Source organism: Caretta caretta, chromosome 1, assembly GCF_965140235.1.
Source record: "Caretta caretta isolate rCarCar2 chromosome 1, rCarCar1.hap1, whole genome shotgun sequence".
Classification (NCBI taxonomy): domain Eukaryota; kingdom Metazoa; phylum Chordata; order Testudines; family Cheloniidae; genus Caretta; species Caretta caretta.
The window spans coordinates 181,750,210-181,822,298 of NC_134206.1; the positions used below are offsets into that span (position 1 = coordinate 181,750,210).

At 41.0% G+C, this 72,089-nt stretch overlaps 1 long non-coding RNA gene across 1 annotated transcript; it reads right to left on the reverse strand.

The window, feature by feature from the left end:
• Positions 1-20,546: 20,546 nt before the first annotated feature.
• LOC125630095 (uncharacterized) lies at positions 20,547-48,244 on the reverse strand. The gene is made up of 5 exons (XR_007354560.2): positions 48,135-48,244; positions 29,553-29,674; positions 26,499-26,639; positions 22,827-22,929; positions 20,547-21,115 (listed from the first exon to the last, which is right to left on the reverse strand). It is a non-coding gene; the product is annotated as an uncharacterized LOC125630095 (long non-coding RNA).
• Positions 48,245-72,089: the final 23,845 nt, after the last annotated feature.

Genomic DNA, 72,089 nt, shown 5'->3' on the forward strand with positions numbered 1-72,089 from the left:
TTTAATTTTGTTGGAGTCTTACATAACTCAAGGGAAAAGTCAACGTGAAAAATGGCAACATCCTCAATTTTCACTTGAAAATATCTCCCCTGAACGTAACTCTGTATGATAAAGGCTTTATTTAACAAAAAAGAGTTTACTCGCTAGTTTTCTTCCTCCCAAGCTTTCACAGTGCTACATGCATCTGTTAGTAGGAGGTGACACAGATGGTCTACTGAGGAACAGCAAGAGCATCAATTGTTGAGACAGCTGTTTACCCCTCTTCCTATACAGCAGAAGAGAGTTTAATAGCAGCTATCAAAAAAGACAGACACAGACCAAACCAAACAAAAAACAGACCAAAATTAAGGGGAAGGACATATGTAAGAAAATATGTTACCCATCATCATATAATTACTCTGTAACTATTTAGCTGCCAGTTAATATAACTTCAGCTTGTAGTCAGTGCATAATTCTGTTCTTCGGTCATGTATGGTAAAGGTAGATTTATTTCAATCCAATTAAATAAATCACTTTTAAATCTGAATGGCAGAATATTAGGCTTAGGACCACCACCATTAAACCTATTCTTTTTTTATATTATATATGTTCAAGTATTCCTCCCAAACTGGCTTTTTATTGGGATTTAGATTCACATTTTTTAGTTAAGTGAAGTCATTCCCTAAGTAGGAATAAGGAAGTTTTTCGCAGATTGTTGTAACAACCAGGCAAGGTACGAACAAACTTCAACTTTATTTTTAAAGTGGAAACCTCTTTACCAAGCTGCTGCAGCACCCTCAGTAGCTCTCTCTCTGCCTCCTCAACTTCCCCCATCTCCTTCTTGTTTCTTGTCCTTTCAGACTCCCAACAGCCAGTGCTCCCAGTTCTAATAATTACAAGCAGCATCTAAATACCACATTCCCTCCTCTCTTAAGAAACTCTCCCAATTAAAATAAACATTGTTGTTCTAACCACAGGAACAAATATGAAACAAGACACTATACTGTTGGCTGAAATATTACACTGAAAACACGTAGATACTACATAACATAGTCTCTAGTCCAGACAGGTGGTTGTCTGGCTCTGACAGGCCGTCTCTCAAGCCCCAGTTCCAGTGCAATGTCTTGTTGTGTTGATACTACGGTGAAGTCATCCAGTGTAGACTGAGTGTTGGCATAATCTCCTCTTGGTGCACAGGCAGGTGCAAGATAAGAAGCATTCCATACCCTCCCATCAGGTGTAAGGTCCTTTCTTCTCACTGATTTTAAGAGAAGCTGTGAATTTATGGTCCCCTTTGCATAAAATTCCAGGTTTTCATATTCTAATGAAGGAACCACACTCGAACTTTGGTTTCTCAGCACCCCGCCGCTTGTCTGTGAAAGCCTTATACTTTGCTTGGTTCTGTTCAACTGTTTTTCTCACCTCATCCTTGGTTGGGGTGTCAGGTCATGCCTTTAACAATCCAGCAATGTTCAGTTTAGTATTCATCTGTTTCCCATGCAGTAACTCTGTGGGTGATCTTTGTGTTGTGGCATGTCATATAGCCCGGTATGCTTGCAAGAAATCAGTAGTGAAGGTTATCCACAATCGCCCTTGCAGTTTAGCCGTTTGCAAACTCCCTTTCAAACTTTTGTTAAACCATTCGATTTCCCCATTGGCTTGAGGATAATATAGGGATGACCTTCTGCGTAAAATGTTCCTCTCTGCTAGAAAAATTTCAAGCTCCAGGGATGTAAATTGACTACCATTATCTGAAACCAGTTCTTTGGGGTTACCTTCCCTGCTAAAAACTGGAGAGAGGAACTTAATTACTGTAGCAGAGGAGATTTGCGATGTAAACGCTACCTCAGGCCATTTACTGAAATAGCCTTTTAAAGTGATGGCATAACAGCAGTCACTTGGAGCAGTATCAAAGGGTCCTACAATGTCAATCGCCACTTTTTGCCATGCAGATTCAGGAAGAGGAACAGGCTGTAATGGAGGGTTACATGTCACTGCTGTCTTATGCATTTGGCAAGTGACACAGGATTTTATGAGTGCTTCAGTTTGAGAGTCCATCCCTGGCCACCAATACAGATCCCGTAGTCATTGTTTGGTTCTGACAATTCCTTGAGTAGCATCGTGTGCCAGGTGTATGAGTTTTTACTGAAATTCTTCTGGCACAAGTAGCTGGTGTGTACCTCGTAGCACACAGCCATCAAACAAAAAGTTAATCCCAAACTCTAAAATAAGACACCAAAACTGGTCAAGATTTTTAGGGTGACTGGGCCATCTCTTTGTCAGAAATTCCCATAGTTTTTGTTGAATTGGATACGCTGAACAAGCAGTTTGAAATTGTTCTCTTGTAACTGCAGTGCAAGCGCTTGTAATAAGCGCAACCACTACATCCCATCCTCTGGTGGACCATCTGGTGAAGGCAAAGGCAGGCGAGAAAGGCAATCAGTGACCATGTTTTGGTTTCCAGGCTTATATTCCAGTTCATAATTGAAAGAGAGTGGTCTTGCAGACCATCGAGCGATACAATATCCTGCTCTTCCCAGTCCTTTTGTGGTGAGCAACGTCGTCAAAGGGCTGTAGTCTGTGCGCAACTTGAACGTGTGGCCCCACAGGTAAGTTCTCCATTTTTCAGTAGCCCAGACACAAGCAAATGCTTCTTTTTCGACTGTAGAATAATTCCTCTCAGCATTACTTAGTATCCTTGAAGCAAATGCAACAGTCCTCTCTGTCCTCATGAAGTTGTGTGCAGACAGCCCCAAGTCCATAATCAGAAGCATCAGTAGTTACAATTGTGGGCAATGCAGGACTGAATAGTGCAAGTACTGGACTTTGTACAATCAAGTCTTCCACCATTTCAAAACTAGCTTGTGCATCCATTGTCCACACTGAGGTTCAACTTCTCTGTAGTAATTCTCATAATGGTTCAATGACAGAAGCAGAATTGGAAATGAATTTTGCATATGAGGAGGTAAGACCCAAGAAGGAATGTAATGTTTACAAATCTTTGGAGGAGGAGCATTTGAAATTGCCAGGATATGATCTGGATCAGGTTTTAGTTCAGCCTGTGAAATTGTATGCCCCAGAAAGGAGAGTTCAGTTTGTCTAAATTTGCATTTGGACCTATTGAGCTGGAGGCCTGCTTTGCTGATGCAGTTTAGTACGGACTGCAGGTTATTGTCATGCTCCTCAGAAGTATTTCCAAACACGATAATATCATCCAGATGTAATTGATTCTGAAAAATCAACATGGAATTCAATGCTATCATTTTCTGGAAGGCACTTGGGGCAGATGTGAGACCCTATGGAACACATTTAAAATGAAATAGTCCCTCGTGTAATAAATACTGTGAGGTCTCTGCTATCTTCATGCAACATAACCTGGTAGTATGTGGTATGCAAATCAAGAGTAGAAAACATCTTTGCTCCACGGAGTTCTGCAAATAGTTCTTCTATGTGAGGAAGAGGATGGCTGTCAATCACAATAGCTTTATTTGGCTCCCTTAAGTCCACACAAAGGTGAATGCCACCTTAACTACAAAAGGTAGGTTTTAAGTGATTATAAAGGTGAATGCCTCCACCCTTCTTCTGAGTCACTGCTATAGTGGGCATAACTGGACACTGCAAGATGGAAGCTCCTAGGGTTGTGTGTGGGACCGGAGATACTGGCTATGTCATTTGGTTGCACTATCCAAGGAGCAATTTATATGCCAGGGACTGTGCATGAACAGCCCAGAAGTGGGGGTTCTCACAGCAGAACATGGTAAGGCTAGCTCCCAGAGTCAAGGATTGGAATGACCTAGCAGATCACCAGTCCAGATAACACCAGGAGAACATCACAGGAGGGCATCCTGACACTGCTGTGACTGGGGACAACAGGGTCTTAACAAAAATGTATGAATGCTGATAATATAAGTATACCAATTCTGTGGGACTGCTCACTGCACTAAGCACTACAATGAGCACCCAGGGGAAAATTCTGGTAGGATTGGGCCTTTTATCAGTAATTGTTGAAAATACTTGGTCATCTTCACATTTTGACAAATGAAAATAAGGTTCATCCATCTGGAATGGACAGGTAAATATAAACAAAGTCATGAGACTTAGTCTGTGATCCAGACCACACTGTAGCATATTTGAATGTATAGGTGACCTGAGGTTATTATTAATTAGAACAGGAGGGTAACATTAAATGGAAAACTCCAGGAATTTGTTATCTTATTTGGCTCCCATAGTAGAGGTTATAATACATGTTTTACTCTATTTATTTTCTACTTTAATGATGGGGAGGAAGGGAAGATTGTAAGAACTAGATAATAAAATGCAAGTTAAAAAGAAAATACATCTGAATATAGATGAAATATAAACTGTAACAACAAAGTGATAGCATCCAGGCCTAATTTATTTTGGAAAACACTGCATGCTTGCATCAGAAACATAATATATGTCGTTTATTAGAGTATGTATCTCTTTCCTGCAGCTTGCTTTATCATACTACTTTATATACAGTTTCCAGGAGCAATTTGTGGTTAAATGTGTTTTGATTAGTTGGTGGCCAGAACGGAAGGGAGAAATAAGTAATTGATTGTCAAAGCATTCAAGAAATAATTTCCATTCTTATTTCATTAATATAAAGAGCTCAGGTTAAAAATAAAGGCATGAAGTGTAGTCAATTTTAAATTGATAACTACCTTAAGTGAATCTATAATGGAATTTTGTATCAGTCATACACTGCTTTCAATTTAAGATTTGACAAATGATGTTTTCATAGCAATATGATGTAGTAAACGAAAGCTTTGTAATAAAAAAAGTGCAAACTACTTTCCCTTAAAGACTCAATATATCACATCAAAGCATAATATTTTTGTCCATTTCTTCAGGCAACTTTGAATGAAAGCTCTGTCCCTGTTGCTACATAACCATTCATACAAAATTATTTTAAAAACATCCCTTCATGTAAAGTTTTAAGGTATGCCACAAAGGTTGCATATTTGTTTTTCTCATTTGGGGCCACATTCTGCTACTTTTACTCCAGTTGAGGAGATAACTCACAGAGAAAGGCACTTCTCAACAAAAGTGAGGGTGGTAAATCTGAGTTTTGGCTTTGGTATTGAGTTATAATAAAGGATGGAACAGGGCTGGAGCTCTGTTCATCTATCACTTTTATAACATAGCAGATAGCGACATTCTGATTTGGATATAATTGCATGGTAAATATTTGTTTTGGTGATGGGGCAAATTAAACACTAGTATCAGGGTAAGGTTTGAAGTAAAATCTGTATGATTTACCAGAGCAATGAATTTGTACCTTGCAAAAGTACATCACGTGGAGACTGTTTTCTCAAAGAATCAAGCAGATGCTTGTGTGCTCCATAACCATTCCTCTTTGTGGTAGAATTCCATGAACACTATTTATTCTGGTCGCTTAGCCTATGTCTAACACTACACGCCACTGGCAGTGGCATGTAGTGTAGCTACATGCCGCAGTGAAAAGCAGGCTGCAGCCACACTGCAGTGTGTAGATACAGGTGTCAGTGAAAGGCTCCACTAGCAGAGGAGCGGCCTCAGGGAATGGTTTGAGCATCTCCCTGCTGGCAAACTCTTTTCCTGCAGTGAAGAAGGGCTCCAGCAGCAGGGAGCTCACAGAGCCTTTCCCTGCAACAGAGCAAAACTCCCACTGATTTCCATGTTGTTTTGCTGCAGTAAGAACGACACAATATGCCCTTACATGATCCAAAAAGAGAGATTTTAGGCTGACATTTGCAATCCTCTGCCACATTCCGTTTTGGTCCTGTGGCCAAGGCATTGCCATATTTGTTAGACTATAACTGAGAGGACTAAAGTGTAGAATATTTTGGGAGGGTCAGATGTACATGTATAATATATATAAAGAGATAAATTTCTAATATCCCTACAAGCATCTTGGGAAATTAAATTAACTTGTCTGTGTATACCAAGAGAGCTTGCTTTGCTCTTTGATCGTTTTCATTCATTGAAAAATTACTTATTACTTCCAAAGTGCTATAATTTTTGTTGTTGTTAGGAGGAATCTTTTAGAATATATCCTTACTAAGCAGTCTTCAAGGAGATTGCATCTAATGTGCGGTATTTTCAGGTCATACAATAGAACCATGGACTCTGAAATTCTGTTGAAAAAACCAAAATTTGATAAATGAACTATAAATGTAAGGGCAAATAAAGGAATTTTCTGTTAAGTTGCTGGTAGCCCTGGCCTCCTGACTGGGAGTCTAGGGTCTGAGTGTGAGTGAAACATTTCAACAGTCTGTGGTCCTCAGCCTCCTGGCTGGGGCAAGTAGCAATAGCCTAGGGCTCCGGCCTGCTGGTGTGGGTGGAGCAATTAAACAGTTTATAGCCCTCAGTCTCCTGGATGGGGCAAACAACAACAATTAAACAATCTATATCACCAGCCTTCTGGCCTAAAAGTTAGGGCAGTGCCCATACACAGGGCTGGGGTTAGGGAGGCCTGGACTCACCCTGCTCTACCAGGTCCAAGGCCATGGCCCTAGCAGTGGTGGGCGATCTCACCACTGGGTCAGCAGGGAAATGTGGTCACTGACTCACGTCCCAGCAACACAACTGGACCAAAATCTTGTTTTGCTACTTTCAATTGGTTCCTGCTGTCACTGCTCCATCGGTACTGGGTCCTGGCTCTCGGTCAGGCAGTCTTTTCTCCAGTCTCCCATCTCCTGGGGCAGTGACTTGCCTTTTCTCCTCGCTGCCAGTCATGGGTTCTGCTGAAGGCTCAGCTGCCTATGAGGGACATCTGCCTCCTACCCTGGTCCAACCACAACTGAGCTGCAGGGCCCTATTCTTAAACTTCCTGTCCCACACCCACACTTTCTGTGAGGGGGGCAGGGTTGGTGGCACCCATCAACGGGCATTAATCCCCTCTGTACTTAGAGAGGCTACTCTGCCTCACTACATTTAGTTTTGCCCACATAAAACTTTGACCCATCCTACTGTTCAGTGATGCCAGGGGAACCCCCATGGAGCCCAATATGAATCTTCTCTGCCTATACCAACCAATCAAAAGCATTCTCAGAATTCAGGATATTCGCTCATCAAGTAGTCCAGGATATGCTATAGGCCGGGGTGGGCAAACTATGGCCCGTGGGCCGCATTTGGCCCACCAGCCATTTTAATCCAGTCCTTGAGTTCCTGCTGGCGAGTGGGGTCTGAAGCTTGCCCCGCTCCGGTGCTCCAGCCAGGGAGCATGGTCGGGGGCTGCTCCATGCAGCTCCTGGAAGCAGTAGCATGGCCCCGCTCTCATTCCTACCCATAAGGGAGCCAGGGGGCTCTGCTCTGCACGCTGCCCCCACCCCAAGTGCCACCCCTGCAGCTCCCATTGGCCAGGAACCACAGCCAATGGAAGCTGCAGGGGTGGTGCCAGAGGATGGGGCAGCTTGCAGATCCACCTGGCTGTGCCTCCGTGTATGAGCCGCTGCTTCTGGGAGCTGTTTGAAGTAAGCGCCGCCCAGAGCCTGCACCCCTGAGCCTCTCCCCACACCCCAACATCCTGCCCAGCCCTGATCCCCCCCTCCCACCCTCCAAGCCCCTTGGTCCCAGCCTAGAGCACCCTCCTGCAACCCAAACTCCACATCCCCAGCCCTACCCCAGAGCCCGCACCCCCAGCCAGAGCGCTCACCCCACCCCCACAACCCACTCCCCCTCCCCAGCCTGGAGCCCCTCCCACACCCTGAACTCCTCATTTCTGTCCCCATCCCAGAGCCATCACTCCCTCCCACACCCTAACCCCAATTTTGAGAGGATTCATGGCCTGCCATGCAATTTCTATTCCCAGATGTGGCCCTCAGGCCAAAAAGTTTGCCCACCCCTGCTATAAGGAGTCTCAACTCACTACTTGTGAATCTGCCCTGTGCCCTTCCTGGCTTGTGTAAAATAGTCATGAAGGACTGGTATTATTCTTGACTGAAAAAGCCAGCACATCATTTAGGAAAGGAATTTTCCCTTCCTCCTGCAAGCATGCAAGAATGTGATGGATACTGAAGAAACTCACCCTGGATATTTAAGTTCTGGCCAACTGTTTCCCAGGGTCAAATCTCCCATCTCTGAGCCAACTCATAGAGAAGTTAGCTAAAGGCCAGCTAAACGCTCATCTGAGGTAAATATTCTAGATCCAGCCCAATCCGGATTCAGGCTAGGACATGGAACTGAAACCACTTTAGATACATTGCAGTATGATCTCCTGTCAATGGACAGAGGGAATACATCCATTCTCAGCTTCCTGGATTTCTCTGCAGCATTCAACACTGCTGACCATGAAGTATTGCCTGAGAGAGGTGGCAGGAGTCCAGGGTAATCCACTAAAATGCTTCTTGTTCTTCCTGAAGGGACACACCCAACAGTAGCAATGGGAAACTGCATCTCCACCAATAGAATCATCACTTGGAGTCCCACAAGTATCAATTCTCTCTCTATTCCTTTTCAATATCTACATGAAGCCACTGATCAGGTAAACTGGACTCAATGTGGTTTGTGTGAGGGTGGCCCTCCCAAATCTAAAGATAGCCTGGTTAACAGAAATACATATTTTTGATAGTTTTTTTTTTTCTGTCAAAGTTACCAGAAATTTTCTGGGGGAAAACCCCTAAACATTTATGACAATATCAGCCTTGACTCCCACTGTGGATTGTGTACAAATACCTCAATAAAGAAAAGTACTTTCTCATAAAGTGGTGCTCAGAATGATACAGCTGGAGAGCCACAATTATATATCATCGAATATATTCTTGTGCCTCTTCCATCTGAGCTCTCTGTGGACCCAATTCTTTTTTTCCTTACACTGGCATAAGTCAGCAGTAAGTCTAGTGAAGTCAGTAGTCACATCAGTGTAAACCAGTGTGAGATGAGAATCAGACTATCTCTGGCTAGCTCAGACTATAATTGTACATCAGTAACTTTTACCTTCTAATATTCTAACTCCAGCCATCCTCATCCATTATTCTCTATCATTTTGAGGATCCAAATAGAGTGTTTTTAAAAAGAAAAGAACCATTTTATCAAGAGACACTTGGGAGCTGGCCTTGAATCTAATATGAACGTAAAGTGGAAAAACTATTTCAAATAAATAGACTCAAGTTGTAGCTCACCTCTGGTTTTATTTCTTTGTATGCCTATATTGTTTCTCACACTATATTAAATCATCTGTGCTCCACCCCAAATAAAAGTTTAGGGCCAAATTCATCCCAGATGTAATTCCACTGAAGTCACATGATGTTTCAAATGTTGTTTAGCTGCTCAAAGTAATGCTGTTTAGATGTTATACACTGACAACTATGAAAACTTGTATTCTCAAGAGAGGTATCTAAACTTCGGTTGTTTCCTTCTACTCTTTTTCAAGGAGTGAGTTGCTTGACACAGACTAATGGCAGTTTAGAGATTTCAAGTGCCAGACCCAACTTTGCACTTTCCATTTTTCCCTGTGACATTCAATATTTTTACCCCTTGGGGGAAAAACAAAAACAAAACCTTCATTTTTCTGTTTTCTAATATACATAAAAATATCAAAGCCAGTCTGTGAATTTCCATAGTCATTTTTACCTTCACAAGCACTTCTAATGTATTTCTATGCTTGAAGTAGAAAAGTATTCTAAGATACTGATTCAATATGAAGATTTTTCTTTAACTTGAAAATTGGATCAGATCTGAATATCACAAGGAACTCAGAAGTGGATTTTAATAGATCATTGACTAGGAATATAATGCTCTCTTCTAGGATTTATTTCCATAGCAATAATTGAATTAAGCAACAATATACTGTGCTCTTTTCATCTCTATGTGTGTTTGTAGACTACAATGCTCCTATATGAATTCATATTGAATTTATTTCCTATCCATTTTTGAAGGCTGCTAATGGGAAGGATAGCAGCTTAAAAGTCACCAGGGTAATGATGAATTCAGCCGATATGCTGAACACAGGGGAGTGTATTATATCACCCTGAATGATGTGCCTAATTTCAGGAGGAATTTTGCAAGAGCACAGACTCCCTTACACAAGTCACTCAGCATTAACCCAGAACCTCTACCCGAATATGACCATGCCAAGAGAGCTTGAATTAACCAGTGCTTTATTCTTGTTATGATCGCTCCCTCCCTCCCCGCACAATATAGAATCATAAGACTAGAAGGGACCTCAAGAGGTCATCTAATCCAGTCTCTTGCACTCATGGCAAGACTAAGTATTTTCTAGACCGTCCCTGATAGGTGATTGTCTACCCTGCTCTTAAAAATCACCAATGATGGAGATTCCACAACCTCCCTAGACAATTTATTCCAGTGCTTAACCACTCTGACAGTTAGGAAGTTTTTCCTAATGTCCAACCTATAACTCCCTTGCTGCAATTTAAGTCCATTGCTTCTTATCCTATTCTCAGAGGTTAAAAAGAACAATTCTTCTCCCTCGTAACAACCTTTTATGTACTTGAAAACTGTTATGTCCCCTCTCAGTCTTCTCTTTTCCAGACTAAGCAAACCCAATTTTTCAATCTTGTCTCATAGATCATGCATTCTAGACTTTTAATCACTTTGTTGCTCTTCTCTGGACTTTCTCCAATTTCTCCACATCTTTCCTGAAATGTGGCACCCAGAACTAGACACAATTACTCTAATAACCACAGAGTAGAGTGGCAGAATTACTTCTCGTGTCTTGCTTTCAACACTTCTGATGATACATCCCAGAATGATGTTTGCTCTTTTTTTTTTTTTTTTGGCAATAGTGTTACACTGTTGACTCATCTTGTGGTCCACTATGACCCCAGATCCCTTTCCCACAGAACTCCTTCCTAGGCAGTCATTTCCCATTTTGTATGTGTGCAATTGATTGTTCCTTCCTAAGTGGAGTACTTCGCATTTTTCCTTATTGAATTTCATCTTATTTACTTCAGACCATTTCTCCAGTTTTTCCAGATCATTTTGAATTATAATCCTGTCCTCCAAAGCATTTGCAACCCCTCCCAGCTTTGTATTGTCCACAAATTTTATAAGCGTACTCTCTATGCCATTATATAAATCATTGATAAAGATATTGAACAGAACCGGACCCAGAACTGATCCCTGAGGAACCCCACTCATTATGCCCTTCTGGCATGACTGTGAAGCCACTGAGAACTGGGAATGGTTTTCCAACCAGTTATGCATCCACCTTATAGTAGCTCCATCTAGGTTGCATTTCCCTAGTTTGATTATGAGAAGGTCATGCGAGACAGTTTGAAAAGTTTAACTAAAGTCAAGATATACCACGTCTACCACTTCCCCCCTATCCACAAGGCTTATTACCCTGTCAAAGAAAGCTATCAGGTTGGTTTGTTATAATTTGGTCTTGACAAATCCATGCTGACTCTTACTTATCACCTTATCTTCTAGATGTTTGCAAATTGATTGCTTAATTATTTGCTCCATTATCTCTCCGGGTACAGAAGTTAAGATGACTGGTCTGTAATTCCCTAGGGTTATCCTTATTTCCCCTTTTTATAGATTGGCACTATATTTACCCTTTTCCAGTCTGCTTCAATCTCTCCCATCTTCCATGACTTTTCAGAGATAATCACTAATGGCTTAGATATCTCCTCAGTCAGCTCCTTAAGTATTCTAGGATTCATTTCATCAGGCCCTGGTGACTTGAAGACATCTAACTTGTCTAAGTAATTTTTAACTTGTTCTTTCCCTATTTTAGCCTCTGATCCTACCTCATTTCACTGGCATTCACCACCAAACTTCTTAGTGAAAACCAAAACAAAGATGTTATTAAGCACCTTGACCATTTCCACATTTTCTGTTACTGTTCTCCCCACCACCCCGCATCGAGTAGTGTGATTCTTTCTGTAGGGTGTCTCACGGTCATGTCCACAATGCCGAAAATAGATGCAATCTCTCCCTGCAGTGCTCAGTCACCTGGCTCTCCAATGAAACAGCCCATGGATGCTTAAATTCCATTTATGCTCCATATTAGGCACTACCCATCTCTGAATGTTCCAAACCTGTTGTTCAATATTTCTGCCATTCTGTGAGAAAATGGTAGGAGAAAGTTGTAATTCCTTCTAAAGTGCTGACATTACACAAAATCAGTGTAATTTCACCCCTTTCCCACATTAAACTAAATTTATTTGTTTTTTCCTTAAGGGTATTTGTATGATGACTACTACTGTTCTTAACTGTATTAGTTTCCATTTCAATCCCTATCATTTGTTAAAGTGGAAGAAGATGGTATTTTATTATGGTTTTATTGCATTGTGTTTGTTCTTATTCTGCTGTACAGTACCCCACACAGTGCAGGGCGGGTGGAGAGCAATGCAAAGTTATCTGATTAAAAATGACACACCTTGAACTTCAATTCCATCAGATCAAAACCCATGATAAAACTAGGCCTTGACACTTGGCTGTTAAAGATCTCATGGAACATTTTGTAAGAAGGAGCAGATTTTACACCAGTGTCCTGACCCAACTCCAATGTTTAATTTTGGTATGTAACAGGGTGCACTCACCTCTTGTGAGCACCTGCACACACACACACACACACACACAGAGATTATTCAAGAGCAAGGACAGAGCAGTGCACCCCAGGGCTCTTTCCCTGGAGACAATGTCTTCGCCCTCTTGGGCTTCCTGGCTGCAGCTGTCCAGCTGGGTCACTATAGTTCAGTTCCCCCCTCTGGGGTGCCTCACTGTCTAGGCCACTTCCCCACAGTGGCTAATGAGAGTGCGGGGGACCTGGGCCCACCCAATTCTCCAGGTACCAGCCCAGCGGCCCTCTAGATAGCCGCTGTCTGCTATTCCCTTTAACTATGTTGCATGGCTTTAATTCTCTGGGCCACTTCCCTGCGGCCCTGTGCCACGTTCAGCCTTACCTCAATGGTTTCTCCTAATGGACTCCCAGCAACCTGTCCTGGGCTCATTTTTGCTCTCCCTGGCTTCTAGCAGCTCTGCCCTGTCCAGGGTTCTGTAGCTCCATCAGCCAGCCACACACCATTGACAGTCCTACAGCTCCAGCAAGAAACTGAACTCTCTCTGGCCCTGCAGCTCTAGGCTGCTGGGCCCTGATTGGCTGTGTCCCACAGAGCCACTTTAGGCAGCTTGGAGGACCCTCTCCACTGCCCTTTTTTGGGGCAGGGTGTGGCAGGGCCACAAGACCTCAGAGGCTCTGGTTTACACTGTTCCATACCTCCCCCGCAGAAAGGATTGGTGTCAGGATGTCTTCCCAACAGTGTCAACTGTTCAGGAGAAGAAATCTGCATTCCCATGGGGGGACCTCTGGTGATGTCTTATTGTGAAGGCAAATAAGGTTGCAAAACCAGATACTGTTGTGTAATCTGGCATTTTATGTCTGTCATGGCTTGCATCCACTTCAAAGGAGTGCGGTCTGTGAGGAGTTCAAATGGGGCTTCCAGTAGGTAGTAATGCAGTACCATCACTGCTCAGCGGATAGCCAAGCACTCTCATTCTATGGTGGAGTACCTAATCTCTCACAGCTGAAGTATTTTGCTCAGATAGAGGATTGGGTGTTGGAAGTTCTGGGACAGTTCTTAGAAGGTCTGGGACAGTACAGCGCCCAAGTCTACAATGGACACATCTGTGTGCAGGATAATTGGTAAGCCAAAGTCAGGGCATCGGAGCACTGGCTGCTACCCCAAAAAGTATTTTATGCTTTGAACCACCACCTGGGATTCCTGTGTCTATAGTACCACATTCAGTGTGACATCTTGGTCAGATCTGTCAATGGTACCACCAGTGTCACAAAATGAGGGAGAAACCAATGGTAATGGAGAAACCAATGGAGAAACCAGGCCTAAAAAGGCCCAAACCTGTTTTTGTGTTTGTTTGTTTTTGAAACTGGAGTTTTCGCTAGAGCTTTGGTTTTATCTTGTACGGGCTCTATCTTCCCGTTCCCTACCAGATACCCAAGGTATTTGGTCTCTTGCATATCAAATTTACATTTCTTTAGGTTCGCTGTGAGCCCAGCCTCTCTCAGTGACTGAAGAACGGATGCTATGTGAGTTAAGTGTGACCTCCAATCTTCACTGAAGACCACTACATCATCTAAACAGGCAGCTTCAAATTAACCATAGTGATGCAGTACCTGATCCATCAGGCGTTAGAAGGTGATTGGTGCCACATGTATTTGAAGGGCACAGTTATAAAAATGGAACAGCCCTAGGGGAGCTTCTTCCCAGAAGTCTTTTGTAAGGGGTATTTCCCAATATCCTTTGGTTAATTCCAATATCGTTCTGTATCTTGCCTTTCCAAGCCAATCCAAGAGTTCATCCACTCAGGGTCCTTGCCATTTGGCCAAGAGCTTACTTTCAGATCTGGGTAACAATAGCAAGACCTGGTCACCGGGTTAATAGACTTTCTCCCAGACTCCTTTATTATAGTGGCGAGCCAGAGTTTGTTGGGCCTGCTCCGGATTCTCTAAAGCAAACCTGGCCACCTGATCTAGTCATTCATGCATTTGTAAGACCTCTTGAATTACATTTTGGGCTTGGGAAGGTTGCTTTTCCCACATTTCCTTGAGAAGGTTGAGTATCCTTCAGGGTCGCTGGCCATAAAGCAGCTCAATCGGGGAAAATCCCATTGAGGCCTGTGGCACCTCTCATACTGCAAACATAAGATAGGGTAGGAGTTGATCCCAGCTGAGAGGGTCAGTGTTTACAATTTTTTTCAACATTTTTCAAGGTTCGATTGAACTTCTCCACCAGGCCATCCATTTAGGGGTGGTACACAGAGGTTCTTAACCATCAGAAGTGCCCACACCTCCTTTAACAACCCAGACATGAAATTTGTCCCTTGGTCGCTCAGTATTTTGGTAGGTAAACCCACCAGAGAAAAGAAGTTGAACTAGCTCTGTTGCAATAGTTTGTGTGGTTTATTGAGCGCATAGGTACCACTTTTGGATATCGTGTGGCATAGTCCACCATGACCAGTATGTGTTGATAGCTCCGGGCACTTCTCTAGGGGGCCACAGTATTGATCCCTATCCTCTCAAAGGGCGTACCTACTAGAGATAGGGGTATTAGAGAAAATTGATTGTTTTTCCCCCAGCCAAAATGGCTGGCTGACAGTATTGAATGAGCCAGCTGCAAGACCTCCCTCCTGGGGCACCAGGAGTTCGTAGCAGCCCTCCCTTGTTTTTGGGTCAAGGTCAATTCAATAGAGCATAGCATTCTTTAGTTCAAAAAGGGAAAATTGGGCAGCTTGGGCCTCTTGGGTAACCATCCCATCAATCACCACTATCCAGGCTTACAACTCTCTCAAAGTGTCATCTTCCTTTTGTCCATGTATGAAGTCGTAAGTCTGGGGTAAATGAGTTAAGTCTAAGTCAGGAGGATGAACGTCCTGGAGAAGTTCTTCTGAATTGGAAGGCACTTCTCCCCCTTCCAACTGGGCCTTGTCCATCTGCTGAGATGGTTCCCCTGGTTCTGTCTCCCCAGCCAGATGGGTCTGTAACCAGTCCTCCCTTCTCGGTGTCACCTTCGGGACTTCCTAATCTCTGGGTTTGGGCAGACTTCTCCAAAAAGTCAGATTTCTGTATTGGAAATATCTTATCCAGCTTTTGAGGTATCAGTTCAGCTAGTAGGAGGTCCTGATAGGGGAAGGAGCAAAGAGGGGAACTGTTGCCAGTCTCTCCCAATTATAACCTTCCAGGGAAGGCATTTTGTTATGCCAACCCAAATTTTTGCTTCGTGATCGCACACCTTCAGTTGTACCCAGGCCATGGGGTAGGAGTGGACATCCCCATGCACACACATCACCTTCAAGGGGCGGTCATAGTGGAGGGTGCTACAGTTGAGCAGGGACTCTCGAACAAGTGTTTGGGAGCACCCTGACTCCACCAGCTCAGGCAGAGTGCACCCCCCCACACACACACAGTGACTTGAGCCACATAGGCCTTATATTGCTGGTCGAGCCTAGGCTCAGAGCTGCTACATGGTTCGGAGACCCTATGGTCTAAGGAGTCACGTTCCATGACAGGACAAGATTGGCTGAAGCGTCCTAGCCTCCCACAGCAAATTCATACCAGTAGGTCACTAATAGGGTCTGGCTGACCCCTTGTCTTCAGGGCTTCTGGGGTGCAGTTCAGGGACAGGAGGGCAGACATCCATTGTGATGGGTGCACCCGGGGCTGGGTCCAGAGGAACTTCCCTCCTGGTCAGTTCAGGTCTCTTGGGTGCCCCCTTCAGAACCAGAGTTCTTCAGACCCTGGGCCTGCCAGTTGTCAGGCCTTGGCGGGGTATACCAGGCCAGACAGTAAGCAAATAGTCCTCCATAATCTGGACCACTGTGGCAAGTGAGTTGGGGCTATGATGCTGACCTCATGTTTGAGCTGACATTGGTAATATGTTTAGCTACTGATCTAAGATTATCACGTCTATGATCTCCGCAGGGAAACTCTGGATGGAAAAAGCTCTGAGAGGAACCTGCACCGGTAGGTTTCTGGGGATACTCCCAGACAGTCGAGTATGGCAGCCTTCACTGTCCAGGAATCTCTTCATCATCCAGGGTCTGGTAAGCTGCCTGAGCTTCCCTGGGCAGGAATGAGGCCAGGCTAGTGGCCCAGGCATCTTTATCCCAAGCAGCAGTTGTGGCTACCACTCAATGGTGACTAAGTAGGCCTCCGGATCATCATGCAGCCCCAGCTTGCCCTGTGGTATCCCTGTCCGAGAGTTCAACTTCTTTGAGGAGGCTGAACTAGTTAGTTGCTGCAACAATGCCTCCTGGCATTGCTGCTCCTGGAGCTGAAGCACCTCCAGGAGTGCAGCCTGCTGCTGTTGAGCAGTCTGCTGCTCCTCATATTGTGTTTCAACTAGTGTCCTCTGGGTTTCAGTAGAACAGTGCGACTGCTGAGCCAGCAGTCTTACCAACTCCTCCATTGTCCCCTTGTTTCGGGGTCGGTCCCAAATCCACAGTCTTAGAACCAATGTAGTGGGGTGCACTCACCTCTCATGGGCACCCCCTTGGCTGAGTGCATGTGCCTGCACACACACTTTCAAATTGTCCCTGCTCTGGCATAGAGCAGTGACCCAGGGCTCCCGCCCTGGAGACAATGTCTTCGCCCTCTTAGGCTTCCTGGCTACAGCTGTCGAGCTGGGCCACTATAGTTCAGTTCTCCCTCTGGGGTGCCTCAATATCGAGGCCACTTCACCCCAGTGGCTAATGGGGGTGGGGAAGACCCAAGCCCACCCACTACTCTGGGTCCCAGCCAGTGTTACCTTTAATTTTTCCCACCCATGTGCGGAATGAATTTTGTTATGTGCACCGATATGGAGGTGATATGTGACACATCACCTTCATATTGATGTACATAAAAAAATTCATGTGGTGGGGTGTGGCTGAGGGGTTCGAAGTATGGGAGGGGACTCAGGACTGGGGCAGAGGATTGGGATACAGGGGGGTGAGGGCTATGGCTGGGGATGCAGGCTCTGAGGTGGGGCCAGGGATAAAAGGTTGAGGGTGCAGGCTGCCCAAAAGAGATAGGACACCCCCCCCTCAGGCATCTCCCCCCGCAACAGCATCTGGGTTGGTAGGGAGGGGTGCCTCTCCCCACCATGGCAGCTCCAGTAGGGCTGGGCTAGGCCAGGGGAGGCTCCTCTCCCTGGCTGCTTCTGCAGGCGTGGTCTGGTCTGGTCTGGGGTACCTAAGCACCTCTCCCCAGCTGCTCTGGAGGGACTGGACCAGGCTGGGGGACCTGCACAGCCCTAAATAGCATGTGCAGGTCCCCCAGCCTGGTCCAGTCCCTCCAGAGCAGCTGGGGAGAGGTGCTTAGGTACCCCAGACCAGACCAGACCACGCCTGCAGAACCTAGGTCCCAGAACCCAGAACGCCTGCAGAACCTAGGTCCCAGCCCAGGGACCCTGTAGATAGCAGCTCTTTGCTGTGTCCCTTTAACTATGTCACATAGCTTCTCTAATTTCCTGGGCCACCTCCCCACAGCCCTGAGCCATGTTCACCCTTACCTCAGGGCCTTGTCCCAGTGGAATCCCAGCAATCAGCTCAGGGCTCCTTCTCACTCTCCCCAGCTTCTAGCAGCACTACCCTGTCCAAGGTTCCGTAGCTCTGTCAGTCAGCCACACATCATCCACAATCCTACAGCTCCAGCAAGAAACTGAACTTTCTCTGGCCCTGCCACTCTTCTTATACTAGGCTGCTGGGCCCTGATTGGCCGTGTCCTACACAGCCACTCTAGGCAGCTTGGAGGACACTCCCCACTGCCTCTTTTTGGGGCACGGTATGGCAGGGTCACGAGGCCTCCAGCAGGGGGTATCAGAGGATCTGGTATACCCTGTCACAGGGTTATTAAATTGGACCAACCTAAACTCCCTCCAGCCTCTCAATTTTATGTGGTTGTGGTGCAGATCTTTTTGCAACACATAGGCCATATTGACAACTTGCCAAATGTCTTTGAAGGACCAAAGCAACAGATTTACACAAATATCCATGAAACTTCTGCTTGTTTCTCTCCTGTTTTCCCTTTCTATTCCCTTTTCCCTCCATCCATTTGCCAGTTTATTTCCTCCATGTATGTTTCTCTCTTCCCCCTTCTTAGTTTCTTTCCACCTTTTCATTAGATTTTTTTCTTCCCTCTTCTTTTTTCTGTACCCAGCCTCCAAAGCTGCTTTTTTTTTATTCCATTCTTCAGTCTCCCATTGATTACTTTTTCCCTGAAGCAAGGTAGAATTAGGAAAGGAATTATGACTGGGGGTGTCCTGCTACTCACTACCTATTAGATCTCACCTTGTGTAAAGTCTCAGGGTGAGATTAAGTATCAGGGAGTATCTTTGTTAGTCTGTATCCACAAAAACAACAAGGAGTCTGGTGGCACCTTAAAGACTATCAGATTTATTTGGGCATAAGCTTTCGTGGGTAAAACACCACTTCTTCAGATGCATGGAGGAAAAATTACAGATGCAGGCATTATATACCAATGCATGAAGGGAAGGGAGTTACCTCACAAGTGGAGAACTAGTGTTGACAGGGCCAATTTGATCAGGGTGGATAAAGACCACTCCCAATAATAGATGAGGAGGTGTCAATTCCAGGAGAGACAAAGCTGCTTTTGTAATGAGCCAGCCACTCCCAGTCCCTATTCAAGCCCAAATTAATGATGTTAAATTTGCAAATGAATTTTAGTTCTGCTGTTTCTCTTTGAAGTCTGTTTCTGAAGGTTTTTTTGTTCAAGTATAGCTACTTTTAAATCTGTTATAGAATGTCCAGGAAGATTGAAGTGTTCGCCTACTAGCTTTTGTATGTTACCATTCCTGATGTCCGATTTGTGTCCATTTATTCTTTTACATAGGGACTGTCCAGTTTGACCAATGTACATGGCAGAGGGGCGTTGCTGGCACATGATGGCATATATCACATTAGTATATGTGCAGGTGAATGAGCCTCTGATGGTGTGGCTAATGTGGTTGGGTCCTCTGATGGTGCCACTAGAGTAGATATGGGACAGAGTAGGCAACGAGGGATTGGTTCCTGGGTTAGTGTTTCTGTGGTATGTAGTTGCTGGTGAGTATTTGCTTCAGGATTGGGGCTGTCTGTAAGCGAGGACTGCCTCCCAAGGTCTGTGAGAGTGAGGGATCGTTTTCCAGGATAGGTTGAAGATCGTTGATAATGTGCTGGAGAGGTTTTAGCTGGGGGCTGTATGTGATGGCCAGTGGTGTTCTGTTATTTTCCTTGGTGGTCCCGTCTTCTAGTAGGTGACTTCTTGGTACCCGTCTCGCTCTGTCAATCTGTTTCCTCACTTCCCCAGGTGGGTATTATAGTTTTAAGAATGCTTGATAAAGATCTTGTGGGTGTTTGGAGAAAATTCGATTGTATCTTAGGGCTTGGCTGTGGACAATGGATTGTGTGATGTGTCCTGGATGGAAGCTGGAGGCATGTAGGTAAGTATAGAGGTCAGTAGGTTTTCAGTATAGGGTGGTATGTGACCATCACTTATTTTCACTGTAGTGTCCAGGAAATGGATCTCTTGTGTGGACTGGTCCAGGCTGAGTTTGATGGTGGGGTGGAAATTGTTGAAATCCTGGTGGAATTCTTCAAGGGCCTCCTTCCCGTGGGTTCATGACATGGAGTCATGGGAAGGAGGCCCTTGAAGAATTCCACCTGTGACAGATTGTAACCCCCTTCTGGATGAAACCTGACGTACTGGGATTTCACTGAGCCTGTCTGCTCCACTAGCCTGGGCTCCCTCTCCCTGTTTTGCTGAATTAGGCTCTCCGGCCTCTGGCAGCGCGCACGCATGCACACACACAGGAAGGGATGCGCCAACTATAGAATCACACAGAGTCTGCAAATAGCTCTCTATGAGAAGACTCAGCTAGAAAATCGCCCAGCACTCAAGTGCAGCTCCCCTCTGGAAAGCATTCTCAAAATAACATTGTCTTCCACTGTAGAAAAATCTATAACATGTAAGCTCATAAATTTGCCCCTTCCCTCAATGTGGAGGAAGATAAGCACAACTTCTTTCCCCTCAGTTAGAAATTGTACCAACTGGGTTTAATAATAAACAAAAACAAGTTTATTAACTATAAAAGGCGGATTTTAAGTGATTATAAGGGATAGCAAACAGAACAAGGAGATTACCAAGCAAATAAAGCAAAACACGCATACTAAGCTTAAGATCTTAAAGAAACAGGTTTTAAGAAGTAATTTCTCACCCTTGTTTTAGGAAAGTTGCAGAGTTTCTGTAGCTTAGAGTTCCAGTTATTTCTTTTTACATACTAGACTCCTGTCTTAGTCTGGACTCAGCCCTTGCCTTTCCCACCACTCAGTTCCTTTGTTCTTCCAGGTACTTTCAGCAGTCTTTCTTCTTGATCAGGAAAGCAATGGAGAAGAGTCCTATTTGCCTTACTCCCCAGCCTTAAATAAGATTTACATAAGGTGGGAATCTTTTGTTTCCCGGTCTTGACCTCCCCCTACATTTAGTGGGAAATTACTTAGAAGTCCATGATGGTGTTTGTTTCCAGGTGACAGGACCACCTGACCTAGTAGTGTCACAGCTACATCCCAGGACACTTCTCAGGAAGGAGAGAAATTAGTATCTTCAAAGTCTTATTGTTTCTTCCTAATGGTCCATCAAGGCTGATGGCCTGTTGTCTGATCGGTGTCTCTGAAATACAGACACAGTTGTAATTGTTACATAGTTAATATTCCTAACTCCAGATACAGAAATGATATATGCATACAAATTGGACAATCACATTCAGTAAATCATAACCTTTCCAATGATACCTTATATCTTGCATAAAATATATCTTAGTTATGCCATATCCATCACAGCACCATCCTAATGTACCTCCCTTTGCCAGGGACAGGGCAGCCTACAACTGTTTCACACTGTGCTTCTGCTGGGGCAATTCTTCCCAGTTAATGGGCTTTTAAGGTCCCTATAAAATCCACCCCCAAATCCATTTCCTAATCTTTAATGCTTAGTGCCATAAATACATATAGTGCTTTGCGAAAATAAAAAGACAGGCGGGGATGCTTAGGAAGAGTTTTAACATGCAACTCAACATACATATATGACTTGAAGTGGGAAACAAGCGATACCAACATATTAATATATTGAACTATACCTAAGAGGTTAAATGTAATAAATATTGCTGTGATAAGTATGATCTCCCTTGTAAATAATCAGTCTCATATATTGCAGCACCACATGCAGCCTCAGAGCAGTAGCAAGTAAACTTGGTTTGAATGTGGCTTTGAATAGCTGCAGCGTTTCTGTTTTGATGAGTGGTACTCTGAATAATACTCCAGTCTGAAGTATACAACTTTGAATAAATACAGTTTGTTGCAGCTTTTAATGGACACAACTATGTAGTCACAGCCTCAGAAGATGATGCTATTCACGGCTTTGTATTCCTGGACTGCAGTTGTTTATAAAGGCAGCAGGCTTCTGGTATTTTGTTTCTCTGGAGACCAGGAAGCCTCAGGCCATATGTTCTGCTCCTAGGAAAGCATGGGTCCCTTCTTCACTCTCCTCCTTAAACTACTGTTTTCTGTCATTGTGTGTGCTGGTGTCCCACCCAAGCCCTGGCTGCATTTCAGTAGTGGGTGATGTGATCACTGCTATAGTTTCTATATCAGTTTATTTAGTTTGTATAATTCTGTAGAAATCTGTTAAAGTGAAAGTAGCTATCAAAATGTATGTTTTGCTGTACACTTCAGTCCTCTGTGTCAGTAAACAACTAGGGTTTACACATGCATTATAAGACACTGCTAAATAAATGTATATAGAAATGATGGTAGATGTGTAGGAGTCTAGAATAGTGAAATGTTAGCATAGTGATAGTCTATCATTATGAATTCTTATTTTCAGATCACATATAATTTGCTATAGAAATGTCTTCCTCACTGAAAAAGTGCCATGTTTGGTGCCAATTTGGGAGAAAATATAGAAATATGGGAATGACATACTGGATCAAATTGATTATCTCTCCAGACCAGTGTCCTCTCTCAGAAGGTAACCAGTACCAGGTGCTTCAGCAGAAGGTGCAAGAATCCTCATAGTGAAAAATTATAAAATCTCACTGTGTGAGAGGTTTCTTCCTAACCCTAAGCAAAAAAGTTGGCTTATGACCTGAAGCCCCAGGATTATATACCTTTATTTATTTATCTAATGTTAATGTGGACATTCTAATTATCCATAACAATGTCTAATGTTTTTAATCTTGCTGTTAGTTCCTAAGATTAACTACATAATATGAGTTCAAGTTATGCAGTTGATAATCCACCATCTAGGCCAGCAGGAGCTGGGAGTGCCTTGATACACACTGGGGGCTTGGCCCTGCCCCTCCTGTAGTCAGTGCAAGCCTTACCATTTACTTCAATGGGAGCAGGTCTGTAAAGATGTCTGGGCCTTCATGTGGAAGGGAATGTGCTTCATTTGCCTTCACCAGAGGGTCTGTGGATACAGGAAGCCTGAGTGTGTGGGAAGAAGAAAATAGATAAGGGGATATCAGTGGATCTCCCGCCCCCAGCACCAACAATAAGAGAGGGATAGGTCAGAGTGTGCATAAAAACTGATTTGAAAGCCATTACAAAAATTCATTTGTTCATCCATAGATAAGCCTGTAGTCCCTTTTATTTCTTTCCCTAGCCATAACAGCAGTTTTCATGATGGTTTGTTTTCTCTCCCTCATGACTGCCTAGCTGTCAGATGAACAATTACATTGTTTACTGGAGTCCATTATTACCCCATTGTCTCTCTGTGCTGACCTGCAATTATCTACCAACCACAGCAGCAGTGAGGAACACCCAAAATGAGACTTTTGAAACTGGCCTGATCCACAGTTAACAGCTAGAAACAGAAATCCCATAGCAGAAAAAACAACCAACTGCTTCCTATCTCACAGGAAGAAAAATAAAACCCAAATGCCAGGAGCTTGTGCCACTAACAGGAACAAGAAGCTAATGTGCATAATAATGAATGCTTAATTCCTTCCTCATTGTCTTTCAAAGAAGCTGAGAACAAAAGTAGCTTTATATCTGTCAAGCACATTACAGAAAGCAGTAACAGCAGCCTGGTATTATCCTCTCCTCAAGAGATTTAACTAGTAAATTGGCCACTAGAAAGGCTAGATTTTTGGAAGACAGGAGGATAGAAAATAGCAGACTAATGTTAAACCATTAGTAAAAAATAAAAGTGGTATTGTTTAATGAGGGACATCAATGATTGCCACCATTTAATAGCTGGGGTTATTCCATATAGATAAGAACACTTACCACTGTATATTTTAAAGAGTTAAAGCACAGACAGGTCTCTTATATTTATTGAAGTTGGGATTTGTTATAAAGACCTTATCAATTGAAGGAAAGTTGGCAATGCTTTCTTGACAATGCCATTATATGTGTTTGTATTTTCTTTTGCTGAGCCCATTATGAATTTTGATGATGCCTCAAACCCGATTCAGTGCTGTTTATTAATTGAGCTGGGAATACCTTCGTTCCCAGTGCAGCAGATATCTAGCTCATCAGCATTAATTATATACTTATTTTAAGTAGGATTTAACTGTCACTGCTCATTTTAAATAGCTGCTTCTCTAATGTATTGTATTCAGTGGTTGCACTTAAGTTTCTTTCATTTAAAAAAAAATTCCCAGCTGGAGAAATATTTCCTGTACTTAGAATGAGAAAAACTGATCAAAGAGTTTCTCTTTCAAAACAGCAGAAACTTTTTATGCAATCACTGTATATGTAAATAAAGAAAATATTGCAGTAGTATTCTTTTCTACAACTAAGGACAACCAATGAACAGATTCAACAAAATCTTTTGCTTTTAAATTAAAATTCATTCCTTCCACCTAGAATCCGTTAACTAACCACCTTGACTTTAAGGCCTACCATTTTATAAGCAGAGAGCATAATGATACCTAGAGTTCAAGTGTTTCTGTTCTAAAGGGCTGCATCATCAAGGTGACTACTGAATGGTCATGGTATTGGTGCACTAAATAGTCAGGATATTGCAAGCAGTTTGTCATGTACATCTTGAGTTATAGTATATGGAACTAAAGTAAGAGTGGATCAAGTAAAACTGGAAACAAGCTCCATTGGAATTCTTCAGACTTTGGTTGTGGGAATAATCCCTGCAGATTTCTATTGTCTCCATCTGTGGTTCCATTTACCCTAATAGAACTACTGCCCCAAATTAGGAGCCCCATCTCAAGTTTCATCTATGCTAATGTGAAGGATGAACAACAAGTAATCTGGAGAGTGTGCCAATTGGTTATATCTGCCTTTCGATCAGGCCACTAGTTGGCAGACTACAGTCTAATATTGATTTATGTAAGTAGCTATTTCCTCAGCCCTGAGTACCTTCTCTTTGGGGAGTTCTGACTAGTGATGTTACAGATGTGGATACATTTTCATTCTTTAAATCAAAACTAAAGACAATTTATCTTTGCTGTAAAACTCTAACTACACTCAGTAGACTATTATTGAATTATTACACTGCTTTGTTACAGCCCCTTGATGTCTTCTCTGAGAAAATATTATCTTCATTGAAGTTGTTAGTAGTTGATGAAAACCCAAACCTTTGCATTAATGGAAATAAGTATTTTAGAAATCTTTAGCAGCCTAACATTAAGTATTTATCTCTGCAACATACCTATCCACCCATAACAAATGCTCTGAACGCCATATTAGCTAGACACCATATACATACATTAGGAAACACCAATCTATCATTAACATTAAAATCTCTCCCCCTCCATCATTTCAAATAACTTCTTGAGTTAAATAAGCCTCCAAGACTGGCATTACAGGGGGAATTATGCTGGTCTCCATTCTAGTTTTATTATAGGGTTTGTTCAAGGCAAATCTCGACTTTTAGGTTGTTCATGTTATTGTGTGTGTGTCTGTGTAAATAACATTCAGGTAACTACTCTACTTTTATTTTCTTTCCCCAAGTTTCTTTGAGGTGTTTATTGTACTTCCATGACTGCACAATCCTCTTTGTGGACTCTATGCTAGGGGAAATGGGTATTCGGATTTGCAGAAAGAGGTTATGGGAATAGTGACTTCATTTCCAAGAGCATCCATCCCCACTCATTGGATTGCACCACAAAGTAATTATGTAGAGCTCTTCTGCAACTTCTTTCCAAGACTACTCTAAGGATGGTCTAGCCATAGGAGAGACTATGATATGGGGAGTAAGAGGCTACGATGCATTGTCTCATAGAACAGCAGTTCTCAACTGAATCGGGTTGATTTTTTTGCTCTTTTTCTGTGTGCTGGGAGAGGGAAATAGTCTGGCTGCTTTTTTTTTTTTTTTACACTAAAATTCACCATATTTTCTTGAAAACAAATGTGTTTTTAGTGGCATTGTTTTTAACAAATCATTTCGTAAGTAGCTGTATTCTTGACCTTCATCATACTGTGACCCACATCCCATTTGGCAACATAGGAAGGACAGAGAGGTCACACACATCCAACATTGGCCTTGAGAGTATAATATAATATTTTAATAATGGAGAACAGTAAGAACATTTTAGATGACTTGACAGTGTCCCCCTTTTTAAAACTGGCCATTGTTTTTTTATGAAGAGTTCTAAAACTAGAAATCAAAACTTGAGTATCTGCAAAATGACAGCCATGAGTCAAAGTAATAGTAACCAATGTGAAAGAAAACAGAAAATAAAGTGGTATTGATTTAGAAATAGCCCTATTATTCTTAACTTTCCATTTTGGCAACTAAGCTTTCTAGATGCTTTCACAGCACACCTATGAGGTTAAGAAATCATTGGTGTTTTTAAACTTACATATGCAGTAATGCTCACATTGTAAAAAAGAAGTGAAGAAACAAAGAACTTTAAGTAGGCATTTTCATTCTGTTCATAGCAATTATTCTTGCTGTCAGTAGGTGTAAAATGTAATACCACAGGAAAGTGCCAGGAGCCAAATGTATTCCAACACAAAACAACGTACAATACATGCAAATTAAACATTGCTTGAAAATAGTTCCCGGTAGCTACTGGCCTACAGAAACTTACCAGAAACCATAGGCTGTACAACTGCAGAACCTGTTTTTGGTAGTCATCTTTAACTAGACCCCCACAACTGTGAGCTTCAGATCTTTTGCTGATATTTGCTGTGATGGTGGGGAGCAGACAGAGAGATGGCCTTTGAGGCAGCTGAAAAGGAAATTCAAATGTACTTACAATAGTGAAGAGCAACCACATTTATTATCTGCCTAACAAAAAATTATTGGGATCCATCATAGAACAGTGGTGAAGAGTCTTATTAATTTATTCCCTGTTTATTGACGAGATGGCTGCTACATTGGTTTTAATTACTTAAACAGTGTCCAAAACAAGTGATAGAATTTGTCTCTATCATTATAATAAATAAAATAAGCGTTCTAAAGTATGGTCTACTTAGGATCTTGCAACTGATAGCACATGCCAAAACAGCAGCCTGTCGTGTACAATTAGTAGCAAGATCAAGGCTTGAGTGTACAAGTCAATTTCAAAATGTCTTAGATTTGAGTGGCTGGCTAATTTGGAGGTAAAAACAATAATATGTATTTAAAATCATTTTGGTTTAAAAGCTCCTCTCCTCTTCCATTTGAGCTGATGGGAAATAAAAGGAAAAGATGACACATAAAAGGAATTTTTAAATGTTTTTTCAATTTATTTTCTCTCAAGAAAAGCTTCTTTTGTTACCGCCATGTCTAATCTGCACTAAGCAAAACATATAAAATATATAGTATTTCTACATCAGTTCCACTTCCCTCAAGCACTCTGGACTGGTGAAGTTCATTGTGAAGGGGACGCACTCGGAAGCATATTTGTTCCCACTTCCTCACTTTGCCCTTTATTGTGGGCAATGTTAAGAATTTAGAACATTTTCTTCTTAAAAAAAGTATGTTATAACCTGAATTTTTTCCTGCTCTCCCACACAAAAGAAACCTTTGAAGTACAATAATAGGAGAAAATACATTTTTGCTTATTATGTTCACCTTTTTCCAGAAACGATTACAAGTCAGGGGAGGGGAAAAAACAGTAGAGGGCACTAACAGGCTGCTCTGAGTGTGCAACAGAACACTACTCATGCTGAATCAATGCTAAATAGATGAGAGGATCTTGTTCATTCCCCCCACCCCCGCTCCCTATTTGACTTTTGCAAATGAGAGAAGGGTAAGAGATGGGGATGGGTTATGAGATTTCAATACACATCACTGTGCAAAGTCAAGTTTAGCAGGAGAAAGCACAGGTAAATCTCAACTTAAGTGAAGTCAGTATTAGAAAAAAAAATTAGCTCTCTGCTACATATCAAGTTATTAAATTAACTGAGGTCATAAAGTTAGGTGGTTTATATTTGACTTAATCACATACAATTCTATTAATTAATTAATGGCAGTTTTCTTGTTATGCTATAAAAGAGTAGTAATCCTCAGTACTAAGTAATGCTTGGAAAAAATGGGCATGTCAATGATCAGACTTGGCTGCTGCTGCTTCCTGCAGTCCCCTTTGGCCTGAAGCGGCGAACCGTGGCCAGTGGAAGCTGTGATCGGCCGAACCTGCGGACGTGGTCCCCTGGCAGGCCGTGGGCCAAAGTTTGCAAATCCCTGGATCGGAGCATGTGGAGCCAAAGGAAAAGTCTTATATGGGATATCATGCCATCCAATCGTCACCCTTCTTGGCAATCTCATCAGAGAAATCAAGGAATGAATATACATGGAGATCTCACAGCGATGCTTTAAAGTCTAGGTTAAAAAAAAAACCACTGATAGAAGAAAGTGGTTATTTCTATTGACCATGCTATAGATTTTATGTGAATCTGGAACTTTCATTTTCCAATGTAGCAAGTTTATTAATTTTAAAAGAGCAGAGATAGGATGGAGGAAGAGTCGATTCCATAACCCAACACTATTTCTTGTATTTAAGCCATCTTGATTTTTGATAGCCATCAACTGCCATAGGTTGTAGAAAGATCCACAGCCAGGTGCTCCAGGAGGACTGTGATGTTATCTTTATTATTGTTCCAGCTGACCTAGCTCTTTGTTGTCATTAAGTTGTCCAATCAAATGAGACCTTTTTTAATGGTTTGTGATTTAGCCAAGAAGAGATCATGGATTTTACATGTCTGTTTATTTGCAATTGTTCAGCTAACAGTTTGTGCAAATGATGTTAGGACTGTTTGTGAACTGCTCGCTGTGATCTTTCGCTACATAATTGGCCAGCTCGGTCACACTGTATACCTTCTGGTCCTTGATAGGATCAACTAAACTTTAAAAACTGGAAGAATTCTCTTTGCTGTTTGTAAAAGTTATCAGTGAACATACATAGGCATTAGACAAAATTATTGTGCAAATACTAGAGATCTTCTCAAAATGGCAAAGGGATGTTGTTGTTTTTCCAGGGCACCTTTTCTGCATGTGGTCTCCCAACACATTCATTCCTTAGTTCCTCTGCTGAGATTTGCAAGAAGGGTGCTAATCAAATGGCATGATATCCCAGGTAAGTCTTTTCCTTCACCTACTCTGATCACTGCCATGCTCATTTTCTCAATTAAGAGAATGTTTACTTGAACTGATATTTGAGACTTTTTTTGCTTCCTGAAGACAGTCTTGCAAACAACTTCCCCTTACCTGAATATTCATGAATACTAGTAAAGTGAACTAAAAAGAATGTTCAAATTCTGTATTTTACTCAGAGTTAGAAATGGTGTGAGGATTGTTACATTATGTTACATCATTTCTAAGTTTTGCTGAGATACAGACAGCTACGACAAATTCTTCACATGCCAATGACGCAGAGGATATTTCCTTCCCTCCCTGCCTCATTTAAGGTCTTTTACTCTCACTGTAGTATCTCAGTTTGACAAGTTTCTGTTAGCTACTCCTATTGATTATAGAACCAATCACCATCCTGCAAACACACACTCTGTGTAAGCATATCTCTACTCATGAGAGTTAGTCATATTGATTTCAAGAGGGACTATTCAGGTGATTATGTAGATGTGCAGTGTTTGTAGAATAGATGCCTTAAAATACACAGTTCAGAAATTTCCAAACAGATAAAATATACTAAATAAGTCACCACCTGCCTGATTCCCATAGATGAGTTCTATGCTCCACTGATTTCCCAAGGTGGATATGATAACTGCAGAGAATGCTGGGGCCATCACACTGAAAGGAAGGCAGTGATCCATGCCTTTGTTGTAGCTAAAAGAATGAACAAAATAACAAAAGAAAGAAAGAAATAGTTTCAAGTCTGAGTGTCTCTTGCACTGTTGACAGTGTATTTGGTGCATTCTGTATATTATTCTAGAGTTAATGGAGTTTTCTGAATCCTATTTGCAAATCATCTTTATGAGAGAGAGACTACAGGACCCTGAGTGTAGTTAGATGACTAGGACAAACCAATATGGCATACAGACAGCATTTTAATGCTTGGATTTCACGCTTTCTGAAGCTCCTAGACACCTGCTGGTGGTTCAGCATTTTAAAACAGAAAGGAAAAAATGTATTTTTTTTTCTGGCAAGTGGTTACTGCTGCTGTTCACCTGGGTAGCAATTTGTCCATTTGCATCAGTAGATAATTAACTTGGGGAAATGGCTTCCTCAGTGTTCTCTCCCCTTGATATTCAAAGCAAAACATTTAATTTTAAATTGCAAAACAGCAACGACGACTGTGGTGGGGACAATTATGATACCCTATACAGTTAAACTCTGTTTATATTAAAGAAGAATGATTGGGCCACATTCATCACCATGGTAGCCGAAGGAGCAGGGAAGTAGAGGAGAAAAGTCTACAACAAATTCTGCATAGTTTAGAGAATAAGGACAGTGCCACATTCTCTCCCCGATAAGCTGGACTAACAGAGACACGCAAAAGCCAAAGGATGCATCTCAGAGCTGTGAACTCAAGGATCTGCAGAGAAATTGGGTACCAATCACACTAATCTTGGAGCATCCAGGTAGAGTATCTGTCCTTCTGTACTGGTGGTTGGGATTCCCTCCAAGACTTTTTCCACTTGGCTTATCCAGAACATCTTGTCCAGTTCTGGGAGAACACTTCATCCTGTTCTCTGGGACCCAAAATACTCAGCTTGACTCCAGAACATCATTCAGATTACTTTATTAGCCACGTAAGACCTCTTTGCCCATGCTGGCCAGGCCCATACACAAAGGGATTGGGTACAGGGTGATACCACAATTCCAATCCATGTCACACATTTATACACATCTTTCCTAGCTACAAACATCTATGCTTTGCAGATTGGGTACAGCAAACTTATCAGTGAAGAGTGTTTGTGATTACTTTGTTTACACTAAGGATGCCTACAATAGTTTAGCTAGTTTCTGCCTCCCTTAGTTACTATGAACATTTTCACAATAGTTAGTTGTTTCAGCAATTACTTGTTTAGGTTAGTTCATTAGTTACTTGTTCAGGCATATCCTGTCTTAACTTTGCCCTGCTCATGTTAGTTAAGCCAGCCTTACATTGATCTCCAGACCCCTCTCTTCACTGGCAGCACGATTTATGAATTAGCTATACACCCGACTCCCCCAGTATGTCTATACATTATTTCCGACCTCGAAGGGAGGCAGAAGCTTCAAGGAAGGGGTCAGTTTCTGCATCTAGTAACTAACAAGTTTGCCCCATCAATTAGAATGTGTTGGGGAAGGATGCTGGCCAGCTTTTCCCCTAAAATCACTCATATTACGGTGCTGATTGCCAAAGGAGAGTATGCCAGAGGTTAGTAAGGCAGAAGGATGCCATGCTGTGACCCATTCCAGGTACAATCTATGGCCTCATTTTGGCATGACTGAAGAGTTTTTCTCTGTTCCCTCCATATCATAAAGCCAATATAATGGCTCTGGTTTTGAATGAAACAGTTGTACAATAAAAATCACATGTGTATTTATCCTCTGCCCCTGCTAATTACATTTATGTTTTATATTTTCTACTCATTTCTATTTGTGCTACTAACTCCAAGCTTACGCAAATCAATGGGAGCTTTTCCATTGTGTCTTATATGCCCTATATCACTATACAATCTGAAAACCTGCCAAATATTTTAAAAAATAAATAATCTTTCTTCTGAAGCTATAGGAGACATAGCTTGTTTAGTTTATTCAGCTTTATTTTTTTGTCTGCATGCATATAGTTTATTGAAGAAAGCAAAATGGAAGCAAATGTTTTAATTCCTCCTCTTTCCAGGTAGCAAATGGGACCCCAGAATAGCAACCTTTTTCTATCTCCTTTTTGATAAAATAAACTGATTGAACCCTAAGTCTCTGACTAAGGCATTTTCTCTGTCCCTCAAATAATTTTTGTGGCTCTTTTCTGAATTTTTTCCAATTGTTCAATATAATTTTTTAAAATGAGGATACCAGAAATGTACACAGTATCCCAGCATAGTTCTCACTAACGCCATATACAGAGGCCAAATCACATCCCTACACCCCTTGAGTTATCCCTTTTGCCACAGCATCACACTGGAAGCTCATGCTGAATTGTTCATCCGCTGTGACCCTTACATCCATTTCACAGTCACTGGTTTCCAAAATACAGTTCCCCGTTCTGTAGGTATGGCCTGCATTCCTTGTTCTTTGATGTATAGCTTTGCATTTGGCTGTACTAAAACACATTCTGTTTCAACAGACCCAGGTTACCAATTGATCCAGATTGCTCTATGTGACTGCCTTATCCTCATCATTATTTACCACTCCATCAATCTTTGTGTCATCCAGAGATGTTATCAGCAGTGATTTTCCAGATCATTTAGGAAAATTGTTGACAGTTGGGCCAATTTCTGATGACTGAAGAATCTCACTAGAAACACCCCCATTTTATGATGATTCCCTATTGATTACTACTTTTTTGAAAACTGTCGGTTATTCAGTTCTTTCTCCATTTAGTATGTGCTCTATTGATATGGTATAGTGCTTTTATTTGCTAAATCTGAACATACTGTACTAAGTCAAACATCTTACATAAGTCTAAGTATATTACATTTATACAATTACCTTTATCATACAAGCTTGTAATCTTAAAGAATGAAATTAGGTTTGTTTTACAAGAGCTATTTTCCATAAACCATATTGACTAGTGTCAATGTGCCTCAGTGGGAAAGTTAAGGAAAAGTTAGCACATGTGACTCCATTTTGGTTTGGGGCCCACCATTGTTTAAATGCCAGCACATCATACACCAGGAGGAGTGATCCTTAGATACTGAATCCCTGTGAAAATCCTCCTCCTTGTCTCCAGCCTGCCTTGACTCCCAGTATCTGGTTTTTGTTAGTCTCTAACTCCCTGTCTCTTGGCCTTGATGTGAGGCCTCCCATCCTGATAATAAAAGTTACTGATGCATGGCTTTAGGACCATGCTGTGTAATTAACATACTGGTATAGCACGAGGAATGCACCAAGCAGGGATAGGTGGTAGATAAGACAAGGGTTTGTTTATTGGCTAAGGTTTCTGATGCACGAGGGCAACATGCTTTGCTAAAAAGTATATAACCTTTGTATAATCTGTATTCAGGGTCCCCTCCTGGCTAGCAGGGGGGCACCACGCTCGAGCGTAATAAACTTAGAGTCTTTTGGGAACTCTGCAGTTGTGGACTTTGTTTCTGTGCCTCAGCCTAGATTCGAACTGTACGTGACCTACCAGGTATAATTCGCAGCACTGGTGTGCGTGTCCTACCAGGTATAATTCGCAGCACTGGTGTGCGTGTCCTACCAGGTGTAATTCGCAGCAGGTCACAGCTGAGGAAGCAGATTCAGGACAGACTGCTGAGAGATAGGGCAGACTCACACCAAACTGGTGGTTATTCTATTATTAGATATACCAACCCAGAAACAAAAGAAAACTTCTGTCTAACCACACTTGTTAACAAGAAGTCCAAACTGCAGTCTCCTTAGGCATCCCAGCCCTTGTTTCACCACCCAGATGCTACACTTTATGATTAATGGTTACTGAAAATCAATTTCATCACATATAAGGTCTTTTAATCCCAAGAACTCAGCTACATAGCTAATATCATAACTTCTGATTTAAAAATGATATGTGTATATAAACAAGATAAATCATACTCAGCAAATCATAACTTTTCCACTGACATCTTACATGATATACTTTGTAAAAGATTTGTTGCAATTGTCTGACAGTGGCAATATTGATGATATAAATTGTCATGTTTCAATCATACAGCATCACAACTAGCATTAAGTATATTCCTATCCTTTAGTTCTTTATCAATTGAATACTGTATCTTCTTTTCCATTATTTTGCTCAGGACTGATGTCAGGCTAACTGGCCTATAGTTACCTGCATCATCCCACTTGTCCTTTCTGAATACAGGCTGAACATTAGCACTCCTCTAGTCATCTGGAGTTTCCCAGACATTCCAAGGTTTATTAATAATTAATATTGAGCCAGAGATCTCTTCAACCAACTCTTTTAGGACTCTTGGATGCAAGATACCCTGGCCTGGTGCTTTAAAAAAAATTATCCCTACAAGATGATGTCTAGGATCTCAGTTACTAATGAACTGCAAAACACTTCATTATCCTCATATGATAAAAGTATGTCCTCCTGCTTCTTGCCAAATACAGAAGAGAAATATTTATTAACTACTTCTGCCCTCTCTGCATCTTTAACCGTTTTCCATCTCCTTTTAGTAATAGGACTATCACATTGTTCCTAATATATTTCAAATTTCTTATTATTGTATTTAAGTCTTAAATATCTTAGAACCTAAATCTTACTGGCATTCAATGGGACAGACTCCTAAATTGTTTAGGTGCTCTTGAAAATTTTATCCATAATCATTATAGTAGTGTGTTGGATTGGAGGCCAAAAGGCAAAGATAATTCCCCTGCTGTAGAAAAATAAGTTAATGAATCAGAAACCATATCATTCAAGGAAAAAAATGGTCTTGTCTATGAATTGTACAGTAAGGAATGGAAGCAACATTGATAAATAATTACAACATTAAATTAATTAATTAAATAATTACAACATTGCACATATGATATGTTTCCCATAACAAAGAAAAGTGTAAGATAAGAATAGGATTTCACTCAATACGTATCCATTTTGGGGAAAGAAATTGTAACAGTGAGAAATACAAAAATCAGCTGAGGAATTATGGATACTCACTGATGATATGATTTAAAGTCTCTGGCCAAACACTGGAAGAAATAGGTTCTCTCCCAGACAAGAGAGAAGAAAGCTATCTACCCATCTCCAATGTAAATTAAGTAGTATGGAATCAGAATAATGCATAGAAATATACATATGAATCAGGAGGAGGATGGACACTGCACTCCTAAGAAGCCTTCCTGCATCTTGAAAGAGGGCCAACACATTTTGGGAAGACAGCACAGCATTTACACCCCATTAGGCTAGAGGCTTTGCCTGGGCTTCCTTTTCAAAGAATATATTCCAAAGCTTTACTGGACGATAAAAAGAAAGGGAAGGACACCCTATGATTGTCCATCACTTGGGGGCTACAAGGGGCCAAAGTTTGTGAGATCACAGAACACTGGGTCCTTCAGCCAACAGGATTAAAGTCTCTAGAAACTGAATATAGGTGAGAAAAGTGCTTAGGGAAAAAGAGAACTTTCTGAAGTTTTAGTCTTAGAAGCGTATGTTATTTTTGTCTATCCTTACTCCTTGTACTTGGGATCACTTAAACTGATCACTTTTCGGTTTGTTTAACAAACTAGTTTTATTTTTACTATAAACCAGTTCAGTGCTGTGATTGAAATAAGAGTGTTTGTCGAACACCCATTAAATTAATGAGCTGCAGAGTACTGACTCTTTAAAGGAGCAACAAACGTAACTTCTGAGAGTGCTCCAGGAGAAGGCCAGACACTACAGATGCAGATGGTTTTGGGGAAACTCAGGAATGGGGGCAGGTGTTGGGGTCACCGCAAAAAGTAATGGTTGGTGGAAGCTAGGCTGTGATCTTCATGCTTGTATGTTGGCTGCTGCTATCAAGACTGTGAGCCACAGCAGCATAGCATTTAAGGCACCCGGAGCTGCAGGACTGGTGGTGACACAACCCTTTACTGGTCTGGATGGAGCCCCAAAGCATCACAGGTCCCTAATCCAATTAATGCTAATGGCAGTTATCCATATTAAGTCCCCCACATAGTGGTGAGAAACCTGAACTTTAAGTTTATTGCACCACCCACCACACACACGCCTGAATTATAATTACAAACAATATATACAATGGAAGTGCCTAGAGATCTCCACCAAGATCAGCACCCCACTCTGCTGGGCATTACCTATACAAGTAATACAATTCAAATAGACAAGACAGACAAATGATGAGAAAAAAGGAAGTACTATTATCCCCATTTTACAAATGGGGGACTGAGGCAAAAGTTCAACATGAAATATGTAGCAGAGCTGGGAACTAAACTCATTTCTCGAGTCCCCGTCTAGTTCCTTAACCAAAAATCACTGTCTTTCTGTGTTCCTCTGTACTGTACAGGGATAATATAATGTACATGTGTGTGCATGCACTTACACAAAGAAGTCATATACACATACACTATGATTTTAACATGTATAACTTGAACCTCACATTTAATTTTTCATGTTTAGTAAATTTTTATTAAACACCTCTTCTTTTGAGAATGTGACAGTCTTGCAAACCCAAGTGATATTAAAAACTAAGTATATGGTGAAATATAGCATTCAATTACACTCTTGGATAAATCAAATTAACAACAGATAAGTTAACTTATTAATAGAGAACATTCATATAAAAACTATGGGAATGTGGGTATTAAATGTACAATAACAGCAGAATGTCACTGCAATAATGAGAGTGACCATTTTCTAAATCTCAGTTAATAGCTTTCTCTTCATACGTGTTTTAGGACTAGGTATCATTGGTCTAACTGACCAGTCCTTTGCCCAAACTCCAGAGCTCCCTGTGTCCTGTATTGACTGCTAGAGATTAAAATTCAAGGATTCATTCATTAAGTCTTTTCCTCCAAGGGATAGAAGCAATTTTTATAATCTCCCAAAGGAGTTCAGTGATGATATTTTGTCAATCTGTGATAAGGAAGGACTAAACTGCTTTCCTCATTGCTGCTTTTCAGAGTATATCTGTTTAAAGTACACAGTAATAGCCCAAGGGTTATAGATCTCAAACCAGGAGGAAATGGGGCCAAGGGCATATCCATCATTTATGAACTGAAGGCAGAGATCTACAAGAATAGTGCTTATATCTTTAGAGTTTGCAGGAAAAAGTAAAAGATCAGGTTCAAGATTTTGGTTTCTAATTGTGTAGTGAAATTCAAATAAATATGAAACAGCAAAAGGCACAGCAGTTTTGAAGAAGAAAGATAGCTCCTAAATAATATTTTTGTTCAGGTGATTCAGATGGAGTCAATACGAAAAAGCCTAGTAAACTTAACTTCAACAGAAGCAACATCTTCACTCCCATATATAATTAGAATGATCTCTTCTGTTCTCTATTGCTAATCAGCACCTACTTTGGTAAAGGTACCATTAATTCTTGGGTAATTTAAAATTTCCATGTTTACCTATTTTATTACTTCAACAAATAAACAAAATTAATCTTATTTAGCCTCCATATAACCCTTACATTATAATGTGTTGCCTATTGCAATCACACTGATGACACTTTAACAAAGATATTATGCTAGGAACTAGTATGTTTACCCCGATTGAATGATAATTTCAAATGTAAATACCACTTAGTTTAAGGTGGGTGGGAAATCTGCTACCCCAAAAAACAGCAATATAGAATCATCACTCAGAGAAGTTTCACATTTAACCTTGGCTTTTTAGATAATTTTTTAACCTGGTCTCTTTCTTTGAATCTACAACAATTTGCAGGTGATCTAAATGTCTTATCTACTACCTGAACAAGAGCTCTGCATAAATTCAAAAGTTCGTCTTTTTCACCAACAGAAGTTGGTCCAATAAAAAAATATTACCTCACCCACCTTGTCTCTCTATTACCTAATATTCTAACTACAGTGGCACCTAAGGGCTCTGGTTGGGGCTCCATGATGGTAGGTGCTTTACAGACATTAGCAATAAAAGATATATTTATTTTCCCAAAGATTGACTGTGTCTACATACTGTGCCAAAATTTTGGACATAAGACGAGAGACCAGGAATGAGTCGGGTTGAAAAATCAGGCATTTTACATCAGAAGCTACCATGATAGAAGTAATACCGAGAAATCTCTAGTAAAATTTGAGCAAAGTTCATAATTCTGCATACAGAACACTGGACCCTATGAGCCAAATGTCCCCTTTGCAATGAACAGGCCCAGAAAGTACTACGGCCCACATCTTGCCGCAGGATCCACTAGCACAAACCCTACCACCTGTATTTAGTTCCATTGAAGTCAATGGGATTATAGCAGCAGATCCCGAATGTCAACAACTCACTTAAGAATTGGCCTTTATGTGGGAATGCCTATCATGCCGTTCAGATATGAGGAAAAAAAAATCTATTTGCAGCAGCCAGGTATGGAGATTACTAGAAACACCCACTGTGTGGTGAAACAACAACAACAACAAAACCACCGCTGTGGATGTGGTGCTGAAAAAGATACAGAGCACAGTACTATTATTACATGTATGGCAGTGCTTGCAATGGCACTGTAGTATGGAAATGTGTAGCAACCTTTTCTGAGTCCCAGACAGAGCTAGTCAGGAAATAGGGATTTTCCCCCAAGGAACATTGTCAAAAATATTTAGCTCAAAATGGAAAATTTCTATCAGGAAAATCAAAATAAAGTATTATATTAAATTGATTTTTAAAGGTAATTTTTCTTAGATGACCTAGCTTTAAAGCAGTCTCGCCTTCCAAATGTATATTCTTCTGTGACATCAAGAATAACTAATCTAATGCATAAGCTTTCAGTTTTCTGTGTGATACTAAACTCTGTGAAGAGGTCTTCTAAAGAGATCATGAGGTTTTGTAAGTGGAAGAACACCAGTAAAGTTTCACAAGTATAAACATGGCTTTCATTCCATAGTCTTGGGAGGAATATGGACTTTGCATATTTTAACATCAAGTAAGGAGATAATCAGTCTAGGAATTTTTCTTCTTTTTGTGGTAAACAGAATACAAACCCTGCTGAGAGTATTTGAAGGCTCAGATGATGGATCACAATGCCGTAGCTCTGTTATGGTTGTATTATGCATTATCTTTTATACAGTCTTTTAAAAATGTATGACAAATATGTAATTGAGGATTTACTGTATATAAAGACAGATTCTTGACTTAATGCAACCCAATGCCTTCTCCAAAGCTTTTTGCATTTATGATGCAAATATATGTTAATGAAATGCTCATTGCACTGTGTGTGCTAATTTAGTGTTTGTGAATGGTGCAAGATTGAAAGTGCTGGACTGAAGTCCTCTACTTATCCATTTTTGCATGTGCATGCGCGCACACACACACACACACACACACACACAGATAAGTACGTACTGGCAACGGTATTGCAAGCCTCAGCCATGTAACTAATCCCTGTTCTCGGTGACCTTGTTTAAGTCTGAGCTGTTCTACTTCAGGCCCACCTAATTTGGATTCATGGCCAGGAGAGATATTCTGCACAGTGAACCAACTAATCAAACCTAGACTGCACAGCCCAGACACCAGACCCAAGCATTGACCATTGTGAGGAGCTGTCAACATACTTCACTGATAAGATCAACTAATTATGATGGCACTTACTGGGAAAGAAAATTCCACCTCTGACCAGTTTGTATTATCTGCCCCACTGCCTCTGACTGAGTATGGGCCCATCACACACACTGAAGCTGAAGAAACTGAAAAATATTAGAGCCACACCACGCAAAACTGTCCTTCCTGGCTGGTAAAAGCCAGTGAAAAACAATTATGCATACTGCTAATGGACTACTAACTATTCACTAGAACAGGTCAGAAAAAGTCTGACAAAACTTTCTTTAGTTGAAATTTCTCTATTCATTGAAATTGAAAGATTTTGTGGAGATGGTTGGATATTTGGGCAAAATAATTGAGAAAATTACCACCAAACTCCAACATCTGACATCACTCAACATTGTGTATGCCTGGCAATCAGGGTTTACAACACAGTCACTAGTAGCACAAAAAGAGGACCTTCCCATGACCATGGGTAATATCTTCATGCTCAGACTGACGGACCTCTACAGCCTTTGACCAAGTGGACTACTAACATTACCCATCACATAGCAAAAGTAGAATGCACAGCATTACAATGCCTCCAATCAGTCCTCTCCAGCAGAACTCACAGAGTGGTGATGGGTAACTGCTCCTCTTCTCCAATGGCCTTCACTTGCAGGGTCCCACAGCATCCATACTATGACTACTATATCATGCAGGCATTGAAGAGAAGTGAGACACCATAGACTAAAAACAACAATATGCCAATGACACTGAACTGTACATTTCATACTCAACTGATGCTATCATCCCACTTCTAAAATGTCAGAATGCGTACAGGAACTAAGCTCTTGGATGAAAAGCAGCTGGCTCAAGCTGAACCCAGGCAAAACTGAAGTGGAGCTGGTCAGAAAAGGGAAAGGTTTCTAAGAGCTGGCCATTCAGCCTCCATTTGTCAAAAGTGGTGCAAAACCTTTATCTTCCATTTAACTCCTCACTAAGCTTAGGTGACCAGAGAGCATCAGTTTCCAAAAAATGGCTTTTTTCACCTCCAGTTTGCTAGGAAACTTTGTCTCTTCCTCCTGAGCAAGGACCTGGACACAGTAATTATGTGTTTGTCATGGGCAGGCTGGATTAGTGTAACTCACTGTACAGATAAGGTATAGGTTCCAGCTGGTACAGAATGCATCTGCCTGTCTTCTCCATGGTTCAAGCTATCATGAGCATATCAGGCCTGTGCTCAATTCCTTCCACTGCCTCCCCCATCAGCCTCTGATGGCAGTTTAATAGCCTTGGTCCAAATTCTCAGGGAAATTAATTGATCAATCCCCAAATACATCAAAGACTAAATATCAATTCATGAGCCATTGAGAGAATTGCTCTCCTGTGGTACAGGATAGACCAAAAAGCTCAGGATGAAGCATCAGAGAGGTGGGAACAAAGCTTTCGTAGTCCCGGGGATACAGCTATGGAACAATCTTCTAGAGGAGGTGGGAGAATCCGGAGTCTGGGCAACTTTAGGAAACATTGCAAGACCTTTTTCTTTGGGAAAGCCTCTCCAGCAGAGGGACACTCACAATACGAACACCCCCTTCTATTCCCAAACTCCTACCAACCCAGTCCTCATTACCCCCAAAAAGCTACCCCAAGAAGAGTTTTTACTCTGACTGTGGAAAAATACCCAAGACGCAATGAAGTCCACTAGAGATTTCACTATTGCTAATGATTTTACATGGAAGATGCTGAGATATTATAGTGAATGTCAGAAGTATAAAACCATAAGATAGAAACATATTGTTTGTGGCTACATTTAACTGAATATTTGAGATAAAGGTTAGGAAATTATTTTAATTAACTATTACTATACCCTGGACTTAGTGCCCCAACCCTCCCAAACTCCTAGTTGCTTGGACACATTTCCTCCAGAATACATCTGGCTGTGGGGAGCTCTGGTTTTCTGGTTACACCCCTAAGGGATGATGATGTGACAGAAAAGCAAGTAAACACACGCCACTTGCTTAGCAAAGGAATTTCTTATACCCACATTTTACTCTTAAAAAGCAAAAGTGTTACAGATCTATGCAATCCAATGAATCTAATCCCAGATTTGATCCGAGTCCTTTAGGCAATTGAAACCTTCCGTGCTTCTTGTCCTGACCATCCTGCTTCTGGCAGCGGAATGGTTCCCTTGGTTTGGAAAGCTTTTCTTTTTTAAAACAGCCTCTATCTTTTTTTTTTGGGGGGGGGGGGGGGGATCATCTGCTTCTGCTGAGGAATTTCCAGGCTCCAAGCCCTCATCTGCTTCTGGGCAGAGAGCAAAAGTTGATGACCCTGCAGAGACAAAACCCATTTTTTTCCACTGGGTAGAACCATTCAATGTTGGTGGCCCTTGATTGCTCCATCACAGCTTCCCAGATGCACTCTGTCCATGGGCTGCCAAGCTCCTACTGCACAATGAATGCCCAAAGCCACACTAAAGGTTACATTAAAAATGGAGGTTGAAGTACAACACAGCATTCACAAAACAAAATGGGAGTTTTAAGCTGAGACAGACATAGTCCCCAAACTGTTATACCATTGTCTATTAATTATTCCCTTGGCTCATTCCATTCACCATCATCAACTGCTTATTACTGATGCAAAGTACCTTATAATGATATCTTTACTGACTGCATAGAAGAACTCTGATTGGTATTCTGGTCATTCTGCCAGAGACTTCAAGGAGGGGATGGCAAAACAGATGCATGAGTCCTGCATACCGGACCACAAAGAGCAATATCCAGTCTTCAAGACATGAGTGATATACAGTGTCATTGGGCCACACGTAGTTTGGGCTTGCGACTTTCAAAATACTGTTCGGAGAATGTGGATGTTCACATATGTTTGTAAGTTGCTTTGGAGCCTGCAGTTTCTAATGCAGACTGTGTTTTTCCCATGTAAAGCCAAATTCTTTCTTGACCTCAGTTCTCATCAACAGGAATAGCATCTACACATGTGAAGTTAGTAATTGACTCAAAGCTGGTCTTAGTCCATATCCTGGTATAACAGATATTATTGCTAGTCAATATTTATGAATCCTGTCCTGGACTCAAGAGGCAAAAAGAGGGTAATGTTAAACTAAAATGCATGAAAATAGACTAGAGCTGGTTGATACTTCATAAACAGTGTTCGTGGACATTTGGTCAAATTCTGAAAAAAAAAATCTTTGGCTATTCACAAATGTGAACAGCCATGTGAAACAGTCAAATACCCATATTCACATGGAAGCCAAGATATTTGTGAATGAAGATGAATATTTATTATTGACTGCTATTTTAAAAGTTACAATCATCCAATCAAAGAGAAGAAACAATACCGTGTGACTTAGGTGACCAATCACACACTATGAATCAAGAATAATCAAAGTAACTGTTCTCAAACAGTTTCCATAAATTGTTACCAAAGAATTATGAAGAGTGAATGTTTGATTTTTACAGAGTTAGCAAATTATTCAAATAGAAAAATGAGATAATCTGGTAGCAAAGAATAATCTGAACAGTTCTAAGGGAGACCTAGAGTACAGGCTGATCACTGTTCATCTTTGGCAAAAGTATATTTATGGAAATTTTATCTGCCTGCAGATGGGTGTACACAGATCCACCAAGACCAAGAGAGCAGAATTGGTGTTGCCCTTTTAGGAATAAATTCTGAACAGACTTACCTCATGTACAGTATTACAGGAGAGCTGGTAAAATATTTTAATTAAAAGTATGCCCTATTCTTTTTGACTAGCTTTATAGAATGGAGTTGCTTAGATGTCAGACGCATAGGGCAGAATTTGACCCTTTTGTTTACCCCTGTGCAATCCCCATTGTAGTTACTGGGATTCTGTGGGTGAACAAAGGGATGAAGCTGGCCCATAATGGGCAGAGTACTTCACCTTTTTCTAGTTTTGTTGGTAATAAAAAAATAAAAGTTCAGTACTGAGCCTTTAATATTTTTGTGGCTCAGATATTTAGGAAATGTTATATATAATCTTCAAAGGGATTGTACATGTGTTTGTTTGCAAATTATGCCCCACATATGCAAATATATTGCAGCATAAAGAAATTGAAAAGCATGCTATTTACAATTTTTAAAATAATTGAATATTGGTGTAAACTTCCATGCTGATAGCACTGGCAATTGAAATCCTCTATTCCTTGAATGGATAATCATAAGCTACAACTGTGCAATATGCCTCAACCTTGATTTTGTGGGACCACTTCTAAGGGAAAGGATAAGTTACATCTCCAGTCACTGGTCTTCCTTTCAACAAGGATGCCGATTAGTACCAACTGTGATTCAGACATTTGTCAGCTGAGTCTACCATGCTGTGGCTAATACCTTTCAGTCACAACCAACCTGAGCTGAATATAAACAGATGAAAGGCTCCATATTCTATTACTGATCCCCTGAGTCACCCTCTCTGAAAAGCAATTTGCCATGTACTAAATTGAAAGTATCATCTGATTTGCTGAGACATCAAAACTTCATTTCATAATACCACAAATTTCTTCAGTGACAGCTGTGATGAACTGGTTGCTACACTGTTACATTGCCTTAGAGAGGTGAAAGAAGAAAAGGGGAAAACGAGAAACAAGAAGAGGGTCAGTAAGCCAAGAGCTAAAGGAATATTCAGAGTAAGAAACATTTGTTTTTAAATTTCAGTTTACTGACCCATCTATGAAAAGCAAATATTTAACATGACAGACCCAAGATGCAACTGGTGAATCCTTCTGTGCCCTGTTAGAGTCTTCACATGAGCTTACTTACCCTTAGCCATCTGTTAAATGTAATTGTAGCTGAAAACCATGTTTTTTTCTGACTCTGGTCCTAATATTCCCTTTTCCTGTACAAAACAGAGGGGAACAAACGTGTGAATCCAGGGGGGTTGGGAGGGCTCAGTTTGTTGGACACTGGTCCTAAACTGTCATTATGCCTTTATAGTCAGTGCTCTGGGCACACATACATTTAATAGACACATTTCTAAAACCTGACAAAGTAAATAAAATAGATATGTGAAATAAATACATTTGATTGGATTTCTAAATCATTCATTACCATTAAAGTAGCATTTAAAGACCCTTAAACACGGTGCAAATACAGAGTAAGAGATGGCCAATCTCTTACTCTGTATTTGAGAGAAGCATCTAATGTAAAAAGATAAAACAGACAAATGCCGGGCAAAAGGAAGTATCATTGTCCCCATTTTACAGTTTTGGAACTGAGGCACGGAGAGATTATATGATTTACTCAAGGTTCCATTGGGAGTCTGCATCACACCTAGAGTGCTAATCCAGTACCTTGATCTCAAGACCATTCCCCATCTGCTTCCAATACCGTGGACGCGCACGTATGTGTGTGTATAATTAAACCACCATTCAGTGAGTCCAAACAGACTTCCCAAATTCTTCCAGACCAACCCATGAACTTCCAATAGCTCAGCCCTGACCTCCAGTATAAGCCCAAGTGAACAATTAGGCCTTGCAATGTGACCTGAAGGTCAACAGGCTCAGGTCCTATGGAACCGAGACATGAAATAAGGCAGATGACTTCATTGAAAACAGCTTGCTTGTAGACATCTGGAAATTAAAGTAAGGGGGTGCTAGCTCTATCACCTTAAATGAACAACAGTCACAGTAGCACACCGGGAGAGAAACAGCACGGGAAAGTACACGGAAAGCAGTGATGATAACTGCCTGGGTACGGTGTTCTGAGCTCACAGCTCTCCACATAGCACTCACTCTTTGTGAAAAATGCACACTTGGGACTTTGTGAAAATATGGGAGGCATGGCTAGCTGAAGCAGAGGCAGACCTGGCAAGGAGCAGCCCAAGTCTCTACCCTTGGATAAGGTAGGAAGGTGCAAACATGACAGAGGAAATAGTTGCAGCATGGGCAACAAACAAGGTGTGCTGCCAGAGTGAGGGACAGAAAAGAGCATGGGAAGGTTGGCACTCCGCAGAGATACCCCAAAATCCTCAGGATTGGGATTAGGATTGGAATTCTTCATGGATCCTCAATCTGTGCGTTGTCAGATATCCCCTAAATCCCTCCTGCCCGATACCCTCAGAAAGGGAAATGGTTCATGTTCTCCACCCTATCAACCTGTCATTTTCAACATAAAACACCTCAGAGAGGGATGAAGTATGTGAAGAGAAACGTTTGTCCCCATATATTATGTTTATTATGAAACCTACATTCTTGACAGTGCAGGACTAGATTGTAATTTTACAGTCTACCCGGAGAAAGGGATGGGGCATTGCTGAGGTGCCCCAATAACAGAGCAGAAAACTAACTGTGACAGAGTCCCAGTTCCTTCCCTGATCCCCCCAGAGAGAAATATTACTTCACCCTTTTCATGGAGCTTCTGGGACCCAGCTGTACACTCAGCCAGCTGCCCTAGCTAGTGAATACAGAGGGAGTCAGAGCTACTCCCACTTCCCACCTCCTCCAAACCCTCTGTACCCACTTGCTCACAATTGGTAGAAGGAGGTGAGTAGCCCGTGCTCTCCACACCACAATCTCAGCAGGAAAAAAGGGGGTAAGAACTGTGACAATCTAGACCATAACATCTTTGTAGATGAGTATCCCTGTTCACTGAGTGCACAACACCTTATAATGTTTCAGGGCTGCTTATCCCAAATACCACATTTCCCCTACTTTTACTGTCGCCTGTGCTTTTTAAAATCAACATCCCCAGAATTTTAATGCAACATTATGCTGGCTAGATAATTACCTCTGACTGTTAGTGTAAAATAGACTCAGAGTAATTTCCCTGCATTGGTTCTGCTTCATAAATTTCACTGGCAACAAACGGGAACACATTCTTCTACAAGTGCCTCTGGAGGGAGACACAGCCCAAAAAGTAGCTGGTGTCTGACAGAAAAAAAAGATATCCTTGGAGTTCCCAGAACACATTAATACTGCTTTAAAACATGAACTAAAATATACAAACTATGTTTTAGTCTAGCAGGACATGGCTGCAGTTGAATTTTGCAGTATTCCTTTAACCCTTCATTTACCTTGCATTTCAGTGCAAATATTTTGTTGAAAGTGAAACAAAATGAATTTTAAAAAAATCCATGTATGTCTATATATTAGAAACAACTACTGGTGTTCTGCCCTTCAGCACTGATGATAACCAACATGATTCATAAAAGTCACTGCAGCTCATAAATGCTCTGAGCATATTTTTCATTGAGAGATTACTGGAGAATTTTTAAAGATTCATACGAGCATTAAATCGCTCAGGGTTAATCAACTACATTTTTATTAATACAACCAACCTTAAGCTACAAGAGCTTTAGATGCTGCATTACATAATCCCACATTAGAAGTAGGGATACAGATGTTTTAAAAAATAAAAAGGCAGCTCATTTAATGCATCCAGTGAAATCTGATCACTGGTTATGAATTACTACAAACCAAAGCAAGAATAAAATCCAGGGCAGAAGGCTATTGATGACATTCTCACACTATGTAGTAACATTGCAAATGTAGGGCCTCATCCTGCTCTCCCTGAAATTAATGGGAGTTTTGCCAAGGACTTCACTGGAAAAAGGATAGAGCCACTGACAACTGTACAGAAACCCAAACCATAAAACTACACCATTAAAAAGGGGGAGGAGGGTGGATTTTTTTTTCCATTTTCTATCTACTTTATCAAAACCTAGTCTTTACTTTAAAAAATGTTGATTTTGCAATTGGTTGGAATCAGTATCCCCAGCTCCTGGTCACTCTTTGTTCCTGAGGAAGGAACATTTGAAGCACCTGGAATAAGTCTGGTATTTTAAGCAATATAATTAGACACTATCAAGTACTGCATCTGAACACTGTTTTATTCCAAAATACTGGCCTGCAGCCATTTCTAATTATTTTATCACCAAACATTTGACTTAATATCTTCCTCTCCACTTTCTTATTACGAACCACTGTACAGTGGTGACTCAACTGATCTACCCCATAATGTCTCTTTGCAGGTGAGTGCTACAAGTCTCTGTAGAGTTGTTGTACTTTCTAAAGGAGCTGCTGTGTAGGTAGTCTCTACAGCAGTCACTGTGAAATGCCACACAGTCTTTCAAGGGAACACATTAAGAAAGTTTGGCTACCACTATCCAGGTGTAACATGGGAATGCACTGTGTAACTAACTCTCAAATGCAAAGGGCCAAATTTAACCATGATGTAATTTCACTGGAGCCAATGAAGATATGGGTTTGGCCCAATGATTTAAGAAAGCTCCTGTATACACATCCAAAACAGTTTCTCACAAATACAAATGCTGTGCTCACCCATTTGTTCACATATAATATTCTTCACACACCATGACCTCTTCTTGTCTCTGAGCTCTGTCAAGAACAGATGATCAGGCACAATCATGGGTAAACATCTATAACTTGGTAACTAAGACACTGGTTGCCAAAAATGCTCTAAAATTTCTTTTTCTGCCTGGCATCTGAATCTCCGGCTAGATTCCCTCCTACTTTCTCTGGATCTTGCCGTGTTTCTCTAATAGTCTGTGGGCATGTAGATGGTCAGACCTCTTCTGGATTGTTTTCATTTCCATCTGGGGCAGTTTGCATTGTAAGAAATATGATAAACCTCACTACATGAGACCAGTGTCCTGTGATAAAATATCATGGGATCTAGTGCTTTTGTCATCTTTCATAGCAGCAAAGGGATGTCACAGAACGGGCTGTCAGCTTCAAAACACTGTCCTTTGATCATATGCATACCCTTTGCAGATCGTGCAATACAAATTCTCACAGGGACATGGGACTCCCCCCTCCTCCATGCAGCATCATAAACTTCATCTCAAAGTTTGGTTATTCAGACATATGAGAGTTCACTTTTTAGATGATACCACTGGATAGGTTTCCTAACACAATTAGAGGCTTCCAATCCATGCATGTCACTCACTGTGAACATGACTATGGATTTCTCTCTCTCTCTCTCTCTCACTCACACTTACTTACTTACTTTTTAGGGGGTAGAAGCTGAGTTACTGCAGTAGCAAGAGCCATATTAGGCAAGAGATAAGATTAACAGATGAAAAAGACAGCAACGTTTTCCTCAACAGAAGGGATACGGAGTACCTGAGAACAGTAAAAAATGAATAGGTGAGCATAGCATTTGTGCCTGTGAGATGTGTATTCAGTAGCTAACTTAAATCACTGGGCCAAATCCATATCTGCTGTAACTCCATTGGTTCCAGTGAAATTACATCATGGTTAAATTTGGCCCTTTGCATTTGAGAGTTACTTACACAGGGCATTCACATGTTACATCTGGATATTAGCTGCCAAAATTACTTAATGAGTTCCATTGAAACACTGTGCAGCATTTCACGGTGACTGCTGTATAGAGTAGCTACATGGCAGCTCCTTTAGAAAGTATGACTACTTTACAGAGACTTGTAAGTACTCACCTTAAGGTTTTAAAGTGAGTTTCTACAGCAGTTTTTTAATACTGATGAACACACTGTGACACACAGGCCCATTGGTGCAAGCTGGTTCATTACTCTGTGTCAGCAACTCCTAACAGGCCTAACAAACTCATTACACCTAAAACACTGCTGTTATAGTATTTATCTATAAAGAATGCCATGTGAAGTCTTAAATGAAAGCCAGGATCATGCTGGTCATTAACATCATTGCAAGATCTATGTATGTCTGTTATTTAAGGAGCTGCATGTACCTACTGAAAATGTGTTTTAGAAACTGAGTCCCAAGCAGAGCTGACAAACAGGTTTCTTCTGGACAGGAGAAAGTAATGTATGCATCTGTCAAATGTAGATTAATCATTGTAAGACAAAAACAATTGGACCCCTATTTATATATGAGTCAACAAGGGGGTGGGAAGTCAACAGGCAGAGAGGAACAGCAGGATGTGTGTGTGGGGAGGGGGAGCTTTGTCTAGACGTGCACTTGAAAGGTTTACTGTGCTATAATTGGGGGACAAGACAGACACTTTGTCTTCCATTACTGAGGAACAGTGGATCCCAGCCAGGTGGGTTGATGATGCTGGGAGTTTACTTTAGGTGCAAAGTACTTTAGAAAGGATTTTGGCCTATTAAAGTTAGACTCTAAGAAACATTACTTTGTTTCCACTTATTGTCCTTTCTCGCTACTTCTTTTATAATAAACTTATGATTGTTTCACTATTAATATATCTCAATACTGTAATTTTATGAAAGACCTGATCCTGAGTTGTGCCAGTTAAGCTATGTACATACAGTCCTTTTGGGGAGAGCTTACCTGATAATTTCTGTCAGGGCTGGTCTACACTTGAAAGTTAGGTCAGCTAAACTACATCACTGAAGACTGTGAAAAACAGCATGCTCCCGTGAGGTTAACTAAACCAACCTAAGCACTAGGGTAGAGACCACTAAGTCAATTTAGCTACCTCTTCTTGGAGAATTGGATTGACTACAGCAACAGAAGGAGTGAAGTTTTGGAATAGCCTTCCAAGGGAAGCAGTGGGGGCAAAAGATCTATCTGGCTTTAAGTTTATCCTCGATAAGTTTATGGAGGAGATGGTATGATGGGATACCATGGTTTTGGTAATTAAATATTCATGGTACATAGGCCTAATGACCTGTGATGGGATGTTAGATGGGGTGGGATCTGAGTTACCCAGGAAAGAATTTTCTGTAGTATCTGGCTGGTGAATCTTGCCCATATGCTCAGGGTTTAGGAATTTTTCTCCAGGCCAGATTGGAAGAGGCCCTACAGGTTTTTCACCTTCCTCTGTAGCATGGGGCATGGGTCACTTGCTGGAGGATTCTCTGCTCCTTGAAGTCTTTAAACCACGATTTGAGGACTTCAATAGCTCAGACATAGGTGAGGTTTTTCGCAGGAGTGGGTGGGTGAAATTCTGTGGCCTGCGTTGTGCAGGAGGTCAGACTAGATGATCATAATGGTCCCTTCTGACCTTAGTATCTATGAATCTATAACCCCCTCTGTCACTGTAGTAAGTATCTACACTACAACAATGCAGCTGTGTCACAGTAGCTTTTGTAGTGTAGACACACCCACAGTGTCCAGCGAAAGAGTGCTGAATACTGCAGGGAGCACCCTGAGGACCCTGGAGTTGGTGTGTGTCTATCATCAGCCTGCACAGAGAGACTGAGGTTTGCAGGTCTCTGAAAGTTACTGCTTATGTGTGGCCAGAGACTATTGGTTTCAGGGAGTTGGGCTACAGAAGGCAGCAGTAAGACTGCTTCATGCTAAGGGTAGGTAGTGGTGAGGTGCCTCACAGCCTGAGGTGTCCCTGGGAAGCATCACATATGTACTTGCAACTTCAATGTGCAAAGTAAATTGGCTGCTCTCAATCCTGGGCCACACTGGACAATTGTTCAAAGAACACCCCCGCCACACTCTCACCTTTCTCAAGGTACTTTTGCCCAATTAATAATCTCTACTGCAGTGAGGCACTGTATTAAAATAATAAGCAGCATAGCAAAATGGAGGTACATTAGCAAAGATGTGTAAGGAAGCTTTCATGGTATCTCTTAGTAGCCACTGCTAACACATTCTCAGTTTCCTGAGTGTCTTAAAATCAACCCGAAATGTCATTTTAAAGGAAAAAGTACCTTATTACTGAAGTGCGCTTGGGAAGCCGGTACACTCCTAACCTAGAAGGCTATAATGATCACATAATAGAATAACATGACAGAGTACATCTCAGAACACATCTCACTCATTCAGAAATGAAAGGTTTTCTTGTGGAATTTATCTGACTTGTTTTATTCCTTTTTTCATTCATGCAATGGTTCCCCACAGAATAAAAAAAATTAAACAATACAGACTGTTACTGAAACATATAATGATTCTTATAGCACATATATGGTACAATATTATAAATAGAACTCAAAATATTTACCCAAAGTCTATTGCTAAGGGATTAAACCCACCCAATGTCTAATGTTAGGTCCAATGCTCAGATGTGGCTGAGCTGTGCTTGGTATAGGACCTGGGGAAAGGGGTATGAAAATGGCAGATGGATATCTTTATTTTGGTTCAGTGCTGGAGCATTCCAAATCCAAATCAGTCACAGCTAGTGCAAGTTAGAGCTGCCCTAAGACTGCTCTAATTTGTGCCTGGCTCCATCAGCGAGCCAGAGGCCATTTTGGAATCTGGGGACCGTTGGAGTGCAGTTGCTTTCTGGTCACAGCTCACTTTCTAACACACTTGTAAACCGAGGCTGGGGGCTGGTATTGAGTTGGCTAGAACATCCCTTTGTTTCCCAGGAATTTTCCTATAGTGGGGTAATTTCCTACCAATTCTTAAACTTCTACTGCGGTAGCAATGCAGGTGGAATGTGGGTATAAACTATTCAGCCAGCCAACCCCTACTTTGAACTTTCCTTGCAAAGTGACAATCACCTGCAAAGTGATGATCCCCACACTCATTTGAGCAACAGAAGGTGGGGAATACATTTTCAGGTACCTGTAATATCTGCTTTGTTGGTTCTACCTACCATAAGGCAGAGGGGAGAAATTCTTCATTCTTTCTTTTACACTTATTTACACTTGTGTAAGGAATTAATAAAATATTACCATTTTGGGGCTGATAATATTTTTACAAACACTTCACAAAAGTGTAAATGGTTTCACATGGTGCATACAAGGTGTTTTGGTCACACACAAAACAGATAAAATTTCTAAGAATCATAGAATCATAGAATATCAGGGTTGGAAGGGACCCCAGAAGGTCATTTAGTCCAACCCCCTGCTCGAAGCAGGACCAATTCCCAGTTAAATCATCCCAGCCAGGGCTTTGTCAAGCCTGACCTTAAAAACCTCTAAGGAAGGAGATTCTACCACCTCCCTAGGTAACGCATTCTAGTGTTTCACCACCCTCATAGTGAAAAAGTTTTTCCTAATATCCAATCTAAACCTCCCCCACTGCAACTTGAGACCATTACTCCTCGTTCTGTCATCTGCTACCATAGAAAACAGTCTAGAGCCATCCTCTTTGGAACCCCCTTTCAGGTAGTTGAAAGCAGCTATCAAATCCCCCCTCATTCTTCTCTTCTGCAGACTAAACAATCCCAGCTCCCTCAGCCTCTCCTCATAAGTCATGTGTTCTAGACCCCTAATCATTTTTGTTGCCCTTCGCTGGACTCTCTCCAATTTATCCACATCCTTCCTGTAGTGTGGGGCCCAAAACTGGACACAGTACTCCAGATGAGGCCTCACCAATGTCGAATAGAGGGGAATGATCACGTCCCTCGATCTGCTCGCTATGCCCCTACTTATATATCCCAAAATGCCATTGGCCTTCTTGGCAACAAGGGCACACTGTTGACTCATATCCAGCTTCTCATCCACTGTCACCCCTAGGTCCTTTTCCGCAGAACTGCTGCCTAGCCATTAGGCCCCTAGTCTGTAGCGGTGCATTGGATTCTTCCGTCCTAAGTGCAGGACCCTGCACTTCTCCTTATTGAACCTCATTGGATTTCTTTTGGCCCAATCCTCCAATTTGTCTAGGTCCTTCTGTATCCTATCCCTCCCCTCCAGCGTATCTACCACTCCTCCCAGTTTAGTATCATCCGCAAATTTGCTGAGAGTGTAATCTACACCATCCTCCAGATCATTTATGAAGATATTGAACAAAACCGGCCCCAGGACCGACCCCTGGGGCACTCCACTTGACACCGGCTGCCAACTAGACATGGAGCTATCGATCACTACCCGTTGAGCCAGACAATCCAGCCAGCCTTCTACCCACCTTATAGTGCATTCATCCAGCCCATACTTCCTTAACTTGCTGACAAGAATACTGTGGGAGACCGTGTCAAAAGCTTTGCTAAAGTCAAGAAACAATACATCCACTGCTTTCCCTTCATCCACAGAACCAGTAATCTCATCATAAAAGGCGATTAGATTAGTCAGGCATGACCTTCCCTTGGTGAATCCATGCTGGCTGTTCCTGATCACTTTCCTCTCATGCAAGTGCTTCAGGATTGATTCTTTGAGGACCTGCTCCATGATTTTTCCAGGGACTGAGGTGAGGCTGACTGGCCTGTAGTTCCCAGGATCCTCCTTCTTCCCTTTTTTAAAGATTGGCACTACATTAGCCTTTTTCCAGTCATCCGGGACTTCCCCCGTTCGCCACGAGTTTTCAAAGATAATGGCCAATGGCTCTGCAATCACAGCCGCCAATTCCTTCAGCACTCTCGGATGCAACTCGTCCGGCCCCATGGACTTGTGCATGTCCAGCTTTTCTAAATAGTCCCTAACCACCTCTATCTCCACAGAGGGCTGACCATCTCTTCCCCATTTTGTGATGCCCAGCGCAGCAGTCTGGGAGCTGACCTTGTTAGTGAAGACAGAGGCAAAAAAAGCATTGAGTACATTAGCTTTTTCCACATCCTCTGTCACTAGGTTGCCTCCCTCATTCAGTAAGGGGCCCACACTTTCCTTGGCTTTCTTCTTGTTGCCAACATACCTGAAGAAACCCTTCTTGTTACTCTTGACATCTCTTGCTAGCTGCAGCTCCAGGTGCGATTTGGCCCTCCTGATATCATTCCTACATGCCCGAGCAATATTTTTATTTATATAAGAAGGGGCTTCACTGTCCCGCACTTTGTGCAGCCATTTACACTTGTGCAAAGTGGATTTAAAACTTAGACCAAGTCTGAGTGGTAGCACCTTACATTCATTTTGCACAAATTCTTCATAGGTGTAAGCAGATGAAAAGCAGCAAATTAGTAGGTCCCAGAAATACAAAGAGAACCTGATTCGGATCTCATTTATAATAGCTTTAAACTGGTGGAATTCCACTGTTTCTGATTTTCAGCTGTTTTGTACTGCTTTCAGTATAGGTCAGTTGGTGACCAGTTTTGCCCCAGTTAAAGTTAGTGCAGCTCAAAGGCCATTGTAATTGATGTTCAACTTCCCACAGCCCTGAATATCCAGTCCAGCAGTTGGCAGTAGCTAGAATGAGAAGTTCCTTGGCCACCCCATCTATACTGGGGACAAAGTGGGTCACTGGTACAGAGCACACTGTACGCCAGATCTATGCCACCTGCTATCCCTGATGCTGGACAAATGCACAGATAGCCAGTTAATCTGGCATTAAAACTTCCAGAGAATCATAAAGTAGCATACATAACTTTGAATTGGATCCATTGACTTCAGATAAGTTGCTTATGACTGTGACATAAGTAAGGTCAAAATGAGGCTCAGTCTTGAATGCTATTAGTTTTGATTCATCATAGTAAAGTAGTACTTGCTTGGGTCCATCACTTTGCCCTTAAATCAGAGGATGTGTGTGTGAAAGCCTATTAACTTCAGGTTAACGAATTTCTCAGAATTTGGCTAACAAATACATTTTCATACTTCCTTTCAGTTGCACAGGAGTTCTGTCTGATACATGGCCAGATCAGAAATCTACCTTGTAATAAAAGGGGCAACCAAGCAAGGCTGCATGGAAAAGCCATGAGAAAAGTGACAGTAAAAGGGATGCATCCCATGGCTTGTTTTATGACTAGCATTTGGTTCTTCATTCTGCCCCTGTGCGCTGACATTTGTGATCATTCTATCCTCCAGTTCTGAGTTTCCAAGCCTTGGGCCTGCTGCCGAGAAAACTCTCTCTTCCCATTATCAGGAATGACAGTCTCTCAGAGCCTTAGAAATGCAGTTGTTGAGGCAGATCACTATCTTGGAGGAAAAAAAGTAGGTAAAGAACTACTTCCATGGTGGGGCTTCATGATTAAAACCAGATTTTGAATTTGGGTGGCCAGTTTAGTTAGCAGATTAGCAGGGTGATGTGCTCTTAGCAACTGATATGGTTGAGAAGGTAAGCCAACTACGAAGCAGTATGATTGAGTATGACCATTTATATAATTGACATTGCCCTGTTATACCATTGCAACAAATCTTGTATAAAGAATATGCCATCTAAGGTGTCAATGGAAAGGTATGATTATACTGTTTACATGCACATATCATCTTTGTGTCTAAAGTTACGAATACTAGCCATGGAATTGTATCTTATACGTGTATTGTATCCCTGGGTAACACCCACAAGCTAAGATTTACTTCAAGACCAGACAGCAATGTGTTGATGACCCATCAAGGACACTTAGATCTCACAATGGGCCATAGAAGATACTCATTCACCCAGAAAGCTCTTCCTGTGGATGCCTCAGTAAGAATATGGGCAATGGCTGCCCCTGTGAGTCATCAGACTATGTAAGGATATGCGATCTGCTCATGTGACCCCAAACTCCATCTTGAGCCAGTAAATTTCCAGGCACATAGAAGAGAATATAAAAGACCCCACAGATGTCTCCATTTTCCCTCTTTCCTACCCTGATTCTTTGGACTGTGGATTTACAACTAAAAGGAGCATTTTCAACTGTGGACTGAGGACCTTCCAATCTTTTGGAAGTTACCAGAGAGATGTTACAAGCCAGCAGTATATTCTATCACTGCTACAAACCTGATATAAGGACTTCTTCTTTTCTTTTATTATTAAACCTTTAATTTTAGTTACTAAAGGATTGGCATTAGTGTGATTATTGGGTAAGATCTAAGTTATATATTGACCTTGTTTAGTCACTGATCTCTTGGGATTAAAAGGACCCTATGTTCGATTCAATTCAATTGGTTTTCACTAACCGCTTATCATAGAGTCCAGTGTCTTGGTGGAATGCCTAAGGAGACTGCATTTTTGACTTCCTGTTGATCAGTGTGGTGAGACAGAAGTTTACTTTTCTTACTGGGTTGGTATAATCTAATGATAGAATAACCACCAGTTTGGGGTGGGTCTGCCCTATTTCTCAGCAGCTTGTCCTGAATTTGGCATGCTCAGCTGTGACCCACTAATGCACGGTGACACTGGGGGTGTTATTTTTTTAAGGTACACTGAATGGATGCAGGATTTAATTGGTGAAATTCTATGGCCTGTGTGATGCGGGAGGTCAGGCTGCAATGACCACAATGGTCCTTTCTGCCTTAAAAGTCTGTGAAATCTATACACATTACATTTCATTGGCTTATTTTACATTTCCTGAACACTGGAGCTCACCTTTCCTTAGGTCTGGTCAATCCTACAGAGTTAGGTCGACATAAGGCAGCTTATGTCAACCTAATTCTAAGCGGTTACACTTAAATGTAGCTCCCACCGACGTAACTCAGTTACTATACCAACTTAACTCCACCTCCATGAGAGGCGGAGTTGTGGGGTCCATGTAGTTAGGTTGATGCAGTGTCAGTGTCACCACTGCGTTGCTTACATCGACCATTGCTGCCTTTCAGAAGCTGTCCCACAATGCCCCACATTGACAGCTAACGCAGTGCAAGCACTCCTGATGAGGACTTGCACCATTGAACAAGGAGCTTAGAATGGAGATGCAAAAGCCATTCAATTACTGTGGTGGTTGTACGTCACCGTAACTTAGGTCAACTTAATTTTGTAGTGTAGACCTTGTCCTTGTAACTTAAAAGACTGAAGTGGTTGGTCTGGTCCTTTCCTATGACGTTAACAACATCAGTAAGAAAAGTGACAATCTTTTCCCTTAATTCTCCCTCCCTTGTTCTCCCACCCCGTTTCTGGTAATAGAATGCTTTTTCATTAAGTAACACCATTTAGAAGAGAATTCATCAGGGTGGAGGGGAAGCAGCTGCTTATTCTGGGTTGCATCACCACCACTAATGCAACTGTTTCACACCATTTCTCACACACAGCTGCAAATGCCCTGATATCCTAAAGAGAAGAACTAGAGAGGAAGAGAAAAACGCCACTCTTCCTCTAACAATCTGTGCTCTCTAGTGCCAATGACTAATTGAAACCTCCAGGAACATTTAACACAGCTAAAGTTCCCCTAATATTTAGCTCATTATGGGGGGGAAATAGATGCAGAAACTTAACCCCTTTGTGCCTGATTTGTTGCCAGAGCAAAAGGAAGCAAAACAGTGGCAAATGTGATAGGGAGGGATGAGCTGGAGCAATGTGGAGAAAAGCACATGAATTCAACCACAGCTGCAGGGAGCAGCAGGAAGTGTGAATGTAGAAGAATGGGAGGAGCTGTGAGGTAGTGGATTGGTTGGCATGCTGTTATCAGGTGCCATTATATACCTGGCCAAAAGGAGCTATGCCAGCAGTCATACACCGAGAGGAAGTTGTATGCTATTGATAAGGGAAGAGAAAAAGAGGTAGTTCTATCGGAAAAAAGCAGCAGAACCAGCCAAGAGGACGTACTGTTTTCAATCAAATAATTTAATTGCTTTGAGAGAGTGGAACTCTTTGCAATGGCTCCATGACTAGACAAGTCACTGCATCACAGTGCATCAGAAATTAAAGGATAAATCCAACATCTTGCCTGTTATAAGGAAAACTAATATTGGTTTTGGTTTTTAAAAGCAACAAAAGAAAACCACACGTGGTTTAGTATGCATGCTTCATTGCAAGAATAAAAGAGGACACTTTTCACAAAATAAATGATTTACAAAATACTCATGGTCATCCTTCAGATTTGCAAACATCCTTCTTTCATACAAGAAAAAAATCACCTCCCCAGTGAAATACTGTTATCTCAGCCAAATCTCTTTGGGTTTTGTAAAGTTTTCAATCAATTGCAAAACCAAAATAAGGTTTTATAGATTGATAGATTCCAAGGACCACTGTGATCATCTAATCTGACTTCCTGTATAATACAGGCCATAGAACTTTCCCCAGGCCATAGAACTTTCCCAACATAATATCTAGAGTACATCTTTTAGAAAAAAAAATCCAGTTTTGATTTAAGAATTGCCAGTGATTCAGGATCTACTACAACCCTTGGGTAAGTTGTTCCAGTGGTTAATAACCCTGATTGCCAAAAATCTAGTTCTTATTTCCAGTCTGAATTTGTCTAACTTCAACTTCCAGCCACTGGATCATGATATACCTTTCTCTGCTAGATTAAAGAGCCCATTTTAAAATATTTCTTCCTCATGTTAATACTTATAGACTGTAATCAAGTCACTGCTTAAACTTTTTTTGTTATGCTAAATAGATTGAGTTTGAGTCTATCACTAAGTCATGTTTTTAATCCTGTAGTTATTCTTGTGGCTCTTCTCTGAACTCTCTCCAATTTATCAACATTCTTTTTGAATTGCAGGAACCAGACCTGGACAAAATGTTCCAGCAGCAATCCCACCAGTGCCAAATAGAGAGGTAAAAATAATGACTTTGCTCCTACTCAAGATTCCTCTGTTCATGCATCCCAGGATTGCATTAGATCTTTCGGCCACAGCTATGCACGAGGAGCTCATGTTCTGCTGATTATCCATCACCACCTCCAAATCTTTTTCAGAGTCTCCATTTCCCAAGACAGAATCCCCCATTCAGCGAGTATGCCCTATGTAGCATAGGGCCAAGAACTGATCCCTGTGGAAACCCACCGAAAACACACACTCTTGATGACAATTCCCTGTTTACAGTTACATTCTGAGCCAGTCAGCCAATTTTTAATCCACTTAATGTATACTGTTCTAATTTTTAATCAAAATGTTGTGCAGTGCCAAGTCAAATGCTTTACAGAAGCTTAAGTATATAACACTGTTACCTTTATCAACCAAACTTGTTACCTCACCAAAAAAAAGATATCCAATTAGTTTGACAGGATCTATTTTCCATAAACCCATGTTGATTTGCATTAGTTACACTACCTTCCTATAATTCTTTATTAATTGAGTCTCCCACTTTATTATCTTGCCTGTGATTGATATTGAGTTGACAGACCTATAATTACGTGGGTCATCCCATTTACACTATTTAAAAGTTGGTACAACATTAGCTTTCTTCCAATCTTCTGGAACTTCCCCAGTACTCCAAGACTTATTGAAAATCAACATTAACAGTCCAGCGAGATCCTCAACCAGCTCTTTTAAAATTATTGGATTCAAGTTATCTGGATCTTCTGATTTAAGACTCACTAATATTAATAGCTTCAGTTTAACATCCTCCAGAGATACCGGTGGAATAGAAAGAGTGTTATCACCATGAGATATAATCTGTTTTTTCCTCTAAAAACAGAACACAAATGTTTCTGCCTGTTCTGTATTATTAATCATTCTACCTTTTCCATCTAGTAATGGACCAATATCATTGTCAGGATTCTGTTGGTTCCTAATATATTTTTTAAAAACTCCTCCTTACTGTCCTTAACTCTGCTGGACACAAATTTCTCCTTGTGTTCTTTTGCTTCCCTTACCAGTTTTCTACTATCCCTAATTTCCATCTATTCATTCCTATCAACTTCCCCTTTGTTCCATTTGTTTATATATATATGTTTTACAGCTACTTTCACTTCCCCTCTAAAACATGTTTTTAAACCAGCATAGCCTTCTTCCTTGATTGTAGATTTCTGAGTATCTAGTAAGGTGTTCTTACATGATTCCCAATTACCATTAACATTTTTCTGATTAAATGTGAAATATATGCATAGGAAACAATGTTACCAATGATTGAAGGAGATTACAATGGAACATTGTGGTTAAAAACAGGAATGAATTGCCTCGGGAGGTTGTGGAATCTCTATTGTTGGAGATTTTTAAGAGCAGGTGAGACAAATACCTGTCAGGGATGGTGTAAATGATATTTAGTGCTGCCATGAGTTTAGGGGACTAGACTTCTTGAGGTCCCTTCCAGTCCTACGAGTCTATGATTTGCACAATCCAGTAAAAAGCCCTTATTTGAATACCATACTTCATTGTAGAAATGGGCCTTTTGGAAAGATATGGGCTATGAAGTTGAAAGATGAGTCTCAGTAGTAAATATTGTCACTTTTGTGACAATACAATCAAATTCCATCCGGCACACAACTGTAGAATACCTGCCATCCACAAATACCAGTGCCTGCAAATACCTATCTGCAATTGTTCTTGCAAAAAATCTTGAACAAGCAAGTACTCTTCAAAGCAAAGAATTTTTTTAGATGCTTAAAAATAAAATGGTCTTTTTTTTACTGTAAAAAATAAAATAAAACCTAAATACTTATTTTTCAGTGGTATGCATGGTTACTTTATTTTTTGACATATTATGCACTGTAACTTGGTAACATTCATGTAATGTGACAGATATCAGTGTAAATAACATGCCACTGGAAGGATAAGTCAGCACGGGTCTGTTGGAAAAATTAATTAATTTACATAATTGAAGGTGTTTATTTAGGCCTATTTGTCTGCCACATAAAGGATCAGAGGGTTGGGGTCCTGGGCTCAAAATTAAATAGCTTATATAGGAACCAGTGTAAAAAGCACAGTATCTAGCTTACTGAGAGTTCCTTAGGTTAGATCTTCACTGAAAAGGTAACTTGAGTTATCTACGCTTAAGTTAGTCTTACGTGAATGAGAAAGGCCACACTGAAATATCACTCGAACTTCACAGAGCGATTGTACCAACACTACCACCTGATGAGCTGTGCTAACTTGAGCTGTAGCTTATACCCCAGGGTGGGCCAGCAACTCTATTTAAAAGCACCACTGCATATCAGTTAAGGGTTTGTGTGTGAGTACAAGATTCAATTCAGGGTCAATATTATAATTCAAGTCAACTGTCCCAAGCTCTTAGTGCTGCCTTGTTCATCTGTTGCAAAGTGACATCTTGTTTGTCAACTTTTTTGGAGGCATTGCTCCCTCTCACTCATTGCTATGGAGGGGCCACATGTGGCTATAATTTCTGTTTGAGCAATAACAACATTTACAGAGTTATCATGGTTTGAACATTTTATGCATCACAACTTTAAAGGTTCTGCACACCAGATTGTTATTCTGAATAGAATTAACATTACTGTAGGAAGTATAGGCCTGACAAAAACAGGACCCCATTGTGTTAGGCAGTATAGAAACAGTGAAAAAGTCTTTGCCCCAAAGAGTTTATAATCTAAACAGACAAATGGGAAGGAGACACAGTGGCATAGCAACTTGTCCATGGTATCACAGCAGAGAATAGAAACCAGGTCTTCTGACTCCCAAGTACAGTGCTCTCACTACTGCTAGACCATACTGTGTCAACTAGCAGTTCAATGAACTGTTAGGTACAACTGACAATTTTTCTTCTGCCCTTGGTCTTTCCTGTAACCATCTCCTGTCTCAAATGCTTCCTACTAGGATGTAATGCAGTATTCACTGTGTGTGCGTATGCAGTACTAATACACCTGAAAGTACAATTCTCAAGGTATTTTATTCTTTCTAAATCATTACTCACATCTACTATTTAGCACATAAAATCCCGCTAGTCTGTTCTTATCCTGCTGTCATTCAATCCCACACACATCAACTGACAGATGAAATCCTCACTCACTTCCGTTACACTGAGTAGGGAGTTACTACTGGCAGTTACTGTGAGAGGAAAGAAACATGAAGAATGAAGTTTTCTAAGGGAAGAGTGAGAATTTCCAATCTAAAACAGACACAGAGAGTAAAAACGAGTCCAGGTTAGCAGGTTTGAAAAGGAGTCAGGCTGGCCAAAAACAACAATTCTGGTTCACAAAAAATTCCAGAGTTTTGGAATTTTTGTTTTGTTCTAATGCAGAAGGAAAATGAGACCTTTAGATCATTTTCATAAGAAAATACCACCCCTGCAGAAAGAGACCCACCCCAAACTGCCCAGTGGTTAGGATCAAGTCTCCTGTGCTGACAGATTTGGAGTAGGGACTTGAACTTGGATCTCCCACATCCCACAAGAGTGCCCTAAACACCTGGCTGTTCTGGAGTCTCTTCTCTTCCATCCCCCTCCAAATTCCATCTGGGACCTGAGAAACCAAACACATTTCTTAAAACCAGTATAATTCCATGATGTCCCTAGCCTCTGATGGGGTAGCTAGCCTTTGTTTGTCAGAAGCTGGGAATAGGCGACAGGGGATGTATCACTTGATGATTACCTGTTCTATTCATTCCCTCTGGGGCACCTGGCATTGGCCACTGTCAGTAGACAGGATACTGGGCTAGATGGACCTTTGGTCTGATCCAGTATGTTCGTTCTTATGTAAACATTTAGGTTTTGACAAAACAACATTTTACAACAGAAAAAGGTTTCTTTGATTTTTTTCCCCAGCTCTAGTGAAGGCTGTCCCAATACTGCTGAGGCACTTGCAAAGTGACACAATGCAACTGAGTATAAGGGTAACATATTCAAGAGGGATTTATTGAATGGTAACATTTTCAAAAGCAATTTAGGTACTTGGATGTCTAAGTCTTATGGAAATTCACTGGGACTAAGTCACCTTTGAAAATAGGATTTGAGCACTTTTGAAGATTTTACCCCTAGACTTTTTTTTTAAAAAGGTACATTTTTTGTGTGGGTGCATTGAAACATAATACTTACCACTTAGTCAAACATATTTTTGTCCAGATTTTCAACTGGCGTAAATTGGCAAAGCTACGTTGACCTCAATGGTGACACCAGCTGATAAGCTGGCCAGTGGTTACAGCAGTTCACAGACACTATGGTTTTATGAAAACCACAATGCTCTTTGCAGGTCAATGTCTACTGAGATTGATAATAATGAGAATGTTTAGGGTATTACTGCCTCTAAATAATACATCTGTTACACCTAACAAATGGCTTCACTGTAGGCAAATACCTATTTATTATCATACCTGAAACATAAATTAGACGGTAACTTATTTGCTTGCTCCAAAAAAAGAGCAGCTAAGTCAAATAAGATGAATGAGATTTCTGATTTACCTATTTTGTTGAGGGACAGACAGATATATCATCACAATTAATGTGTCTGTTACTAATTAAAAGCAATGTTCACAATGATCATTTGTGATGTAATTTTATATTCATGTGGTTCAATGGGCAGACCGGGGGGCGGGGGAGGGGAGCAGGATTTCAAATCCAAGAGTTAATTTCACTTTCTCCTTTTCTTCACTCTCCTCTTTGTTTTATGATTTCTACCAGCATCATTACCACTAGCTGTTTCTCATGTGTTGTTACTTATACGCCAATTCAGTTTCTTTTGTACAGCGCTTTTTCATATAAACCCTATCCTAAATGGTTTTACGTAATAATTTAGTTCACTAACCGCAGCAACTATACAGCGTGAATGAAAGAAAACAGTGGATTAAAGGCACTTTAGAGTGAATGAATGGCAGACGGCCAATAACAAAAGGAAAAAGCAATTAGACATGGGCTATGGAGAAAAGACATGTTTTAAGATAAGATGCTTCAGACTATATCACCAAAGAAAATAGTACATAATAATGGAGCAGATATTCAGCTCATATAAATCGTAAATGACTTCACTGGAGCTATGACCATATATATCAGCTCAGGAGCTGCCGCTAAATTAGACTATCCCCCTGTAAAACAAAATCTTCCGTGTAAGTGTTGCATTCAGAGCTTGATTATAGGGACTCTGACACCAAGGCAACAAGGGCTGTATTAGAACCTAATCAGAACAGAACCTTATTTAGTATTTTCCCTAGTTAGTCTTTGGGTTTTTCTTAGATGAGGAGGTCAGAAGCAGAGAAGCTGCAGGGAGAGTACTGACATTCATCAGGACACTTAAGAATGGGATGGAAGGTGTTGTGGCCATAAATTAATACCTATGTCCAGTGTTAAGGCCTTGGGGAGACAGGAAGGAAGGGAGGGAAGGTTATCCAGTTCCAGGAAATGTCCCAACAGACTGATTTTTCTGAAGAGTGTGAAGGCAAACAGATTTCATTTGAGACTGCTGTGACCTAAGGACATCTTGATGGCAACTGACAAAAGGGTACATGAGAATTTCATTGCAGAAGTCCCCTGGGTCTGGTATCTACTCATCCTCCAAAGAATGTCATAATATCTCTAATGAAAGCTTGAGTCATACTGGTCATTATGGGACGTGTGTGTGCAAAATATGTGAAGAGTTATGGTATATATACTAAAAAATATGTTCTCTAGGTCTGAGAGTTAAGTCATGGAAAGGTGATCCACATACACTCTTGTCAGGCAGAAGGGCAGGGCGCTTATCTCACTCTGGCTAGTCATGTGCAAACTGAGTATTGTATGGTTCACAATGAACGCTCATTTAGAGTTTGAGCAAAATGCTAAATCAATAGACTCTGGGGGCTGGAGGAGAAAAACAAAAATGGGTTAGTCCTGTTTAGGACTAAGACAATTTGAAACCATTTCTGGAGTGCAGATGAACACCTAGTTATTCCTTCAATCTGTGAGGACAAGCCACCAGGAGGCTTGATTTTATGAGAAGGGATCTCAGCCAATGTGCCCTCTAATTTTTTTTCATCCATGTACGGAATGAATTTTTCAGCACCAATATCGAGGTAATGTGTGGATGTGCGCCTCCAGTAGAAACAAAACACTAGATATAATATATATATATATATATTTAAAGTTACCATAAGTATGGAAGAAGAAGAAATAATATTAAAACAAGGGACAATTAACAAGGTGCACTGCTTAAGACGTTTATTTCGTATGAACCCTAACCCTAACCACTGCCCCAATGCAAAAATGTTTCCTTTTAGGTAATGCTGGTCTGAAGTGTCTGGATTCTCAAAATACACACTAATGATGGTGCATCCTCAAATGCTAGGGCTAAAAGTGAAGGGAAACGGCACTTTATACCAACAATTAAAGACATATTTAATTGTAATGTAAGGGATTTACAGTTTCTAATTTTACTGATAACAGAAATATAAAAATAAAGACATTTTTACATTTTGATTACTGAGTTTTGAATTGTTTTACTGCAAATTCTACATATTTTCAACATTCAGACCGGCAACTAATGCCAGGCCATTTCTCATCATTAAAATATTTTAGCAACCTTCTTCCCCTCTTCCCACCCTCCAACAGGCCAATACCATTCACTCGACTATAAAACAGCAACATTTTTATAAATACTTTAGAAGTTTGATATCACTGTATTTTAAACTTTTAGGCAAAATTGTATATACTTTAAACACAAGCCATGCAAAAGAAATAAGCTAGTTAGAGAATGTTACTTAGAAAGCTTCAATTTTTAAAGCAAAATGGGGGAGAGGCAGGCATCTCTCCTATCCCACCGCAGCCCTGGGGCTGGGGGGGGGGAGTCTTCTCCCCACTGTAGACCTGCACACCCCAAGCTCCCCCATCACCACCCTCCCACCTCACCCCACTGCCTCCCACCTACCCTCTATTCCTCACCTCTGGCTATGCCCTTGTGTGCGCGCCTGCACAGCTGTAGCAATCAGGTGCATGCCCCTTGATGACCTCCTGTGCGGTCACACAGGTGTGCACCTTAGAGGGAACGCAGATCTCAGCCATCTGGTTGAAAATGCTGGGAACAGGACTTGGGGTATCTTGTAGGAGACCGTGGAATACCTTATGCTTTACAATTAGACTCCAGAAAGCATGTTATGATTTTGTTTTATATGTAACCCTTAGTTGCTAATAGTCTTACTTTCTATCACTTGAATCTCTGTTCTTTGGTAATAAACTTATTCCTGTTTTCATTATATCTCTATATACATCTGAGTACTGTGTGTTATGTAGAGTGGGGATCCTGAGTTGAACCTTGCAAGTTTGGGTGTGCTGTTCACTTTTTGGAGTAGTGAATCTGAGTTCTATGAGTGTTCAGAGAACAGTGGCTGGGAGCACCAGAGCAATGCTCAGAGTACTTGGGGGTTGGTGTGCGCCCATTGCTAACCTGTACAGAGATAGCAAGGCTTGTGGATACCCGGAAGGTAGTGCTTACATTGCCCGAGGCTGGTGGTTTCACAGAGCTGATCCACATTTCAATTTTGTCCGAATGAATCACTTTGATTTTGACTATTTAACACTTTTGATTATTTTTAAAGTAAAATAAAAGGATATTTTGAATTAAAGAGACATTTCAAACCAAAAATCAAAACACTTAATTTCAACATATTCAAACAGAATGTATTGCTGTTTTTTGCAATTGTTTGTTTTGAAAACAATTTGGCAAAACCAACACAAATGGGCAAAATGTTTCAGTCACTCAATCTGCATTTTCCACTGAGAAAAGTTTCAGCCTCGCTCTGCTCACCACCCTTGTCCATCCCCAGATTTCCTTCCCACTTTTAGTATTGTTTTGCAGTGAAAGGTATCTGGATGCTGACAGTCTCGTCATATCACTAATTACAGTCACATGAAAGGGGCAGGTGGTATGGAGCAGGCTTCTCTACATGGCTTTGCCAATTAATCTCTATCCTGACTCATAAACCCCCTGATTCCTGGGCCTCTGTTGAGCAGAAAGTCCACTCTGTTAAACTGTGTGGGGATTATTGCAGGGTAGCCCAAAATCCACTGTATCACCAAACTCCTTTTTAGTTGTGAACTTCAAATTGTGTTCTCTTGTAATGTCAAGAAATAGTAGTTTTAGTCTAAAAATGATGCAAAATTGTGGAAGTCACAATAACACAGTTACCATCTTTCCTTGACAAGCAGCGTGTCACAGGATGGGCTGGCCATTTAAGGACACTTAGATCCAGTCCCACCTGTGCCTCATTTTCTGCTTCCTGGGTAATGGGTTTGGGCCAGTGGTTGAGTCAGGTGATCAGGCCTTCCATGATGATAACCCATAAGTAGAGCAAAGAGACATGCAAAGCAGTTACTGTAACAGATGTTGCTCTAGGGGGGAAAAATAGGTGGTCTCTCCAGAGAGAGCCAGGGTCAGGAATGGGACAAGCGGAGCTCTCCTTTACAGGAAAATGGGGGAGCCAAGAAGAAACTGAGGCTTAGAGTTCTGAAACCAAAGGGATAAGGAGGCCCTGTGGAAGGGTATCTCTAGAAAGAAATAGCTTGGACAGGATAAAGATGATAGGCACTGAAAGGAGATGATGTTCATCCTTGCTTTTGGGACCAGCCTGGAACTTCTGGGTGGCAGTGGGATGAAGTCTGCCCTCTACCGCCCTGCACCAACAGGACAAATGAATTGCTGAATCCAGGAGGGAAGTAGTGAATGGCTGGAGCCAGAAAGGGTCTTCAGAGGAACTATAGTGAGGGGGAAAACATTCTGTGGCCCTGTGAGGGTGCATCTTCAACAAACAGGGGAAGACGCAGCATGAGGTTGCTGGACGTCTGTTTTGTTTTGTTGGATTTTGTTTACCCCTCAAAATGGGGGATGGACTTTATGATTTGACTGGACAGTTAAAATGGGGAAAATGAAGCAACAGCAGGATTCAATGCCGGACTAGGTAAGCCCCTGTAACAATGCTCATTTTCACACACTACTGTCTCCCAGGGAAAATGGCCCACTTTACAAAAAAAAAAAAAAAAAAAAAGTTCAATTTTGATTAAAGAAATTCACATATCTTGGCAATCATTTCTATGAAAATGGCCCATTTTCAAGTTTATGACAACCATATGTAAAGCCTTAATTATGCAGGAAGATTAAAATTAATTACGTGAAATTCATTCTTCTAATGTAAATAACTTTCTTTAACTTCAGTTTCATTTTTTTTCCTTGATGTAATTTTCAGCAAAAAGAAGGGGAGGGGAGGACACCAAATCTGTGCAGAGGACTGGTGAATTTGAGAGTGAAATAAATGACATCCCTCAGAATTAGGGCTGTTGGAAAGACACAAGTGTATCAGCTCTGGAGAGAGAAGGCAACCCAAAAAATTCCAGGATTTTGTCTTCTTTCCTGGCCTCCAGAGCTCTTTGATTTTCTTAACCTTCCTTGCCTCCTCTCACATATACATTCTACTAAATCCTACTTAAACTTTCCCAACTCTCCAAGTTTTCCACATACTCTAAACTTTGGTTTATATCATAATGGAAATGCTGCCAGACCACTCAACTCCAGCGGCTCAAATTTTGATTAGGATAGACATGGAATTTAAGGGTGGATAACTGCCTTTGATGCAGTTTCATCAATCGGGGAGATATAAACTGCAATCTCCCCTTGCAGGTATACTCTCCTTAAGAAAAATATATTGAGTTTTTCCACCATATAGACATAGTAACTAGTAAATCAGTCAGTGATTCCTTCTGTCTGCATGGATACTTTATAACCATTAAAACACATATTGTGAACAATAACACGTGTCAAAATAAAATAAATATCCTTAAATCAAACCCTAATAAGTTCTCAAGTAGCATTTTTCTTACTTTGCCTATCTGTAAATTTTGATGATCTATGGGATATTTTTGTTGGTTTGTGCGTGTACAGTGAAATCACCTACATTTACCAATACAAATCTAACACTTCTACGCCTTCATAGTAAAGGACAACATGTAATACAAAAATTGTTGCTGGCACAATCTCTCTGCTTCTCTTAGTTTTTCCACTGTTTCATTTCTTGGAAAAGTTGAACTATTAGATTTATATGCCCTGATTCAGCGAAGCACTTAAAGCACATCCTTTAGTCCCATTGCCTTCAGAGTTAAGCAATGCTTCACATAAATTTAAATGCTTTGCCAAATAGGGATAGACATAACCATGTGCTTAAATGTTTTGTTGAATCAAGGCAATAAGCACTACATGCATTTGCTACACCATTGTCTTTCTGAACGATGTATTCTGTGTATGAGTAATTGATAGAGAGTAGATTTGTATAAAACAAATTAAGAGCCAGTTTTTCATACATCTTAGGTGCACCCATTTGTGTATGAAATTCAAGACGAATCTGTGCATGAAATTACAAGCTTGTAATGACTGAATATAAATCACCATAATTCCATGTTTCAGTTAACATGATACATCAATTACATGACATTAAAAAGGGGGACAAAATAACAGTTAACATTCTTACTATACATAACTATACATACTATACAGAACCAGTTTTAGCTGAGTGAGGAATTGTTCTGCTTATTTCAGGAGGAATCAGATGCTTTAATATAAAACAAATATTTTGTTAGAAAAAAGGGTTTTTTAAAATTTTGTTTATATCAACGTGTAAGACAGTTTCTACTGTTAGTCAACTACATACTATGAAGTAGCTGGTAACTGCCTTAGTTTTTTCTGTACTGTAAAGGAAGAATAATTTAACAGGGGCATTTCTCTGTTATGAAAAATAAACTCATTTAGAACAACTCTTCACTTCAGTTCCTCAGGCTAACTCTTCTTTTTGTTTTCCTTGGGCCAGATTTTCTAAAGCTATTTCAGCCCCCCAACCCCCATTGGAGAATTTTGCCAGTATGTTTTATTTTATTATTTAACATTGTTGTAATGTGCTGCCAGAAAGATTCCATCGGAAGCAGCCAGTGCCATACGCTGGCAATGTTTCTAAAGTGTCCTATTCTATCATAGCCACATTATGTGTTACAAACTGGTTCTACATTTTTATTTCCCCAACATTTCTGTTTACCAAGCACCACGAATAGAAATTTAGGGCCAGATTCTATGCTGTGGTTTTCAAAAAGCACAACACTGATGGTGCAGCATATTGGCTCAGCTAATATGCCACTTTTAGACCTTGCTAGTTCTGGATTGCTATTGGGCCCAGTACAGCGGACACAAGTTAGAGCATCCTGAAGGTGCAGAGCTGGACTGTTTTGCACTCTAGCCATCACCACCACTATTGTCTAATTTAGACCAGCATTCATCTACCTACGCACTATGCAGCATGGCAACTCAGAGCTGACTATGTTGGTCTTACAACAACCCAATACTGGGCAAATTCCCAGAGGTGGCATTATGTCCTCTTTAAGTCTTCAGAATATCATGAAGGAGCCATAGCCTCCTTTCTAATCAGACTACTCCTTCCAGAGTTATCTCATGATAGGTCTAGTGTTTGTGGCATCACAGTAATGCTTCTAAGATGAACATTTACATTTCATCAGCATTTACAAAAGGAGAGAGATCACTTGATCATTACCTGTTAGGTTCACTCCCTCTGGGACATCTGGCACTGGCCACTGTTGGCAGACAGGATACTGGGCTGGATGGACCCAGTATGGCCATTCTTATGTTCTTAACTCTGGGGACTTTATTTCAGAGAAACATAAGGAAGATTAAGTACCCCCAACGTTTCAGAGGTTCAGTTTAGATTCTCATCTGACATTCTTAGTCTCACAGCCCCTTTCTAAGTTCAAAAAATTATGTCTTTTTCACAGTTTTTCTGCTTCAATTTAGAACCAGGATGTCAAGAAGCAAAGGAAAAAAATATACAAACAAAAGTTAACTAAACCAAACTTTTCTGATCAAAATAAGCTCAAAGATCTGTGGTTCAAGTTTATTTATCCATAACTGGGGCATCATTAAATGAATTAAGACAAATGTTCTCATTAGCAAGGAAAATGCTTCTAATAGCACAATAATGTTATCATGCTGAAGGTTGTTAGGAAATAGAAATAAAATACAGTACCTGAATGTTCTCTGGTGGTTGGGAAAATATATGTTTAGAGCTTGCTGGAGTGTGAGAATGGTTCTTTTAATTCCTACATGGAATATACATGTATTACCAATTTCTTGCCTTAGCAGAAACCAGCAGGATAATGGCATTTCTAGTTCTAAATGAAAAATCATAGATCAATTTGCAAATTAAACAATGCTTAGTGCCCATACCCTAAAACAAACCACCTCTAATTCCTTCAATATTCAACCTAAACCAAACCACTCAAAATTTAATAAGTGAAATATTTGTATTTTCCTAGGAGACCTACATTTCGATACCAAACAAGACTGTATAAAAAAAGAGCATAAATCCAGCAGTTTATTCACAATCTTCAGAATGGACAGTTCCTGAATTAAACATCCAAAAGCTCCCCTCCTATTGTAAAGTCTGTTGGTCAGAAGGGATCTTAGCTAATTTTACATGATTTTATCACCATCTTTTCTATAGTTCAAGGTTTTAACTCATTGTCTTCAGGACTGGGACTTTTAATAAAGTACAATCTGAAACATAACTAGAATAACCAATATAGAATAACCAAAATCAGAGCAATACCACTGTACAATGTTACACTGTATTTGCTCTGATTCCCCCAGTGAATCTCATTTCAGTGTTCAGAGATTTTAAATTAGAGTACTGGTGATTATTCCAATGTACAACAATAATTAGCAGGGGGACTCTACAGATGGCATACACCAAATTAGAAGCATGAGATGTCACGTTTCACATTAATAGTAGACATTTTGTTCCCCTTATTGTTCATCACAGACTATTTACAGGGAAATCAGGCTCTTTGATTCTTAATAGTTCATCTTCCACAGCTGCTTATTCCTCACTTGAAGCCATAATCCTGTTTTTCAGTCCTATAAAATGCATAGTCTGACTGGATGCCTTAAGTAGTCTTTTCTAGACTTCAATATTGAGGATCCCATTGAGACAATTATTTCTCAGATATATCCACAAAAAAACCTGTGAATACAGCATGGGCATGGGGTGGAAACTGGTCATTGGTCACCCCACTAATTATGATACAAATATTCTTCCCTGGCCTCTTCAACAGCGGTCCTGGGCTTGTCTACACTTGTAGAGCTGCTCTCCCATCGGTGTAGGTACTCCACCTCCATGAGAGACCATAGCTATGTCTACAGGAAAAGCCTTCCCATTAACATAGCACTGTCCACACTGGAAGTTAGATCAGTCACTTAAAGATTTTCCGCACATCCCTGAGTGATGTAGCTATATGGACATAAGTTTGCAGTGTGGACCAGGGATGAGTGGCTGTGGGTTTTAAAATGTAGTGTGGACATACCCTGAGGTGCTTCCCATATGGGATCAAACTTTCCAGGGGTGTCTTCATTGGCATCAGTACCTGATGCATAAGATGATGGTGAGAAAAGCTATGTTTTTAAAAATGACCAGTCTGCACATGAAGCGGGGGGCTGTGTTGGGCTTGGCAGAGGATGTGTCCCTTTTAAGGGAGGCCACAGAGCCAGTAAATTACCTGCAACATGCAGTCAGCACCATTCCAAGTACATATTCCAGTACATTGGAATAATCCTCCCACAGGTTACCGGAAGAGGAGAAAACTATTTATGGCCAGCTAGGTATGTGGGGAGGCAGCCATGCTAATTGCTGGTGCCTTCTTG